This window comes from Chaetodon trifascialis, chromosome 11 (assembly GCF_039877785.1).
Source record: "Chaetodon trifascialis isolate fChaTrf1 chromosome 11, fChaTrf1.hap1, whole genome shotgun sequence".
Lineage (NCBI taxonomy): Eukaryota > Metazoa > Chordata > Actinopteri > Chaetodontiformes > Chaetodontidae > Chaetodon > Chaetodon trifascialis.
This window is the reverse complement of record NC_092066.1, coordinates 14,152,173-14,213,120: the sequence shown is the minus strand read 5'-3', so window position 1 is coordinate 14,213,120 and position 60,948 is coordinate 14,152,173. Positions and strand designations below refer to the sequence as shown.

Genomic DNA, 60,948 nt, shown 5'->3' with positions numbered 1-60,948 from the left:
ATATAATATCAGATGGACCTTTTGTGTAGATTAATCACAGAACGTGAGAACCTTGTGAGTTTTCCCTCTGTATCAAGTTGTAGCATGGTGCAATGGAGTTAATTTGCCTTACTTGACATTGAGCATCTTGCAGTATGACTATTGTGCGTACACTCATCGCAATGTCGATGCTAAAACAATATATCGTGCAGCCCTAGTGTGGAGTCGTCTTGTAAACTGCCACAGTCATGTTTCTGCTAGTGGTCAAGACCTCTACAGGGTATTTTATTTATTATTAAGTGCCATGGCTCATCCTCGCAACCATCTCATATTCACACTCTCCAGCTCTCCCCAAACTCTTGAGCGCTCCCGGCCCTGGTCCCATCTGGCTTCATCCAATCATTCCACTTTTGATGGTCAAAGTTCCCACACAGACCTCCCACCCTCCATTTATATACGTGTGGGAGAATGATCTCTGCGGGCACAAAATCGACAATACCATTCATTGTATAGCTCACTTTAAATCACTTTCATTGACATGGGATGGTATGATGAATTTGTTGTGAATCCTACAAGATCCAGGACTACTGCTAATTCTTTTAGACTTGTTTAACTAGATGAACAATAGTTACCTGCTGTGCCGTGTCCACCAAACTTCACTGACAGGCCAAAGTCTGTCTTCAGATAGATGTGTGAAAAATACTTATAGATGTTTAGACCAGCAGTTGGTGAGACAGGACTATTGGTTATTCTTCCATCCACCTGGAAGGAGACAGAAAAGGGGATGTGCCAATGCAGTTCATAATGTGCAAGAGGACTTGTTTTGTCAAGTATTCATTCTTGTAAGAATATCTATGTTGTCTGCAGGGATTCACAAAATGGCTCTAGGAATGACATTGTCACTCGGTAGATCAGGTCAACGTTGAAAGTTGAAAATTGATGTTCTGGTAACGTTAAAAATATAATTTTCATTTTCCTAAAAGTCACTCACCATGATAATGACTTTTTTAAAATAATGGATTCAGACCTCTTTGAACAAATGATTGTATTTCTAATTGTATGAATTAGATAATGTGAGCTATCCAGTTTTTGAAAAATTGCAGTTACTGCTTCAATACATTCAAGCTTGAGTACCAGAGTTCTTTGGATATTAAACACAATATACTAACCAACAGCTCAGACTGCTTTTTTGCTTAGATGATAAGGTCTGACTCTAAACATGTGTAAAGTGCCAATAGGGAAATAACATATGACAGAGAATAATTCAGCACATAACACATCATCTGCCTCACTGCTGTCGTAACACCTCACATAGGATATGCGAGGGAGTGCTGGTTATTTCCCTCAGCGCTCTCACAAATGTTTGTGGGCGGGCAGAAATCTGATATTATCCCACGAACAAAATATTGTGTCTGCTGAAAAGGTGCCACAGGAAAATGAGATGGAGGCAGCGTGTTGCTAGAAATGCCCTTGAAACTTACGACCAGCCTCCGTTTCTTCTTGAACTCCACGGTGTGATTGTACACTCTGATTTTAAGCTCTTGTAATCTGTGGTGTTCTTCATCGTCATCGTCATCGTCATCATCATCATCGTCGTCGTCGTCGTCGTCGTCGTCGTCATCGTCATCATCATCATAGTCATCATCATCATCATCATCATCATCATCTTCTTCATCAGTGCCACTGTCATGATGCCGACTGTCATCGTCATCATCTACGGTTTGTGTAGTGATGCCCTCGATGTAGACATCTGGAAGATTATTTTGCTTGTTTTTGGTCTGGACCAGCACATATGAGTGCTCGCCTTCAAAGTCATACTTCATTTTATCAAAGGTTTTGTACTCAGCATCTCTTGTGATAGAACACTTATTGAAGCCTGGGGAGCAACAAGTGTAGAGCAATTTATAATTTAGTAAGCAGGATGTATGGTTTAGATACATCACAAAGTCAATTGTTGGCATTTACAGCACCTGTAGAATAGCAGTGATAATTGCCCTCCTCATTTTGAAGGCAGACAGCTTTGCCATTACACTCATCTTTGTCGTCGCAGTCAATATTCCCCACACCATGGTGTTCCTCACATTCACATTTCTGACTGCAGTGATTTGTGTACCACACTTCACCGAACTGACAAGAAAGAGAGAGTCATTATGCTGCTTGGACCTTAATCTCCACATGTACCATTTTTAACAATAATGCTTAGGCTTTACGAAAGTAGTTCTGTGTATTTGAAAATCATCACTACATATGACTTGTGCCATTGATGAAGAGTCATTCTGAACTCACTCACGTGATGCACAGCGCCATTCCTGTCCACACATCCACACTGTTGGACAGGCACACAAACGTTCCATTTCTGCACAAAGCCTTCATCACATGCACATCCCTGCTTGCAACCCACATTGTCACTGCAGTGTGGTGGGCCATGTATGTATGCACAGGTGGGACTGCAGGCAGGCATGCAGGTAGTGTAATGACTGTTCTGTGGGCAAGAGGGTGCTATAGAGAGAGACAAAAAGGTAGAGGCGCAGTGTATACTTAGTTATAAGCTTAAAATGACAAAAATGGTCTGTACAGTCAGTATATATATACTGCAAATTTAGTGTTAGTGTTGTAGCTCACAGGTGAGTTTTGCCACAGTTACCACAAGTAAACATGATTAAAAACACCCAGTCTGTGTTAAATAGGGAAATGCAGCCTCATAACTTACTTGGCACAGCTGTGGTTGGTGGTTGTGGTCTAGCTGTTGTAGATTGTGATGTAGCTGTAGATGTAGGTTGTGGTTTCAATGTGGTTGTGGTTTGTGGTCTCAATGTTGCTGTGGTCTGTGATGTAACTCTTGGGGGTTGGGGTTTAACTGTGGTTGGAGATGGTTGTGGTCCAGTTGTTTGTGGCTGTGATTGAGTTGTGGTCGGTGGTTGTGGTCTAGTGGTTATTGTTGGTCGCTGTCTAGCGGTTGTTGGTGGTTGTGGCCTAGCTGTTGATGGTGGTTTTGGTGTCGTTGTGGCTGGAGGTTGTGGTTGATTTGTTGGTTGTGACTCTGTTTGAGATGTGGTTGGAAGTTGTGGTTTAACTGTTGCTTGTGGCTGTGTTTCACCTGGAGGTTGTGGTCTAGCTGTGGTTGGAGGTTGTAGTCGAGCTGTTGTTGCTTGTGGTTTAACTGTTGTTTGTGGTTGAGTGTCATTTGGAGGTTGTGGTTTAGCTGTCGTTGGAGATTGTGGCTGAGCTGTTGTTGGTGGTTTTGGTTGATCTGTGGTTGTAGGCTGTGTTCTAGCTGTTGTGGATGGCTGTGGTTGAGCTGTTGTTGGTGGTTCTGGCTGAGCTGTGGTTGTAGGCTGCGGTCTGGGTGTGGTTGGTAGTTGTGGTCCAGCTGGTGTTTGTGGTTGCGGCTGAGTCTCAGTTGGAGATTGTTGTCCAGCTGTGGTTGGAGGTTGTGGTTGAATTGTTGTTGGTTGTGGTTTAACTGCTGTTTGTGACTGCGTTTCAGTTGGAGCCTGTGGTCCAGCAGTGGCTGGTAACTGTGGTCTAGCTGTGCTCGGACGTTGTAGTCTAGCTGTTGTTGGTTGTGGTTGAAGTGTTGTTTGTGGCTGAGTGTCAATTGGAGGTTGTGGTCTAGCTGTTGTTGGTTGTGGTTTAACTGTTATTTGTGGCTGAGTTTTAGTTGGAGGTTGTGGTCTAGCTGTTGTTGGAGATTGTGGCAGAGCTGTTGTTTGTGGCTGAGTGTCATTTGGAGGTTGTGGTCTAACTGTTGTTGATGGCTGTGGTTGAGCTGTTGTTGGTGGTTCTGGCTGAGCTATGGTTGTAGGCTGCAGTCTAGGTGTGGTTGGTAGTTGTGGTCCAGCGGGTGTTTGTGGTTGTGGCTGAGTTTCACTTGGAGCTTGTGGTCTAGCTGTTGTTGGTTGTGGTTTAAGTGTTGTTTGTGGGTGAGTTTCACCTGGAGGTTGTGGTCTAGCTGTGGTTGGAGGTTGTAGTCGAGCTGTTGTTGCTTGTGGTTTAACTGTTGTTTGTGGTTGAGTGTCATTTGGAGGTTGTGGTCTAGCTGTCGTTGGAGATTGTGGCTGAGCTGTTGTTGGTGGTTTTGGTTGACCTGTGGTTGTAGGCTGTGTTCTAGCTGTTGTTGATGGCTGTGGTTGAGCTGTTGTTGGTGGTTCTGGCTGAGCTGTGGTTGTAGGCTGCGATCTAGGTGTGGTCGGTACCTGTGGTCCAGCTGGTGTTTGTGGCTGCGGATGAGTCTCAGTTGGAGGTTGTTGTCCAGCTGTGGTTGGAGGTTGTGGTTGAATTGTAGTTGGTTGTGGTTTAACTGCTGTTTGTGGCTGCGTTTCAGTTGGAGCCTGTGGTCCAGCAGTGGCTGGTAACTGTGGTCTAGCTGTGCTTGGACGTTGTAGTCTAGCTGTTGTTGGTTGTGGTTGAAGTGTTGTTTGTGGCTGAGTGTCAATTGGAGGTTGTGGTCTAGCTGTTGTTGGTTGTGGTTTAAGTGTTGTTTGTGGGCGAGTTTCACCTGGAGGTTGTGGTCTAGCTGTGGTTGGAGGTTGTAGTCGAGCTGTTGTTGCTTGTGGTTTAACTGTTGTTTGTGGTTGAGTGTCATTTGGAGGTTGTGGTCTAGCTGTCGTTGGAGATTGTGGCTGAGCTGTTGTTGGTGGTTTTGGTTGACCTGTGGTTGTAGGCTGTGTTCTAGCTGTTGTTGATGGCTGTGGTTGAGCTGTTGTTGGTGGTTCTGGCTGAGCTGTGGTTGTAGGCTGCGATCTAGGTGTGGTCGGTACCTGTGGTCCAGCTGGTGTTTGTGGCTGCGGATGAGTCTCAGTTGGAGGTTGTTGTCCAGCTGTGGTTGGAGGTTGTGGTTGAATTGTAGTTGGTTGTGGTTTAACTGCTGTTTGTGGCTGCGTTTCAGTTGGAGCCTGTGGTCCAGCAGTGGCTGGTAACTGTGGTCTAGCTGTGCTTGGACGTTGTAGTCTAGCTGTTGTTGGTTGTGGTTGAAGTGTTGTTTGTGGCTGAGTGTCAATTGGAGGTTGTGGTCTAGCTGTTGTTGGTTGTGGTTTAAGTGTTGTTTGTGGGCGAGTTTCACCTGGAGGTTGTGGTCTAGCTGTGGTTGGAGGTTGTAGTCGAGCTGTTGTTGCTTGTGGTTTAACTGTTGTTTGTGGTTGAGTGTCATTTGGAGGTTGTGGTCTAGCTGTCGTTGGAGATTGTGGCTGAGCTGTTGTTGGTGGTTTTGGTTGACCTGTGGTTGTAGGCTGTGTTCTAGCTGTTGTTGATGGCTGTGGTTGAGCTGTTGTTGGTGGTTCTGGCTGAGCTGTGGTTGTAGGCTGCGATCTAGGTGTGGTCGGTACCTGTGGTCCAGCTGGTGTTTGTGGCTGCGGATGAGTCTCAGTTGGAGGTTGTTGTCCAGCTGTGGTTGGAGGTTGTGGTTGAATTGTAGTTGGTTGTGGTTTAACTGCTGTTTGTGGCTGCGTTTCAGTTGGAGCCTGTGGTCCAGCAGTGGCTGGTAACTGTGGTCTAGCTGTGCTTGGACGTTGTAGTCTAGCTGTTGTTGGTTGTGGTTGAAGTGTTGTTTGTGGCTGAGTTTTAGTTGGAGGTTGTGGTCTAGCTGTTGTTGGAGATTGTGGCTGAGCTGTTGTTGGTGGTTTTGGTTGAGCTGTGGTTGGAGGTTGTAGTCTGTCTGTTGTTGGTTGTGGTTTAACTGATGTTTGTGGCTGAGTGTCATTTGGAGGTTGCAGTCTAACTGTTGTTGATGGCTGTGGTTGAGCTGTTGTTGGTGGTTCTGGCTGAGCTATGGTTGTAGGCTGTGGTCTAGGTGTGGTTGGTGGTTCTGGCTGAGCTGTGGTTGTAGGTTGTGGCCTAGCTGTTGTTTGTGGCTGAGTGTCAGTTGGAGGTTGTCGTCTTGTTGTGGTTGGATGTTGTAGTTCAGTTGTCATTGGTGACTGTGGCTGAGTGGTTGTTTGTGGTTGTGGATTAGCTGTGGTTGGAGATTTTAATTTAAGTGTTGTTTGTGGCTGAGTTTCAGCTGGAAGCTGTGGTCTAGCTGTTGTTTGGGGTCCAGTTGTAGCTGTTGTTAGTGGGCTTGATGTTATTGGTAGCTCTGGTCTTGTTGGAACATCAGCACTGGATGGTTTTGGTGGTGGCTGTGGTTTTGATGAAGTTGATTCTTGTGGTTGTGTAGTAGTCGAGCTGTTCTCTGGAGGAATCTCCAGACCTTCTGTCACAGCTGGTTTGAAGGTTGTGGGAGTAGGGGTTGTTGGTTTAGCCAGGTCTGTAACAAGATAAAGTAAGTTGCATCAATTTTAAGTCTTGAGAGTAATTTATGTATATGTATTATGTATCAGTAGGAGGACAGAATCACCTGCGCAATGCCCATGATATAGCGATACATCATCTATAGCCACATCAGACTGATCATTGGAACCTCGTCGCCCCTCAAAAATGATCTAAATTTAAGTGCAGAGGTTAATACACTATTAATGTTTTGCTGTGCAAGTTTTCTAACATTAGACAAGTTCGAAGGAGAAACACATTAGGTTGTTAACTCACCTGGAAAGTTCCAGTGGTTGTCAAGTCCACCTGAGCCATGTGCCACATATTTCCTTGATCATTCCTCTTCCACCAAACAGCATCAGTCTTTTTGTCCTGGAGCAAGTAGACATTGAGGCCCATTGTATCAGATGAGCCATACATATGGTACCAGAACTGCAGACACTGAGGACCAGGGTCAGAACACTGTGAGCTGATGAGACGAGCTGCGTCTCCATGCGTCACATTGCTGCCCTCGATGTAAAGATACCGACCATCTAGAAAAGAAGAATGAAAATTTACAGCTTACATCCTTATTTCTGCATGTTATCTGTCATTTATTACATTACAAAAAAAGTGTATTACCACCATTGTGGTCAGCAGAGGGCCCAGTCTTCTGGGTGGGGGTGGAACGACTTTGCCATGTCCAGTCAAAAGCATCTGTGATCATCTGATTCCAGCTACAAAGGTGGCTGTCAAAGCTACAGTCAATATTGCAGGCTATAAGGGAAACATTTGCAAAATATTAACATGAAATAAGTATTGAAACTCTTGTGCAACTTCCTGAAAATTAAGATAACCTTTAACTTCAGTTACAACTAAGAATTGCTCATTCAGTATTCACTGGCCTATGTACAAATGTTAATTTGTAACTATGCTTCAGCTTTCTGATGCAGAGGCAAATGAACCATGAAATATAGCTTCCTGTGCACTTACCTGCGTGTGAGGGGAGGATTTCCGCAGTTGTGGAAGGAAGCTCAGTTCCACTAACCATGTGATTATTGACTTTCTTTAAACTATGAGATATCTGGTATGGTCTTAATGTATTTGCACCATTACAAATGTAACAATTAAAGTTATGATACAATATGTCCTCTTTTAATGTGTAATGTTTTATTCACCTTGTGGGGGCTGAAAGTCACCTGAGCATGAGCCAAGGTGGATGGAAATGTCATCTATGGCCACATCTGATTGAGCATTAGAGCCTCGAATTCCTTCCATTATAATCTGAGAGAGGTAGTAGAAAAAATAATCTATCACTGTATAGAATAAGATCATTAGTCCTTTCAAGAAATCTCTGCAACATTCAGTGAGCACCTTTTAGGCCCAGATAATGTCAGTATGTAGTGTCAGACTTACTTGGAATGGACCAGACACACTGATGTCAACATATACTGGATGCCATACTGGTCCCTGGTTATTCATCATGGACCAGAGCTTGGTAGTTTCATTGTCTTTGAGCAGGTAGATATTGATGGCCATAGCTGCAGCTGAACCATACATATGGTACCAGAAGTGCAGGCAGAGTGGGCTTTGATAATGGCACATTGAGCTCAACAGACGGGCTGAATCTCCATGAGTCACATCATCTCCCTCAATAAACATGTAGAAACCAGCTAGAGGAACATTGGAAATAGCACAATAATTAAAAACAAAAGAAAATGCAGTGATGCCAAGGCCTGACATCGAGTTTTACCTCCAGTGGTGTGGTCATAGTTTGGGCCAGTTAGGTTTGATGGGGTTGGTCCTGAATTTCTTGTCCAGTCAAAACTGTCCTTTATGAGCTGTTTCCACCCACACAGATTATTTTCAAAGTTGCAATTCAGGGGACAGGCTATGAAAAAGAATAGAAACACAATGGAAATTATTAAGTTACATTACAATTACATTAGTTAAATTACAAGCTAATCATCTGTAGGTTAATTTTGATATGAAAACTAAGATTTTATTTTAAATTGAGTTATCCACAAGAATATGATTCCATCCAATCTGCAACCATGGTTAAATGTTTTTAAATACATTCATTTATTAAACATCTACAGATTTTGGAGGCAATGTAAACAGATGTAATATTTGATTTTGAAATAATTCTAAATTGGACTGTGACACTGATTTTCTAAACTAGTAACAAAGAATCTTGCCCTGAATGTCTTACAAGTCTGATCTGGTGTTGTGGTGTGGCGGTTGGGGCATCAGCTGAGATGTGGACAAAAACAATACAAAAGGCCAAACAGACAAGGAAAAAGAAATAAGTTCACCGCCTCAGCCTTTTTGGCACCCTAAGAGATATTTGTGTTAGCAACCTCGCTATGTCTTAATGGCCTCATTAAATTATTTTTGCTTACGTCAATGACAGAAACTAACTTCATCTTATTGGGGTTTAGCACTAATAAATTTTATTTCATCAAAAAATCAAGCAATTTAGTCACAAGCAATATCAGTACACATACATTTAATCTCACAGAGTTACTATGACTGACTCAAACACTCACCGCAGGCTGTGTCTGCCTGCCAGGGTGGAAGCTCCACTCCTGCAACCTGGCATGCTGCTGCATAGGACTTCAGAGATTCACAAAGGGTGTCTTGGTCACCAATTGTGCCACAGTAGTCATACACACAACTATCGATGTAGATGCTTGGATGAATGTGTTCATGGCAGGTCTTGAAGGCATCCCCTAGCAGTGTGTAGCACTCATTGTAGGCATCATTCTCCTCATCGTAATCACAAATTCTGGGGTCATTTGGCCGGGCAATACACCTAGGGAAGAAAGTTTAGACAAATGCATTAAGATCTCGACATTTGTGTTTCAAGCTCAGGCTGTTGGGAATGTAACTAGTGCTAGTGTGGCTAAAAAAAGATCTCATCTGCTGTTCAATAGCATGCTTTTCCTTTTGGAGGTATTAAAATGTTGTAACATTAATTTATTTTGGATTAAAATGTGTAGAGATACCCTGTATAATAGAATAACTTACTCATTATTGCCTGGCACCCTCCAGCTGTCACCAAACTCAAATGGCTCAGTGGCATTTTGGCCTTCTGGTGTTACAAAGTCATCGTCCTGTTGTTCAGAGTAGGTGCCACACAGTCCACACAATTCATACTTGTAGCGCTCATCCACCTGCAGGAAGAGTCTATTTTGCCCATCTATCATCATTCTGAGGCCAAAGGTCGTCTCCAAAATGATATAATTATTTTTCATGTAGACCCATACTGAGCCATATGTTCCATTGTTGGAATAGGGAAGTCGGACACGGCCATTATTCACCTAAACAGAAGACAATCTATCATTTGTAATGAGTTTATACATAAAACAACACTATTTTGTTTTATTTGTATTCTGGGATAGTTAGTGCAACTAATTAGTTGCCAAAGATGACAAAGAAGTTCCTCCAATTCCTTGACACAGATACATATCTGACCCCTGTGTAAATGGGCAACTTGCAGGCCACGAGACAAAATTGCATGGACTGGAAGCTGTCCAGCATCAGACACATTTTTACAAAAGCCTTTGTTACATTCACATGCTTTAAAAGAGTTGCATTGTGGATTGTTTGTAGAGAATTGCAAAGAGCTGTCATACTTACAGAAACCTCCCTGCTCTGATTCAGGGTGAGGTTCAAATCCTCAACCTGAAGAGCCACAGCGTCCATCTTGGACAGGGTGAAGTTCTGAAGCGGATGATGCATGTTGTGCCCAATCACAGCGAACTGGACAGAGCTTTCTCCTCCGCATGTGGTAGTGAGTGTGTAACTGCAGCCTCCTTGAAAATCATAAGCCAGCCCATCAAAGGTGATAAAGTGTGGATCACCATACACACTGCAGGTGGTGGAATTGAAAGGGAAGCAGCCTTTGACCCCATCCTTGACCTTACAAACCTCATTGTCTGCGCATTGCATTGTGGTGCACTGCATGTCATTATCACCCATGCACTTGCACTGCTGTGCACACTCTCCTTCCAACAATGTTTCTCCTTTCTGCAGGCAAACAGGAGTTGTGTGAATAAATTCTAGTAATGTGGATTGTGAAACTGTTCCCTGTTCATCTACCCCACTTACCTCATAGTGTTTGCCACTGTACCAGCACCCACAGTCCTCTGCAGGGACACACTTTCCCCCACTGAGTTTGAAGCCAGAGTCACACTCACATCTTTCCTCACAGCTTCCACAGGGGCCAGCTGTATCTGGGCTGGAGCATACCTTGGGACAGCCATCAGCACATGAGTTATAGTGGCTGTTCTCACCACACTGAAGGGCTGAGAAGGGAGGAAAGAGAAGGAGAGCATGCCCATTGCTGTATGGTCACTATGTGACACAATTTCCCTCAATGGGGACAGAGAAATTAACAGAGGCAAAGGTAAAGCAACATACGGCAGAATGTAGAGTTCCTCCATGTGGGTATAGCAACTCCAGCCTCCTGGCAGATATCAGCATAGACCTGTAATGTCTCACAGAGCACCGCTGGGTCACCATGAGTAGAGCACATGCCGACCACGCAACCCCTGAAGTAGCTCTCTGCCCCCAGAACTGATTTGCAGTCAGCAAAGGGTCCAGTACTAGAGAGGAGGCCTCCACAGTACAGTTCACTAGCATATTTAGCCTTCTCCAGTGGATCACACTGATTAGGTACAGGCATCTTTTCACAAGAACTCTCAGCCACAGCTGTAGCATCTTCGACATTTGTACCTTTGAGTTTTCTGAAGTCATCTCCTCTGAGGTGGTCAGAGCTTCCACACAAGCCACAGACTTGATCAGAGTAAGTTGGAGGCAAGTTGACGTGGACAGCACCAGTGCTGTCATATGTGACAGAAAGACCAAAGCTGGTTTCCAGAATAACAGCAGCAGGGCTGCTCTCGATGTTGATAGCACCACTGCTGAGGTGCAGTGGAAGCTTCTTCCAGACCCCATTAACCTGAAGAACAGTTTATGTTTTAAATTTCCTTTCCAGCTGTCATCAGCAATATTGTCTTACTCTATCTGGCAGTTTGCCTAAAAAGCGGCATTCTGGTGATTGATGGTGTACATTGAGAATTGATAAGGTCCTGTATAGATTCAGGATGTTATGCCACTAAACCGTGCACTTAATGATAAAGCTAGTTTATCAGTTGAATGGGCTGCAAATATGGGAACTGCTTGATCCAGTACATTACACAGCTCAAGACTCATTACAGCATAATGGCAAGGTGCCACAAGACTGAAGTTGTACAGATGAGACTTAAGTTTAGGGAGCGATGTTGAATAGGGAATGGAAATACTGTATGTTTTTAAAGAAAAAAATTATTAGACAAACAAGCTATGGATGGTTTGGTTTGCAAGTTACTGTCTCCTTTAATTATGACAAATTTAATTGTCCATATTGTGTGATGTTAAACTGATAAACGGCTTGGCTGAGAAAACTGAAAATAAATTCAGAGTGCCAAAAAGGAGTTTGTAATTGCATGGGTGAACTAACAAAAATATTTTGTTAAATTATGTAAAATGTTTATGATAAGGATTATTTGGATGTTTATGCTTAGGAGTTCTAACAATATTTTAACAGCCATTCGAAACTCCCTTTGTAAATGGGACAGGGTTGAATGACAGCATAGCATTTTAGGGAATGCCTGTACATACATTGGCAGATGCTATAAACATTAGCAATGGACCACAGTATGCGTTAAATTTGTATCTCACATTAACATAACTCACCACAACCCGGTGTTTCTCCCTTTTCAGTAGGGACACTCTGAAGTTCACTGTTTCTATAATGACCCGTTGAACAGTTGACAGAGATGAGTTCCCGTTCTGCTCATTGACCACTTCCACACTGAACATGGGCAGGGCGTCAGTGGGTGAGCAGGTTTTAGCCAGTGTGTAGGTGCAGGGTGCCATGAAGCGGAACAGCACTCCATCAAGAGTGCTGAAGTCTGTGTTCCTGTGAACGGTGCACGTCCCAGAGGTGGAAATCCCACCGGAGGGTCCTCTTTGAGGACCGCAGATTTGGCCCTTAGGGCACTGAGATGGAGAACAGGAGAGCTGGCCAACAAAACAGAGGCAGCGGGTGGACTCATCTGTCCATAACTCTGTGTTCGATTCACACTGCTGTCCTGTGGGGGATGTGAACACATAAACAATCACTTGATAATCACAATACTGTCTGACTAGGAATAACAGATCAGTAACATTAATGAATTATTCAGTTTTGATACTGAATGGACTATTCTAAATTATCTGAATTACCCAACCTATTATTCCTCTCAGTACTGTAGTATGTCGATGAATGGTTTCTTAATCGTCAAAACAAAAACATTCCTTGTCTTTTACATCTTAAGCATTTTGTGATATGGGATTTTTGCAGTTTTGTGTTATGCCAATAATGGTTAACTTATTAAAAACACATTGCCATCACCCTGCGTACCGGTGAAACCTGGTGGGCCTCCCTGGTACTGTTTTTAATTGGTTTTACTCCTATCTCACAGACCATTGTTTCTATGTAAGTTTGGATACATGTGCCTCCGGAACCCGTGAAATGAAGTGTGGGGTGCCCCAAGGGTCAATTTTAGGTCCAGTACTTTTTAGTCTTTACATGCTTCCCCTTGGGGATGTCATCAGGAGACACGGCATCAGCTTCCACAGCTACGCTGATGATACACAGCTTTACATTACCATGTTTCCTGATGACATGGGGCCTATTGATACCCTTTTCAACTGTATTTTAGACATTAAGTCATGGATGGCAGAGAACTTCCTACAGCCCAACCAGGATAAAACAGAGGTTTTAGTTATTGGTCCTGAAGGCAAGAGAGAGACACTTTTACCAAAACTACAAGGTTTTACACCCTCACAATCTGTTAAGAACCTGGGCGTCATTTTTGACTCTGAGCTCAGTTTTATTTCTCATATTAAAAATGTAACAAAGATAGGTTTTCACAATCTTAAAAATATAGCCAGAGTCCGCCCGTTTCTCTCTCAGGCCAGCATGGAGGTACTGATGCATGCTTTTACTATTGTAATGCCCTGTTCTCTGGTCTTCCCAAGGGGGAGGGGGGGGGGATTTGCTATATTACTATCCTATATTTTTATCTTTTGTCAAGCAACTTGTGTTGCATTTTTATGTATGAAAGGTGCTATACAAATAAAGTTTGATTGATTGATTGAGTTTTCATTTTTCATTAACCGATTGGACCAAAAGTAGGCTGTTCTTGATTTAGTAAAAGAGAAGTAAGAGAATATTTACCACATGAGCCTCTCCTTACACCTGTCCGATTAAATGCAACCTGTTCCTCCAAGGACGCTGCTTGAACTGCTTTGAATACAACCTGATATAAAAGCAGATCTTTTTGAATATATTAATTTACTATATTGTAATTTCCCAATACAGTTTAATTGCAAAGTGTGGGTTTATATGCCTTTTTACCTGAGTCCCTGCTTCACTGATGTTCAAGGGGACAAACACTTGTCTCCAAGAATCCCTGGGGAGGGCAGGTGATGTCCAGACTTGCACCAGACCGGCGCTGCTTTTTAGCAGAGCACGGAGTTCTGACCCTTTAGCTGCGACTGGGGCCAGGTACCAAAACTCCAGACAGGCCTCGCCTTCCAGCCCCAGAGGACCGCTCTCTAAAATATTCACTGCAACATCATCCGGAGGTGAAAAGGCCAGTAAGACAGTTTAATACACAGAGGGCTTTCATCCATAAAATAGACATAACACTTTGTTTCCAAAGTTTAAATTCAGTGACCTCATTACTCCATTCTTTTTAAAACACACAATATAAATGGTAAACTATTTTTAACTACACAGGTTAGGAATGAGCTTTTATGTTGCACCGTAATTTTAATCACATCGGAAATAGCAAACCAGTCCCTCGTCTTTGTTATTGCAATAAAACAAGAAGTACATCTGTTGTGGCACAGTTATCATTAAGTGCAAAATAGCTGCTTAGAGTGTTTTGTGCTAAATTTGAACCCTAAGTGCAGGCCCTCTGCTTTGATTGCCCCTGGGAGAGCACCAGGCTATAAGAGATTATTAGCCTGCTTCCGATCAATTAGTGATAGGCAGCGAGGCACGGACACAGTCACAGCCTGTCTGTTGATTAAAACAGAACTGTGGACTGATGTTCCAAATCCCCTTCAAAAGGGTGGGACACAATTAAAACTCGCAGCAGTCATATTATCTCTAAGTGCCAAACTGAACTCATAACTGAACTGAACTGTAACCTGACTTGATGATATTAAAATTTGGCTTCCAGTTTCTTCATTACATGTAGTTCATCAAATACATTGCTGTACTATTGTGCAGTAAATGTTATGTTAATGTACTTGTTGCAGAAGTTTGTTGGTTCCTTGTCCAGTCACACATGGGATTGTTGTGTTGGTTGTAGAAACACTGCGTAACATATTCTGTGAAAGAAAAGACAGGGGTTATATATAGTAATATGTACAGTATCTATATTTCTCAAACTGTTTATGTCTGTGGATTTAAATCCTGACAGTTGAGACAAATTTGGATTCATTTGTCGCATTGAATTATGGAGTATCTACAGGTCTCCATACCTGAGTTTGTCCTCCAGTCTGGTAAAGTAGCGAATGAAACATTGTCAGCCCTGAAATAACAAAAAGCCAAAATTTGTAAAATATCTGATTTATGTAAAAACAAAACGTTAACACCAATCAAATCCCATTCAGTATCCACAAAATTCTTTTGACCAGAATCAAATATTTGAAATAACCTGACAGTTAAAAGTGAATTCTCTTGAGTCCCACCTGCACTGAGTCCCTGTCTGAGTTAGAAAGAGTAGAGTCACTGTGACCAACAAATCTGTGTGGATGCCTCCAAGCATGGCTGATCCCTTCACGGCAGCCTCTCAGCTGCTCTCCCGTTGCTAATACTCTCTCTCTCTTTGATGAATTGAAGAATGAATGATGAGCAGTAACTGTTGTGGAGCTTCTCTGTGGAAACGCAGCTTATGTGATCCTGTCACTGCCAGCACAGAGGTGTGGGACCTCTTGTGTCATTCTGAGAGCAGAGCAGCAGGTTTTAGGCATTTATAGCCTGCTGCCTAACCAGGTAACTTCAGCAGTGGGTGGAGAAACAAGACTGTAGGACAGGGAGACATGAAAGGGGTTGGATTGGGTCTGTGACATGAAAATATTCCAAAAGGGGTGACTGCAGCTGACATGGTTACAATAAACACTGATAGGCAGGGTTATTGTTTAGTGTTGCTAGGTCATAAAAATCATAGAGACCAAGGTCATCAGATATCGATAAGACTTGGAATAAATAAATGAATGAGTTAATAAAGTGATGTATGACAAGTTTTTTTTGACACAACAATTGAATGTCTTCTCTTGACTTCTAACTTTTGATGTAAAAATTGTATTTAGCAAAGGCCAAAAATAATCTGTGAGAGATTTTGAGTGGTTATCGGATATCATGAGGTAAAAGGTTTTTTGGTTGAAGTACAACGAGTTCTCCACTTGAGTCTGCTACAGGTACCAGTTAAAAGTCAAATGGTTAATCTGGTTAGTCTGTAGTCTACCAATATTCAAAGATTCTAATGGGTACAAAAAGGTAGAAAGACAGAATAAAACATGGTTTGCATGTTTGCTGCTAATCATAGACCCCCAAACATACAAGTTTATAATCAGTTGGCAGTTTCAGTGATAAAAAATGAACAGGATTGCAGCCACTGACCAAACTACTGTTATTCCAAAGGCACATCTTCATTATAAGAGATCATTGAAAGAGGAATAATATTCTTGGAACCTCTGTAGAACTGTTAACATCATAGACTTACAGAAACAACTGTTAATTATTAAGGATTTACATCCTCAAGTGTACATCTCAAAACACGACCAAAATAACGATCGATACTGATGATCCTCTACATGTAGGGCAATAACATCATTTTCTTTTCAAATCAGCGTGAGTCCACTAACTCTCTCACGGATAAGACAAAATGTGAGTCATTAAGAGCGTTAATGTATGAATTGATATTTCTGAAAAGTACACAATGAGGCATGTGTACATTGTGACTTCATACATGTGGATAAACAGGCTTCAAGAAGTTTCTACTCGAGCACATGTAGTGTATGTAGAGCTGTGCACACTGTAAGAACAGGTGGAAAAAGAGTCATAAGAAAGAAGCACTGTCTGATCCACCTGTTGGGACATTCCTGTAGCCCCATCGGTATGTGTCAATAGAGAGGGTGGCCCAAAGCAAATATTAGAGCTTTTAACCTGTCCAAACTAAAAGAAGGTCTTTGTTAGGGAGCAGTTGCAAAATACTTCTGTATATCAACTGGATAAAAACTCAAGTTGTTGTGCTCATTGGCAAAGACGAGGCATTACAATAACTATCTTATCTACAGAGATAATCTACAGTAGTCTGCACAGACACCAGTCTGGTTTCTTAAAGTATGATCAAGGTTTTATCCCAGTGTTGTCTTAGGTGTGGGATGAATGCCACAGAAAGTGAGTTAGTTATAAACTGAGCGTCACAGGCCTGTGCTGAGTAGGGACTGATATTTTCAGAGGCTTTAAAATTAAGTAAAACAGATGTACTGCTCTGTAATGTCTAGTCATAAATCAGTATTTACACTCCAAGGCAGCAACACACACAGCTATGCAAATAAATATACAGGTATTTGGCTTTATTCGGTTAATGTTTTCTCACTCTCAGTTACTTATTTCCTTTTACTATGCTCATATTTGGCACAATTCCACTCTGATACACCATTCTGGTACAGTTACTCCAATAGGCAAGAATTTCAAAGGCCTCCAGCCTTTGGCAGCAACAGCCATGATAATTACTAGAAAGGAGTTATCTGTCTATCCATTGATAAGGCCTGTCATGGGGTCAAGTGCATTCAAATCACTTTATCAGTTACACAATGTTATCCATACCCATAAGTTTATAAACCAATACTTGTACTCATACCTCTGGTCTTCAGCCAACAAATAAAGGATCCATTAATAATCAACCTTGTACAGAGGAAGTGGGAGAAAGAGCAACAAGGGGCCAAGACAAAACAATACACTGTGGGCTTTTCCATGGATAATTGTGTACTACAGATGCCCTGATCCATGACTAACAGTTAATAAGCCTGCGTTTGCGTTCTGAATCTCCCCTTTGCTGGCTCTGCTGTATCCTGCGCGAAAATAGAACACCTTAGTAAGCAAAGGAATGTTACTTTGAAAAAGCGGAGCAAAAGTCATGTTCTCCTTTTTAGATCTGAAGGAGAAATGAAGGAGAAATGTGAAATAATTTGTAGCGAAATTAAAGCTGTCGCAAGTGCAACAAGAAAGAACTAACACGCTGCATTTTCCTACTTTGCAAGAAGAAAAGGGTGCCATAACATGTGATTACGCTGGTGAGTGTGAAAACTCCTTCAGGCATTTGGTGAGAGGTTTCTGGACATGAAAAATAAACAAAAGGAACTAAACATATTTGCAACGCTCTTTTATGTGGAAACAGCTGATGCGCCTGACAATCTACAGCAAACAACACGCGCAAAACTAGGGACAATAACCTCCCTCTGCTCAAGATCTGTTATTGTATGTTCGTCCTGAGGGTTTTCCCATTCTGAGGAGACAGTTTTTATCTCTGTTTGGGACAACCTTCTACTGGCAGCTCTTTTCAAAACTGACTCTCGCAAAGACTCCGCTAAAGACTGACTGACCCAAACCTGGAAAACTAGCTGTAGCATCATCATCACCACCATCTGACATCAGATGCCTCATCAAAGAGAAGCAGTTCCAGCCTTAGTGTGATAAGTATGATCGTTAATTTAGTGTGGTCTGTGAAGAATGTTATAAAATAGAATTGGAAAAAGGTTTTCTGCCTTATTCAAACAATTATCATGTCTCATCCCTCTCTACAATGGCTGGCTTTTAATCCCGCCTTCGAGTGTGGCCATTCGGTACAACCATAAACACCTCTACTGTACCTTGTACATGACACAGAGCTCATTTATTACCCCTGTGAACAAAAACAGCTTTATTTCGAAGTCTGTTTGTCCCTTGCAAAACTTGTGTCTTTTAATCTTGAAAAGCTGTCCTATACCCACACATCCTAGTTCAAGCACCCCTTTGTCAGAGTTCAGTTTATGCCAGGGTTGCACCCAAAGGTCACCTCTGCTGGAAAAAAAGAAAATCAATCAGCGATGCAGCCTTTCATCTACGAATAGGTCAGTCAATGGCATATGAAAATCTTCTCAGCCTTCCTCCCAGTTTGCTTGTGTCTTTGCAGTCTGCATTCCCTGGAGATGTCCTCAGCTGTAGCAGCAGGTCAAGGTCACGTTTGATAGATAACACTGGGTAAGACAGGGCAGACACTGAGCTTTCCCTCATGTCAGAGCTTTAGCACTTATACTTTTATTGAGCTCTCATTCATATACTCGCTCCCTTCCCTCAGATGTGGGAATTAAATGAGGACAACTGAGATCACGCCGCTTGTTCTTTTTGCTGTCTGAGGCAATGTACGATGATTTAGTGTAGGGTCAAGGTCATCAGAGATGGAGACCAGTGGGAAGGCAGGCCAGAATACTGGCTCTCATTCATGTCTCAGGTTTTAATCGAAATCTTTGAGCTTTTCTGTTGATGCCCCATTTCTGCAGTCGGAGGAATATAAATAGCACTTTTTGTTGCTTTGAAGTGTGTGTGGATGTTTTGGCATCTCTAAACTCTGTGTGCGATTTCGTTTCTATCCCTTATTTTATAGAACATAATGTATGGCCTTCAAAAGACTACAGAGAATTGAGTGCTTGTGAACCTCGCTGATAATTATAGTAGTAAATTACATTGGTACATGAATGTTGAGGACATACGTAACTGCTTAAGTGGGTCTATAACATTGCATTTTAAATCCCCTGACTATTTATGGGCACATTTTTACAGGAGCTGCCATTTATAGTCTGTCTGCTGGAAAATGACCTATTTTCAATGAGGTTTTTAGAATGAAGAGTTACCACTGAAGGGTGAACGAAAGCAGCAGAAGGCCCTTCTGTGGAATGTAAAGTAGCTAAGGTATAGGTTAAAGCAATCTCCTCATTCTTTCGAAATAAAACAAGTCTATCAAAACAAATTAGGCCTCGATGTGCGGCGCCTGTTTAATATTCATTGAATCATCTGACTTGCCAAAGCATTTCTTAATTTCACAGGGACGAGTCAAACTTGTTAACATTTCACCCTCAAGCCTCAAAAGTGAATAAGTGTTCATAAAGCAATAAAGCAATAAATGACCTTTCTCGCATTCCAATTATTATTGTGGTAAACACACCCAATTTAATATTTGTTAGTGTTTGTTTCAGGTTTCTTTCTTTCTCTCTTTTCCTTTTTCCTGAGACAAGGTCATGAGCTGTCCTCCCCCCTTCCTCTCTGTTCCTTGCTTGCGTCACGCTCCAGTGAAAAGTTTCCGTGCAATCTTGCAGATGTTTCTTGGCCTGTGGCGCTTTGTTTCACAAACAGAGCCTGACTTCTCCTTCCGCTGCATGGTTGCTAAACAGGTTGTTTAATGAATACAGGTGCTGTGGTTCTGCTCTGCCTATCAGGGAGACATGATCAATACTGTAGGCAAGCTGCGTTTAATTGTCTTTTGTCAACACTCCTCTTTCCCCACCCCCTAAATCTGCCCAAACCAGAGGATTTATTCCATTCTTTATCCTTCGTCTGGCTTTTTGATACACGCGTCTTGTTTCAACACCCAGCTCGCAGTTAGGCATGAAAAATGTGCCTCAAATCTGAGATTACTTTAAGTTTGGGAAGAACTCCAGTCATAATAAGAAAAAGAATAAGGTCACATCAGTTTTTGTTTGGTTGTGTAAGGGCAATGAGAAGCACACGAATAGCATCATAAGTCCAAATATAATACTGCATATGGGACTGCACAATAGAAAAGGCCCTTTCAAATCATTTCAAACCAGGAGGCTGCCTGTCGATGTTTTACTGTTGCCGGTTCAAGAACTCATGTACTTTATTTGAGCTATTTCAACCATCCTTAGGCAGTTTTTAATTGCTGTGCTCGTTCTGTCCAAGCCACCTTCATGAGGACATTTAGTACAAGCTGGTGGAGCAGAACATTTACACCATTCAGTCGTTCCACCAGAAGGTGGCACTCTGTCTCCTTTTGAAAACTACCTGAGCATCAGAGCCATGACTACAAAGTTTCTGAAGGTTTAGCAGCTAGCCCCTATTATAAAAACTACTGATTTTTTACAGCTAATGGAAATGCATAATGTTAAACTGAACAAAATTTTCATTTTACATTAAAGGACAGGTATTGAAATACGTATCTAAGAAATAATAGAATAGTAATGTCACCACATTTGCACATGGATTGGTTGAAACGTTTAGTCTGAATGGTGCTTTCATACCCATGAACCTGACCCAGCCACTGATGAAAAGAATATGAATTAAACTGCAATAACAATTGATCTCACTATCTAGTCTGTTAAAGCAAGATAATTCCCATTTGTGAGGTCTGATAAGGATTTTTTTTTTTTTTTGTTTCTGGCTTCAGTGATTCTCTCACTGATAAACCCTGATCCCAGCTACAATACTCCGGCAGACAGTGGCCCAGTGTCCTATCTCCCCTCAATTAACTTCAAACTGCTCTCCATTACACGCTACAATGAGACACGCAATTTCATTACCTCACACAGGCCTATCAGCGCTACTAATTGTTTTTCTTTTCATTTTCAGCATCCCTCCATCTCCCAGGGAGTGGGTGTGAAGATATCCCATGTTCAGAAAGATAGGAGGATACAGGAGGTCTGGGGGGAAAAAAGGAAAAGAGACAAAGAGATTGTAGTTGTCCTGTGTACTTGCTGTTTATTGGTCCAGTAGTGAACAGAGCTGGGCAGTTCGTCTGTATAACCTTCAAAGGCCAGGAACTTGAAGCACTCACTGACACTTAATTCACAATCAGCAAAAGGTCAACACAGACACAGACACATGTACAGAGAGTAACTGTAGTTTACTGAGCTAACTGGCCAATGTCATTGTGGCTCCACTTTCTTTCCTCCAAACACAACAAATCAGCCACACTCTCCTAGAATTTAGAAGTGCTTCTGTTGCACTCCAAGCAATGGTAGGAGTACTCGCATGAGCAAACAGCTGATTTCCAGTGATATACAGTACCCCGATGGGCTCTTCAGACACATAAACACACGGTCTGAACTGAATGTGAAAAATCTGTAGTTTAGTCCCTGACAGAATAGAAGTTACTGATTCATTTTACCATCATTAAAATGGACAATATTTACCCACCACCCATTTTAGACCAGGAAATATAATTTCCAAAATAGTATAATTAGCAAATGTACATGTTAAAGCAAAAACTGCTTGAGTTTTGTAGTATTGATATCAGTATTTTATGCAAGTCTTCAAGTTTCTGCATGAATAAAGTCAGTTAAATAAATGCTGTCTTAATGATTTGCTTTTTAAAAACCTACAGTCTCAAACCTGCATTGCAACTTTTACATCAATATGGTGAACTTGGAGCTCCTGGCAGACATTTAGCTTCATTAACATTCATTTTAAGTTACGTTTATATTTGTGTGATCGTTCTAAGTCCATGCCCACTTTGCTTTCCACCAACTCCTCAAGGAAACATCTGGCTCTTTTCACTGCTAAATGCTCCGCTTTAGCAAGTTGCTAACTTTGTCAGTTGTTTGGTATTGGGCAGATAGTGTACAGTGGATTTTTTTTTTTTTTTTTGGTGAAAACAGCTGCTTTCCGTAGCTGGAAATGACACAATGAGAGCAGAGAGAGAAAATGGCAAAGCTGAGAGCTGTAAAACTGAATCAATGAGTTAAAAGATGCTAAAATGCTCTGTAGAGCTTCTCTCTGGCTTTGTCATTAAGAGCAACCCCTTTTGCATTCACAGTTATTTGATCCATTGTTAATAGAAAAATATGGATTATATCAGCTTTAAATACTATTTTAATGCTTTGTTTTGTATCAGAATTTTGCCGTTTTTCTGTGCCAGTGTTCTGTGAGACCTTTAAAGTGGTTGAGCGCCAGTGATGTAATTATGACACCAGCAGCTCTGAGTGGAGAGAGAAAACACAAGGAGGCAAAGGAGCCAGAAGACTTAAATGCCACTTAACCACTCAGAGGAAAGAAGTCTCCTAATTAATAATGCACAAAGTAGTGCATATGAGGCGCATGTGGTGATGTCATACACAGCGGGCTTCCCGCATTGGCGAGACCCACAGAGTGACTCATTCTGCCTTAAATAACCTCCAATCAGTTTTCTGAGAAAAGGTGAGGCGAATGTGTTTCAAGCTTTTTAAGTTTTCAGTGTTTGATCGCGAATGTTTTATTTAGTGTCTTGGTGGGTTTGATTGTGTGATGTCATATAAAGAGTGTGTGGGAGAGAGCAGTGACTCCCAGAAACTTTCACAGAGTGGCTACCATAGGTTAAATCCAGTGTTTGCATGCCACTCTCAAACTTTCGTTTCATAACCTCAGCTGTTTTTCAACACCAGTCCCCCTGTTCCTTCCCACATATGAGCTGAATTGAATCGAATGCATCCAATTGAACGTGCCCCAATGACTGAGATGTGAGGCAGGGTCCCCAGTCTCAAACTGAAATAGTTTTGGTTGTGCTATCCAGGATTTGATTCGCTCGCCCAACCAGCCGAGACCAGTTTGTGATGAGATGCTGGTCTCCAACAGAGCTATAGAAATCACATCCACGCTGTGTCACCTTAGCTGAGGCATACGGCTTCTACACTGACCAAAAGAGGAATAAAAAAGAATGACAAACAGGGGGAGAGAGAGAGAGAGAGAGAGAGACAGAGAGAGAGCGAGAGATAAGGGGAGAGAAGTCTTGGAGCTTCAAGCAAAAAGGTTGCCTGCCCAAAATCCTGTGCAGTCGAGCGTATAAGAACAATCAAAGCTTTCAAACACACACACACACACGCACACACACACACACACACACACACACACACACACACACACACACACACACACACACACACACACACACACACACACACACACGTACGTTCTTTGTACAGCTTCTTAGTTGTGTCTTAGCTCCTTCCTGTCTCTTACCTTTTTTCACTTCTCAAAGCATGCGGCTGTGGTCTGTAATGGTCAGCCAGTCGGACTTAGAAGAACAGCACCTTTCATTTAACAAGAGGTGAAAGAAAAACGGTGAAAAGACGAAACCTTTGGTATTATAATTACTGAGTGATCTGCATATATTCAAACAACAGCACATTAGCCCAAGGTAGGGCCTCTGTGCCCTGACAGGAAGAATAAAAGTATGTTTCTCCTTTTCTGTAAAGGGACCAGGCACTGAGGCATCCTGGCAAACCCTCATTATGTTTTGAAGATCTGTCTTTGCCTGCGGCACCCAACCTATGCACCTTTTTGCTCAGCCTAGCTGAAATAGATAACAGTGAGCAGCGGCATCCAGGTAGAAAGGACCGCATTTGAATGTCAACTGTCAAATATCAGTGGAGAAGCTACAAATGGCACAGCAACTTTGTCGGAGTCGTAAAGACGCACATTATCTCAACATGGAGCTACTCTGATAAGGCGAATAAAAGCCATGGGAATTTTAATCATGATATTGGGGATTAGACTTGGGAACTGAATGGCATTAATTTGAAGTTGCCTGATGCAGCCCTGAATGCAAAATGAAAGCAATTCATAAGAGATGCATAAAGAATAGGCATGGTAGGAGGTATGTTTTAATAATCGATGTGCTGCTTTATTTATGCAAATACTGGCTAATTTGTAATTATCTGAGTGGGTGCATGTTTGGAATCTTTTTTAATTATCCCTTCAGCATATAACTAACATTGTATAACCCATCTGTTTTTGCTGATGGTGGTGAAATAACTCGAGAGTGCGGTACCTCAGTGAAGGGTGACATGCCACAATGCTAAAAAATTAGCATGATGATGTAAAATATTAAAGACATTTCAGTTGTCGCACAGTGGATTATAAACAGAATCAGTCAGCACCACTTTGGAGTCAGATCCGCCATCACAAACCACAATGAGCGATGCAGATGAATACTATGTGTGTGTCTGAATAGAACAATTTTCATCTTGTGGTCGACTGTCATAGAAATATCATTCAGGGTTGTTACAATGGTTTGCTCTATGTTTGCATCAGGTTGACTACATGGTCTAAGAAAGATTGTTCCTTCCTTGGAGGTCAGATTGCCTTTTTTTGAGGCTTGTGTGTGTGTGTGTGTGTGTAGTATAGTGTGTTGTGTTTACTCTCTTGGGTGGGCATGCACCATATATGTGTTTGCATTACTGGTAAAAGTTGTCTGACCCTCACTTTTCTGATGCAACTCGTTTATTGATGCACAGATGAACAGGAGTTTGCAGTTTGTCTCCAGAGGACTCGAACACTAACAGCGGGCTACGGGTGCACACTCACCTAGTCGATAAACAATCTGAGCACCACAAAGGAACAATAGCCACCATTCTATTGCCCACCCAGCAAACACGTCCTTTTAAAATGTCAAATGAAAAAGCTGTTCCAAGGGTGCGGTGTTCTATTGATTCAAAATGGGCTCATCATTTGACCACTATGCCCAATTTATGGACTCCCTCCATTTTGGATACAAAGTGGTAGAGCAAGACCAAGGGCTATTTAAGAAATTGCAGAAAAAAACACATGAAATCTTTAACGTCATCCTTAAAGTGTATGAAAAGCAGCAAAGGAAACTAAAATAATAGCACTTTGAAAAACTATGGAAAGAGCTATGCTGGCTGAGAGATGATTAAATGAAACACTCCATTTTTTTTTTTTTTAACCACAAAATCCCATCAATAATCTCCATCAACTACCAACATAAGAAATCAAAAATAGCAATTTAAATGAGTGACATATACAGGATTGATGAAACAGAACAGAAATTAAAAGAAGCAGAGGTACTGTTATGCTTGGAGAGAGACAGAAAGAGAAAAGGTTGCTTCATATATACAGTACCCACCTCCTTTGAAGATTATATGATGTGGATTCAATTGGTTTTGATATTATTCTTCCTGTGGAGCTTGACCCAGTGAAACCTCCCCGTCTGATCAAGCCAGGCTTTTCTGTCCCTTTGATAGCCTTATTCTACTAGTCTAACCACCATTCTTCTCATCATCATCATCATCTCTACATATACCATCCCCACCCCATCCACTCAATCCAATTTCTTCCATCTTTTAACTACCATGTCCTACCAGCCATCTTCCCCCTGAGGTGGGCATGTCTTTGTTTCTAAAGGCCCTATGTTTCCGCCCATTTTTTTTTTTTTAAATTATGATTCTCTGAGTGAACAGAGTATGTCTCAGAGTCTCCTCCATCAGATTGGGACCAGTGACCCCTGTGGAGGCTGTGCACAGCCACCTTACAGGTGGTAGTGAATAATCACTTAAATCACCTGACCTCCGTGGGTCACTCCCCATACATATGAGAAATGCTAACTGGGTAGAGAGATTGTCTGGGTATGATGAAATTATGATTAAGGTCCATCAACAAAAATAGACATTGTAAACAGAGGAAGATCAAGGTCACAAATAAAACATGTCAACATTGGCTGGTAGTATAAGAGGGACATGGACCTTGGAACATGAACCCTAAATACTCATCCACAGTCCCAACTTCAGCATTGATAGTTTTCATCACACCATAACTGTAATTCACTATTCAGTGAAACTGAATGAAAAACATGAGTGAAGATTTGCAGAATATTGGGTGATTTTAGTTATGTGTATGGATAGTTATTTTGTGATATAGTGATGTCTTAGTTTTTCATTAATCATAAGAACTGGCTCCACTCCTGGTGGGTGAGAACAAAGCCGGTCCCTTTCTGCTTTCCAGCATTTTCAAGGAGAGAGTACAGGGGTAGGGATACTTGTCACAACTTTCACAACAGTGCTGACTAGATCAATGCTAAAATGATTTCTAATAGCAAATACTTTGTGTTGCAGACTTCTTATAAAATCTGGCAAGAATGATATCACCTCTCAGTAATTTATTAGAGTAGTAAAGCGATACATTGTGCATATGCTGTCCAGATCGTTCAATAAAATCACTGACGTGCAAATGTACTGAATTACATTGGCACCATTGTCCTGCAGTACTAATCCCATTTGGAGAGACTATTGTTGGAAGACGGAAGGAACATTTTGAGGAGCTTTTAACCCCAACTGACATGCTTTCTGATAAGGAGACAGTGATGTAATATTCTAGTCGTGGGTCCATTTCCCTGGCAGAGTTACAGAAATTACGGCATGGCATGGACTACTTTGTGGGTCATTCTGTCTTAAACTTGTCTGTAAGAACAAGCGATAAAAGATTTAAGTATCACAATGCTTAGAATGCCATGGAGAAGCAAAGGTGCTGGACAACATGATCAAGTACAAGAACATGTACATATTCTACTAATTCTGTCTATATCTGTTTTGTTGATTTAGATCGAGATTAGTTTTTCTGTTGCCCTCTCCAGCAAACCAAACTGTAAAGGTAGAAGGTGTGGTAATGATGTTGTTACTACAGTATATCAAGCTTTTAATTCTCTTAAACTCCCCCTCCACTCAAGTACTTTGTCCCCACATGTTTGAGCTTCACTGTGCAGAATGATTTGTGTGCAGAGTTGACACTAGTTTGCACATTCATCTGCTGAAAGTGGAAAGTTGTTCTGTGCTCAATGAAAATCCAGTTTTAAAGAGGTGGGCCTTCGAGCATCATTTGTGACATCCCAAAGTGTTTGGGAGCAAATCCTGGTCCAGTGTTCGACTTACACAAGAGTGCTGTTGAAACTTGAAGCCTCCTTTGCACAATTACTGAGAATGGACTTTTCAGCAAAGTATTAGATGTCTCCTGTGAGGGAGCACAAGAATAAGTAGACAGAGAAGAAGGAGAATGAGGGGGATGGAGTTCCTGCCAAAACAAGCCGAAAGTTTGTGCAAGTATGTCACCAAATAGGAGGCTTACCCGCACTTAATGAAGAGCAACGTCGGCCAAAGTTATGTGTCTTACAAAATATGTCACACAGATTTCTGGCAGGCATAAGTGCCCCAAGAGGTGCAGAAACATGCTTCGGCAATGACCGCATTTGTACTATCACTCCCCTCAATTTTCATAATCACCCTCTCCTACCAATTGTCTCACTTGCCAGTGGCCTCTCTCAAAATCACATAATGTGTAGGTGATGTGTACACATCCTTCAAGTAATACATAAATGAACTAAGTACTTTATATGCCCTTTTGTGCTTTTTTTATATAATGCAGGGATGTGCACAGCCTTTCACTTTTAACCAGGTAACAGATTGCCTAACTGTAGTCACTTAATGTAGTGAATTCGGTAACCCAATCCTTGTTGCTGATACATGAAGCAAGTGGTTACTTAGTGTTGATTCACTGTGTATACTCTTGTCTAAATGTAATTTTCATATCCCAGTGTTGAAATGTATGCCATGTATGTACAGAGGAGCTGCAAACGGGAACCAGAATGCCATGAGGCAGAAAATAATTTAGCCTTCATGTGGCTGTCAGTATTCCTGATGTAAATTTCTCTCATTGCCTAAATCTGGGAAAAAGCTTCACTCCTATTGTCGTGTTTGTCTGTCTGTGTATATATGTGTCATTCTGTCCTACATGGTGTGTTCTTCAGGCCTCAATGGCTCTGTGATGAATCCTTATGGCCCAGCAGGCATCTGCCTGTATTACAGCTGGGCCAGACTAATGAACTGGACCCAGACACAGTCATAATCAGATTAATGACTGTGTTCAGGTATAAAACGACCAAAATCAATGGGGAGAAAGCGAGATAGAGGGAGAGTGGAGCCAATCCATGGCTAAAGGATGATTAGACACTGTGGACAGGCGTGGAGCCAAGGTCAGAGACCAACCAGCCGATTCTAGGTCAAAAGAAGGTACGACGCCAGGGAACAAAAATAAATAGAAAAGGTGACCAGGTAGTCAGAGGCCTGCAACATTCTGTCGGCCTGCTGTTGATGCCATATGGAAAATCACACTGAATGAATGCAGATCACTAATATTTTTGAGAGGCATATGGTGACAAAGGTCAGGGCCGTTCTTGTCTGCCCCGGTCACATCCCCAAGGACAGTTTGACTCATGGCATTGACTGCAAAAAAGGATAGAGATCACAGTGTGACTGACTAAAATTGAAACCGCTAAACAGTATTCTGGGCACTGATGTTCCTAACAATATGTCACGCCAAAGCAAAGACTGCATAGTAGAGCAAATGTCAGAAAAAGGTAAAGCCTGTGATAATGGGAAGGGACTGCATGCATACCAACTAGATCATAAGACATGGCATAGGCTTCCTCATGTCAAATATATCTATGGGATTTGACAAAGTACCAAGAATGGAGAAAAGTATCAAAGCCTTGACGTTTATTGATGGGGTATGGGTCTGCAGTGTGTGATGATTTGATGTTTTATTGTAGCTTAAATTTTTGCATTTTGATTGCTTTTCTTGTGCAAGTGTGATCTAGTTCTACTTGAGGTAAAGGAGGCAGGGTGGCTCAGGTGAGGATTTTTTTGGCCCTGGTATGCAGCATCTACTAAACGCCACATATAGTAGGCTAAATGGCCAGAGGAGCAACACACACTGGTGTAGTAGTAGTTGAGACTTAAAAAAAGCTACTGGAAGTAGACGAACAAAGTGTGGGTTTACCACAATAGACTGAAAATATGTTAATGTTCTGTTGACTTACACGGTAACATGCTTACCTCATGTTTCAGTAGCTTTCCCAGCACATTTTCTTCACTTTTCAGAGTGTAGGTTGTTACAACTGATTGTCGTTTGGCAGGTCTTGGCAGCCCTGCAAACTTTGTCCAAGCGGCACTTGAGGGCTTGAAATGCCACTGGATGACAGGTTTCTTTTGCTTAAATGACTGCTTGCTCTCCAAAGTGGGTCAGATTCCACAAAGCCCAGTTGACGCTGCACCTAACCAGGTTGGAGGTCATAATGGGCATGTAGCTAATCATCAGCCACAAGGGGATGTACTGTACCTGGGAGTGGAGCTCAGCTTTGCCAGTCTTTGTGTTGGGCTGTCAGAGCACAGACAGATGATGATAATCCAACTTGTTCAGGCATAACAATCAGCTTAAAGTCAAGTCAGTCTTTATCTTTATTCTCCCTTGAAGGGAATTGTTATGTGCAGCCTTTCCTATAAGGCACAGTCCTCACAAATACAGTGAGACACACAACCAGGTGAGTCTCATGGAGGCAAGCCTTAATCTTTCTTCAGGCTGGAGTTGAGCTTTTCTTCCATGCCCAAAAGAAAATCATTTTCTTTTGAAATCTTTTTTTTTTTTTTTTTCAGAATTGTCTGAAATATGGTGACTCTATTGTAGAAATAAGTTGCAGTTTTCTGTAGCCTATTTCAGTTCTCTTAATTTTTTCCTGTGCTCGTCATTGAGCATAAATGCATATAGACAGAAATAAGATGCCACATAATTAATACAAATGTATCAAAGCGTCTTGGATGGGGACAAGGAAATTATTGTAGTACACTATATGTACTGTACAAAGGGAGCAACATGGGATGGCGTGCAGTTATCTTTCTGTAGAGGATTAATTGTACTATCGTCAATAGTGACAATAAGTAATGGTGCGATTAGGGATTTTCCAAGTGAGATTCTGCATTCACATTGCAGCATTTCTTCTTCGTATTAAAATGTAAAAGTGTTCGCCCATCATGTTCTTTGAATCATTCCATATGTAAATGAAGATAGTTAATAGCTTCAACTTCAACAAACGGAGGAACAGCAGTTTCATTTCTAACTACTCAGAAGTAAATGCTCGTAGACCCTGAGATCCACTGTTCCAGAAAACTAAATGGCCATCTTGTGTTCAACTTTGCAGATGTAATCAACAGATGCTAAACTGATCTGCTGTGGATGTTACTTGGTCCATGAATGCTTGGTGTCCGTATCCTGTGGGGGGAGCACTTTGCATATTTAGTGCATTTGGTTGGGGACACGCTTTACAGAAATGTATTTGAATATTCATTCCCTAAAATTGTTTAAAATTTCAAATTGTACCATTGATTATGCAGTGGTCATCTCTTTGATATTTCATTCTGTTTTCTTAGCAGGATGTTGATTTGGACGTTCTCTCTTGTTTTCGCTCTTTGCTTTCTACTATTCACATGCACTTTAAAAGGCTTGCATGCAAACACATACACACACACGCATATATACGCACACACAGACACACACACACAGAATTACCAGATGATTTCACCTCATCGAGCAGTATCCAGGCATCCATGCAGGGAGCCCTGCAAGAGGGCACGTGGGAGTTTCTTCACAGCAGGCACAAAACACTGCACGAGAAAGTGCTTCTTATTCTGGTGTATCAGCCCGAGACAGATGCCACCCCAGAAAAAAAAGAGAGAAATTTTGTTTACTCACAAAATTGATGCAATAATTTGCATCAGCTTTTTTCATCAATATAGCAAGTTAATATTACTACTGAAATAATTAGCATTTTTGATGATGATGTAACAGCACAACAGAAGTTGAAACCAAAGGATAATTTTAGTTAAACTTAACTGATAACAAAAAGAAACCTCTAAAATTAAGCATGTCATACTGTGGTATAATTTGTTTATAGATTGCAAGGTACATTATGTAACAATGAAGCAATTTACATGTATCAATTGCTTTGTCTTGCCAAGATGTGAATGGATTGTAATGCTGGGGAGTAAACTGCCCCATAAGGTAGGTTGATCAGTAAATGTAATCTGATTCATTCTCAATGTTACACAATGGGTAAGATTAAATATCCCAACAGTTGTCAAAACAGTAAAAAGTAAAGTGATCAGCAGACACATGTAGCCCTTGTAGTTTTCCAGTTGTTTCCATCAAGTCAATCCACGGAGTCTCCACTTCCTGGAATGGTGGGAGTATATGAAAACTTTTGTGTTTGTTCTTGCAGCCAACAACAAAAGAATTGGTGTGCCTTGCTCGTAATGTTACCTTCACATATTCGTGTTACCAGAGTTGGCATTATAGCGAGCAAAACAGTAGTTGCTGGATGCAACTCCAGTCCTATGAGTACATGTGTAGTGTAGTAGGTAGCTCTGCGGGGTCATTCTGTACATCTTCAACATGAGCCTCAGTCTGGATAGAGTTTTAGCCCTGTAGTGAACTTCCTGTGTGGTTCCAATCCCAAAGACTGCAGAGAGATTGTGCTTTCAACACAATCCAACCATCACTGCTCAGGGGGAAGCTGGAAGGAGCTGGAGTAGACTGCCACCTGGCTGTGTGGACCATCAACAACCTCACCAACAGACCACAGTGTGTGAGGCTTTATGACTGATGTGGTGGTTTGCAGCATGGGGGCTCCGCAGAGGACAGTGCTGTCTCCTTTCCTCTTCACCCTCTATATCAGACTTCAGACACAACACTGACAGCTGTCACATCAAGAAGTTCTCTAATGATACAACCATCGTTGGACATGTATCACAGGGGAATGAAGTGGAATATACGGAGGTCATCACCAACTCTGTCAACTGGTGTGGACTGAACCATTTGCACATAAATGGCAGCAGGGCAAAGGAGTTGGGGATAGACTTCTGCAGGAATGTGCCATGGATTACACCGGTGAACATCCAGGGTTTGGACATTGCATTGAGATTGTGAACGAGTCCAACTGCTTGGTTGTTCACCTCAACCACAAACTAGGCTGGACAAACAACACAGATGTCCTGTACAGGAAGGGCCAAAGTTGTCTCCACATGCTAAGAAGAATGAGGTCCTTTTGCATACGTAGAATGACTCTGATGGCTCCTGAAGTTTTCTACGCAGTGGTCTGCCGGGGTTGTGAAAGCTCTGAGAGGGACAGGAAAGACTAAAGAAACTGGTCAGGAGAGCTGACTCTGTCCTGGACTGCCCTCTGGACAACATCGAGGAGGTGGGTGAGAGGAGAATGTTAGCCAAGCTGACATCGATCATGGATAACCCATCCCACCCCCTGCGTAAGACAGTGGGGGGGTTAAGCAGCTTCTTCAGCAACAGACTGCTGCATCCATTGTACAAGACAGAACGCTACCGCAGGTCCTTCATTCCAACAGCTGTCTGACTGTTTAACTCCGGCATCATTTATATAGTACTGTGTTGAAGTAGTTTCCCACGTCAACATCGCAAACCTCCTGTTTTGCACTACTGTTATTTCTGCCAATATATGCTCACATCCGTTACATCTTGTGCAATGTTCTTTCAACTGTGCTATAGTACAAGCACTGTATTTATTACCCTTATTTGACTCAAGTGCAATTAAACATATGGCATTGGTAGATTATTCATAAAAAATTCAACCATTAAGAAGCAACAAATGCAAGGGGTGTGTAATCTTTGAGAATCTCATGAATCCATTAGATTCTTTGGTGTTCATTTCAATTAAGAATCAATTCTTGACTCAAAACTGCTTCTCAATTAAATGAATTGAAAAGGGGGCATCACTCAGCTATGTTATGAACATTGTATCGTTGGCAGTGGAAAGCAGTCTCTCTGCTGCACCCTTAGCTCTGGGAAAAGTCATTTTCATAAAAGATGTGAGCGGGAACCTCACTTGGTTTAAGTTGTTTAATGCTGCAGTGTGTGTTGGACAGATGGTCACGCGGAGCCAGAAAGCAGCACTTCTTGTCCTGCACCTGAGCTTGCTGAATGAGCGACCAAACAAACATTCACTGGTGAAAAGAGCACTGCTCATGTCAGTTTGTTGATCAGGTATAACTATTGCTAATTATCTACTCAGCTGCAGCACATTAATCGGCATGAAAACATGCAAATGTCACTTCAGCCCGGTTAGGTGCTGGTGTGGTTCTGACCCCCCATGACATATAGGTTTCGATGCAACTTAAACAACTTTGTCTCTCACTCCCTAAGCTGTCTCTTAAGCTCATTCTGTTCTTCACTATAGGCATTGATTTTAAAGACGAAGCAACTGTATTGCTTAAACTGTAATTAATTTGGCCTGTGGGAGATATTCAAAAATGTTTTAGATACTTCATCATGAATGGCTGTTTGAGTCACCAGGAATACCTAATTGGCATGTGATACCGCTAATTGGAAAGCCTGTGTGCTATAGAATACAAGGTCATGTTGATGAATTACAGCAGAAGCTACAGAGAGATAAGTGTGGTGCTGTTTCTTACTCATAACTTGACTTGATAGCTTACACTAATGATACTTTGTTTCTTCTTCACATGTGAGACATTCTGACAGCGAGTCTATACTTCTGTGGTTTTCCTTGTTGCTGTACTAATTCACTTTTGGTCTAACTATTGTTTAAGGTACCTACTAAATTGCAGTGCACCATTGCACCGCCTCTGCAGAATTATGAGCTGCTAAAATTTCATGTGATAATTAATATCCTCTTTGTTTCACAAACACACACACACACACACACACACACACACACACACACACACACACACACACACACACACACACACACACACACACACACACACAACACACACACACACACACACACACACACACACACACACACACACACACACACACACGATCAGAGCAAAGAAAAGATAGGTCAGGTGAAGATAGCATTAGAACCGGTTACAAACAACCTGCTAACATGCTGACTGATTCAGTGTTTTTAATATTTAATTAAAACAAAATTAACATTAATTTTTTAATTTTAGTGTGAGAGTTAGTTTCGGTTTTTGTTTTTCCAATTCCAGTTTAACAGTTTGCAGTTTTAATTTAAGATGCTCCACTTCAAGATTCTTGTACTGCTGCTACAGGACCAATGGCCAGGGTCACATTTTTAGGACCAGGGACAGCTCCTGTTGCATCCTTGGCCATGGGGGCACTGGGGGTGGTGTCACTTTCAGAGGCTGCCATCAGCGCAATCCTTGATGTTCAAAGTCTAAAAAAATATATATATTTTGGTGGATCTATACACAGACATGCACACACACACATTCAAAATACACATAGCCTAATGTTAGTGTCCCAAGCGATGCAAGCACATGAACTGCGGGTACAGTAAGAGTCACAGTGACAGTCATTAGACTGTGATACAAATGATAGCATTAGTGTTACTTTATGTGGTGTATCATTAGGTGATACTCTAAGGTAATTAATGATGCTGCCTGTGGTGCTGTCACTGACAGCAGTGAGCATCAGGCATTACTGGGGCGATCACTGGGGAAATCTCCTTGTGTGGCATCGGTACACCCTCAGCTCCGCTCTCTTGCCCTCCAGGAACCCCCTCAAAAAAAATGGATGACTCGTTTGCATAAATTTTCCTGATGAGCTCGGATATTTTTTCAGCTATCAGGGGCGAGGGTAAATGTAAACCTACATCTGTCTGATAAGCCAGTTAGCATAATGCAGTTAAATTGAAGTTTTGATGTACATTTTTCCTGCCTAATGTCTTTTCTCCAGGAAAAAAAACTTCCAGTCATCTGACCCACTTTCAAGTCACAAATGCTGCACTGGCTGTCCACTATTCCCATCTGTGTTACAATATCTGTCTTAGTCTCCACATGGGCCATTTCCATTCTCCTTAGGAGTGATTAGATAAACTAAAAACATGAACAAAGATTTATTGTTTTACTGCTGTTGATTTATGTTGTGTGGATTAGCCTGTAACTCTGAACTCACAGCTTTCTACAGGTCATCATAGATAGCTTAAGCACAGCAGGCTGCTGCTCTCATCACATATTCAGAAGGAATCATTTGCCTCCATTGAGTGGTAGTCAAAGCTTGCAAAAAGTCTCTTTAATGATCCCCTCTACACAGTAAGACTTATGAATAAAACACACCAAGATCAATGAATTATTGACTATGTGTCATCAAGTAAGGAAACCCCTAATGAAAAAGTGATATCAGTCCAGGCCGTAATGCGATGTATGCAAACAAAATCCATTAACTTTATGTGGTTACTAATCAAAAGAGTTATTACTCCAGCAAAATACTAAATGTAACTTGTGCACAATAAAAATGAAAACAAAGAAATCATCTTTACAGTGCACTAATTCATTTCGCTGCAGCCTTTGAGATTCAGATAGACTGAGAAGTGCCTACATTGTTTTGAAGCAACCCTACATGTGAGTTGCTGAAAACCTTTGGATGTTAAGAAAATCAATACTTAATCACAGGGGTGATAATAATACCATTAGAATACCAAAAAGGAAGAAAAAAGAAGATTTCCACTATACGTGTCGAACCGAGTGTCATGCAGATTTCAGCATAAACACCGCCCGTGAGTCAGTAATTGACTGTGCCCTTTAATAACAGCCATGTTTTTTTCCCCCCACATCTCAAATGTATAACACCCAAGTGCACATTTCCATGCAAATAGACTAGAAATGCATCACAAAATATTTAAAATACTCACATCGTCACTCTCTGCCTGTGTCTGCTGTCTAAAGCTAAATAGTGAAGTGGGTCTTGCTGTCTATTTCTGAAGAGCGGTGAAGCATGCGCCCATTTTCTGTCTTTCCCTGACAGCCCTGTGATGTGTACAAAGCCCCCATTCCTCAGCTGGGAAATCAGCCTTACTACAGCCCCGTCACAAACAATCAGCACTCATTACCCACTACACAGCACTACATTCTACCCCATTTACCTGCAATATCAAGGGTGTGTGCTTGTGTGCCGGTGTGTGTGTCTCGGTGCGCGCAGCTGATGATGATTTTGTCCGTGCACAATGAATTGTGAGCACTCTTAGGTGAATTGCTGTTAGCTGCATAGCTTTCAGTCTCTAACTTGGTGAATGAGCTCTATGGTCGGACAGTGTGTTGATGTTACTTAGGCCCTCTAACCTTGCATTGAGTAGACCAACTGTCAAATTCAGAGAGGTGCTTTTATCTGCCTGGTGCGATGCCCCAACGCTGAGCACTCAACCAATTACCTCCCCGTCAGACATAAACATGTATGTCGTGTTCCTGCTCTCTCTGTGTATGCCTCTTTGAAGGACATGATGATCACAACCAACCTCGTGTCAGAGAGAGGGCCATTCCAGGAATTGAGTGTAATTGGTGAAGAGAGCTGTGAGCTGGTTGCTCTGTGTGTAAGCAGATTACAGGCTGGCTTGGTTGAGACCCCCTCAGGGCGCCACAACATGGCTGTTGGTACGTGGTGTGTAAAACAAGCGTGTCACTCATGAATTATACATGGGAGGATGCCCAACAATGAAATTGGGAGAGTGGGGAAAACACGGGAATACGAAGAGGTAAAATTAGAAGAAAGACTGAAAGCGAGAGAGACCTCGCTCCATAACAATTAAACAGAAAACAGGTGTCGCCAGCCACCAGGAAGCCAGACGGAATTTGCTGAAAGCAGGGAGCTCTGGTGCTTCTGCCATTTTGCATTGTTCACAACAACACATTGTTGCTGTTTTGTATACTTCTCCCCCCCCCCCCCCCAACAATGAGCATGTTTTACATAGAGTCCAAACCGTTGCTTATCATTTTTGCCAAAGAAAGGCTTCTTCATGCACCACCTTTTGTTCTCTCTTGGAAGTGTGGCGTCTTCAGGATTAGTCTCTTTCATCATTCTAAATAGGTCCCTTTTGGATTATTAAACTTTCCTCAGCATGCCATGCTTCAGTGCTCATTAAAAGAGAATAATGTACTCATATATAAGTAAGCCAAAATATTCTGCATGTTCCCTTTTCTACAACTTTTCCAGAACAATTTTGTACAAATCAGTAGCTCATCACACCTCTCTATTGTAGAAGTTCTTACTTGTGTTCTCTGTCTTTGTAGAAAAATGAAGGCTAATGGCTTTTGTGCTGTTTTTTTTTTTTTTTTTTGTCATTTGTGAAAACTATTGAACCCTTGAGACATCTAGAGGTCCTCTCTTTCTTTTGAAAGTTTGGTTTTTGCCCCGTTAAGAGCAGGAACTTCATTTATTCCACCTCTTCTTTTGCACCACATTCATTTATTCTCATTGTGCCTTTTAATTGTTACACCTCAGTTCACTGGCATAGATGTTAAAATGGTGACAGAGAAACTGCAATGCTCATTTGTTTTGTGGACTTAATTTTGTGTTTCATTGTTATCTGTGCCAAGGAAATCATTTTTGGTTCAGTACACACGCTGTTTTTCACTTAAGCTAACATTGTGAGATGTTTAGCCTTTGTGGAACAAATGCAGTGCATCTTAAAATCCAGTTGATGGCAGTTTAATAGTGACAAAACATAGCCAATTGTAAAAATTAGATTACTCCATATCACAATCCATATTCACAGGTACCACTGATCTTCTGTTGTAGCCTACACATGCAGTTTCTCAAAATCCATACATGAAGCAGTTGTTTTGTAGTACATGTAGTTAGGTATGTTAAATATCTCCAGTTTAGAAGTACATAATAAATGCACACTTGAGATGATGAGGCTTCAACTAGGGAAGAACCATGCTTTTAACACAATTCTAATAGTTATGGAAATATATCCAGACGTGTAGTAGTTGCGCTTCCAGATTTGCATATCATAGAAAAAAAAAAAAAAGACTATTGGCCCTGGTGGAGGTCTGCACTCCATACAAGTAGAAGTGCTCTTCTAGTTGTGAGTGTGCTTTTGCTGTGTGTGCTGTATTCCTGTAGGTTTCAAGCTTGTTAAGAACCAAAGATAGTTACTAACCCAAACCAGTCAAACCCGCCAGTTCACTTTGAGTTGACATATTTTCGAGACTATAGTTATAATTGAGCATGGTATATTAAGAAAATAGAATACATTTTCAAATATGGGGCTCATTATACGTTTGGAGATGCTTTTAGAAAAGAAAACATGCAGCAGAAGTTCTATCTTTGTCTTTTTACAGACATAACTTTCAGTATCACACAATCAGTCTGTAGGCAGTACAGTATTAACAATCTGCACATCAGATAGTAGACCATTAAAAATGTATGGACATAAGTCCCTGGACAAGGTGCTTCAGGATTTTTTTCACTTAAAATCTGTAAAAATACAACTACAGCATAATCTTGGCCTTTTAAGGTTTATCAGCTGATAATGTGGCAAACATTAAAAATTAAAAATGACAGAGCACAGTCGGACTCAACCAGCAGAACATCAGCCACAGTTGATAATGATGCTCATTTCAAGACACATGACAAAACAAAGTCAGCACGTAGAAAGACAGCCTCCGATCAAGATTGTCCAGTGCCAAATGAGCTTTGCCAGTGCAGCTTTAGCAATTCAAATCACCTCTCTCCTGTGCTTTGCATTAGGATGCGGCAGAAAGAAACCCTTGATAATGGTTTTCATTTACCCCCCAGCCAGACTAATCACACCAGCATTGGTTCCACTCACTGCTCTGGCTGATGCATTGGAAATACTGCAGCCCAGCACTGTAGGAGGCAATGGAGCAGGTTGATGCCCCCGCATCACTCTGTGTCCCAGTGCCAGTTTTCACCACACACAACCTCAGGGCAGGAGAGCAGAGGATCTTGGCAGATTTGTCACAGCACATACAAAAAACGCACACACATACAGTAAACACGCTATGAATGTACGTTTGGAAACGCTTTTGCACGCTAACCTGTGCAAGCTCATCACCAGGGGCCAGATTCGAGAGAATTGCACACACACACACACACACACACACACACACACACACACACACACACACACACACACACACACAAAAACCATATTTATGAGAAAAGAATGTGCAGGAAGAATGTGCGTGCCTCACGTGCACTTAAGACTATGCATGAACTCGGTTTTCAAGAGCAAGCGGAGTGTGATATGGTGAAGGGGAAATGGAAAAATAATATGTGAAACCGAATCTAATATGCAGTGTTATTCTCTTAGGCGGTTAGTCAGTGTCAGTGAGTGTGTAGTTTGTAGTCTACACAGATGATATTTTCAATTACGTGCATTCTAAACATCATTTTTAGGGCTGTTGTGTACTCATGTATTATTATTATTTTTAATTATTCTGCTTTTGGTGGTTTTATTTCTTTGCATTGTGAAGCATTTTTTGATCTCTCTTTTAATACGATTGTTATGTTTAAATAATTATTCATTACTTTTCCAACCATTGATGACCATGACTAGATAACAATATTCATGCTAATGAAAGTGGAAAGGTCCATTTGGGGTGAATCAAGGAATTAATCAAACTGTTGGTCCTTTAAATAGCATGATAAATAGCTAAAAATAGCTATGGCTATGCTGCTCCGGTACTATTGGAGGACCTCAACAATGATATTTGGTCAAATTGCGCTTCTTTTTTGCAGATGTTTCCTTTGACAGAGCTGCTTATATCCAATTAGCTTTGTAAGGACATTTCTGTGTCCATGTGCTCATAGATAGATAGATAGATAGATAGATAGATAGATAGATAGATAGATAGATAGATAGATAGATAGATAGATAGATAGATAGATAGATATCATATAAAAGTATGATTTACATATACCGCATATGCATATTTCTCCCATTATGGGCAAAGTTCAGTCTTGATGCCCAGTTTTTGCCTCTGGTCTGAGAGTGTGGTGGTTTTAGACTCTATGCATTTGTATCTGTGTGTGCATCATTACTGTCAGTATTCTCTACAGTATATATAGTGCAGTGCTGTTGATGACAGAGTAGCCCTGGAGCTGCAGTGAAACATAGCAAACATAATCTTATTAACTCAGGCATTTAAAATACACTGAATTATTAAAGATACATTTGACAGTATCCACAGTACGTGAGTGGAAAGCAGTATGGATTATTCATCCTTATTTTTATTCCTCCATAAATATCCAGGACAGTCAACATCCACTCTGAAAATTAGATAACTGGCTTATAATGTGAGTCAATTCTTTCTGCAATCAGGCCCAATTCCATCCTGCACTATGTCACAGTTTGTTCCAGGAGGTTCGGGTTTATTTTCAGTAAATTTATTGCTGTTTAACTACACTTTATATAAAGTGAAATTATACTCAGTCAAAGCGGCATCTTTTTTTTTATTTCTTTATTTTTGAGTTTTCTGCCGATTTATCTCAGCAGCAGCCATACGGGTCTGTGGGTGATACAGAAACAGCCAAGAAGCCTTGCAGCCAGAAAGCTCCACCAGGCTTTTGACAATTAATCATTCAAAGCTGAAGGTTCCATTTGTGGAGATCGTGTCTATTTGCCACATGGTCGAATAACTGAATAAGTCAACAGCAACAATGAGAGAGAATTTGTTCTTGGCTTAGCCATTTCTCAAAATAACTCTCCTGAGGCTGAAATTGAGACAATGAGAGAGGGGGAGGAAATGGGAAAACCAAATTCATGCTGACACTGTGCACCACCACACTTGCTCGACTGTCTATGAAATAATAAAGATGGAACGCTGAGGTCATACTTTATTCAGAGTAAAAGCCTCTTCTGTTTTTGTTGCGTTAAAAGACTAATAATAAACCCTGTCAATGTCTGTTTCTGATTCTGTCTCCTCACAATATTTCCATAATAACATCAAGTCAGGTCCTCTGTGCTGTTCCAACACTAAATTAAAACAAAAGAAAGAAAGGGAATTACAAGAACCAGGTTATGCAGCTTCACTTGTGCACTAGGAACAGCACACACTGACTTTACCAAAGATGTATCAGAGTGTTTTCAGAGGTGCATAAATCTACTAGGAAATGAGGAGGAAATGTAAGACAAAATGCTTAAATTACCAGAGTGCGTTGACTCCCTACATAGATCTGGAAGTTTTCTTTTTTTTCTGCTATGACTCAATTATCTGTGATTTTAGGCTTATGGGTTTACTGCTCAGGATTTACAAACAGGAAATTCTAATTACAACGGTGGTGCAAGGACAGATTTTCTTAATGTTTGCTCAGATGGTTGATTAGGTGGATGAACTCATTAGACAACATTTTCCTGCATAATTAGCAGGATGCTGACAATCCAATTTAACAGGGATGATTGTGAATTAACACTTAAAGTCCAGGCCAGATGTAACTGGCAGAGGGTTTGAATTTTAGGACTAATAGCTGAATGACCCTCAGGAACATTTATGAACATTTTATGATAATACAGACTTATTAAAATTGGTTTACTGTTTTTGTCTTCAATCCCTGACACCCATTGACCCTGCTGGTGGTAATAAGATATGTCAAACTATTTCAGTGCAAAGTTTTTGGGAAAAATTGCCAGAGAGATGGAAAGATGTAAAGGAAATTTGAATCAATAAAGCATTGTGACACTAAAACCCTTAAGAAATCATTTAAATAATAAGAGTTGCTGATACTGAAGGGCTTTTTGTCCGTCACAAATGACTAAATAATTCCACTTTTATTTGATCTTTTCCCCTACAAATCACAGATGAGTTTCTTCAGACTGGTTAAGCTAAAGCTTAATGCAAAATGTTGTTGTGTGTTGTTGTTGGGATCTCACATTGAATGTTTCGGGAAAGGACACTGGTTTTCTAAGATAACCGAAGAAACTACAACTTTTACAATCACTTACTTGTATGTACGTACGAGTGCGTGCCTGTGTTTGCCCGTGTATGTGTGTTTCTTCATGCTCCATCTGCTTGAATGCTACTTCACTCCACTGCCACTGATTTGCCCTGTCAGGGAGCAGCAACATGGGTCTCTGCCCTGTCACATTGTGGCGTAGCATTGTTTGATGACAAGAGAGTGTTGAAGACACTCAGCAGTGTCTGGGGTGATCAACGGCTGTCGAGGTATAGCAACACTGCCTCAAATTTGTCTCGGTCTGCGGCTGAAGCGGTCACGGCCTCCTCTGGTGTTTTTTTTCAAACTCTTATTTGATCTTTTTCTTGGCTTTCTTTTTTCTTGCCCCACCCTTTTTTTTCCATTTGGATGGTCTGACCCTTTGTCCTCTCTTAAGTTCCATAAAATGGATTCATGTCTTCATCCATTGCATACAAAGTCAGAAAAGACTGAGGCATGATCTTGTGCATGGTGGATTGTCCGCCTGTTTTTGTGAAGCTATCAGGCCCAACTATGCTGTGTCCACAAATGTCTCGTTTTTTAACTTTCCCTGTTATTTATTGAACAGTATTGAGATTTTTAAAATCAAATTTCAGTACACCTTCAACTTCAGACAGAGTGGTTTTGATCCTGACAGTCCTCTCTTGATTTTTAAGGCATCATATTGTCAGGCCTCTGGCTTAAAAGGTGAACTGTATCATGGGGAGAATGTGGTAAAAGAAAAAAGACTTCATGAATATCAAACTGCTGAAACACATAAAGACAGGTTAGTTTCCCATACATGGAAACTGATGATTCCAAAAAAGCTGGATTGTTGTGTAAAATGTAAATAAAAGCTAAATAAAATGATCAAGTCATTTTCAACCTAAATTCAATTGAATATTGTACAAAGACGATATATTTAATGTTGATGCCTACAACATGTTTCAAAAAAGCTGGGGTTGGGGGCATGTTTATCACTGTGTTGCATCACATTTTCAAATTTTGAATGTCAAATTCTTTCCCATTCTTGCTTGATATACGACTACTGCGAAGCCACACTGCTATAAACACATGCAGAATGTGGCTTGGCACTGTCTTGCTGGAGTAAGCAGAGATATCCCTGGAAAAAAAAAAAAAAAATCTGAATAGCAGCATATGCTGCTCCAAAACCGGTATGTACCTTTCAGCATTAATGATGCCTTCACAGATGTGATAGTTACTCATGCCATGGGCACCAACACACCCCCATACCATCACAGATGCTGGCTCTTGAACTTTGTGCTGGTAACAATCTGGATGGTCTTTTTCCTCTTCAGCGCAGAGGACATGATGTCCATGATTTCCAGAAACAGTTTGAAATGTGCACTTGTCAGAGCACAGCGCACTTTTCCATTTTGCATCAGTCCATCTCAGATGAAGTCAGGCCCAGAGAAGTCAGCAGTGTTTCTGGATGTCGTTGATTTATGACTTTTGTTTTGCATGGTATAGTGTTAATTTGCAAATGCAAACTGTGTTTACTGATATGTGATATTCTTTATACAATCATGTCGTGCTGCTTCTCTGATTCTTTTGACAGTATTGTGGATTGTAGATGGTGGAATCCCTAAGTTTCTTGTGATTGTGCCGTAAGAAATGTCCCTAAATGGTTGAATTATTTGCCACACAGTTTTTCACAAAGTGGTAAACTTTGCCCCATCCTTACTTGTGAAGAACTGAGCCTTTAGAATCAGGTTTTTTTGTTGAGAGACAGGTTAATTAAAAGGTACTCCTTCAAGTTGCCAACATTAATTTCCCTGTTTATTGTAGCTTACTTATCTAACAAGTTATGAATTATGACACAAGACAAAACTCCAGATGAGTTGTTAATGTCGCATGTGTAATGTGTAATATTGATTCATGTGTAATTAACATTATTATTGATTATATATCAGATGTGTAGTACGTGTTCTGCTCTCTTCAAGAGGGTAAGTAATCTATGAATGCAGTATTCATTTAAGAAAACATTGTTTAGCTCTCCCAGCTGCAAGCTGCTGCTTACCATCGCTATGGGCTTCATGTAACATTTTTGTCCCCATATGTTTACTTGGCTTTCACTAACTGCATCCTGATGACATTTCACTGTCATCTAAAGGCTATAATATTAAAATCAAATGCTGTTTTTAAAGTGATCTCTCACCATCTATGTGTGTTTATTTAAATATGGTTTATATTCCCCAAACATTTCTCAATGTGAATTAATCATTGATGGTGACATTACTAGAAATGACCATGTTGTCGTGATGGAGAGTTACTGTCATGTATGTAATCTAATTATTTTTCATCATGAAAGAAGCTGGCCACTTTTATTTTCCATTTTTCATTTTTTTTTTAAACAAATTACGGTGATTAAGACCATTTTAATTACAAAAGAGAGCATGTGAGAAGACCTCTTTCAAAGTAAATAAGTCATTTCTGTTCTATAATTGCCGTTCATATTTCCTCTCGACAGCTGTTTTATTTGTTAGTATGAGTTAGCATGAGACAAGCAGAAAGCAGTGCCTTGTCTCACCAGTATACAGGGATGATCTTTGAAAAGTGTCTTCACTGCTGTCCACACCCCCTTTGCTTCCTCACCACTCTCAATAGAGCATTATGTTGCCTCCTTCGGTGTCCTCTCTATCTTTTCTCCCCTCTCTCCCGCTGGTGTGCTGCATGACAGCTAAACACTGTTGCCTGCACCCCACTGGTTTTCATCAAAATTGCATGCATCATCCAATCTCTATTCTGCTTTATATCCACCTATAAGGTAGCGTGTGCTTGTAAGAAGAGAAGGAAAGGTAGGCTGGCTGACTATGGTGATAATGTGTCTGTTTTGGCGTGTCAACAATATTCCCTGCCATGGAGGCAATGTAGCAAAAATAATGAGTTAGTATACACAGTCAAGAAACTCTTTTCTTAAAAAGTAAAGTAAAGTTTATACATTAAAGTAATATGAAAACATAAAAGGAAAACCAATCTGTTAAAAATCAGTTCTACCTCTAATTCATTAGAGCTTCAATATACTTTTTTAAGGCTTTCCTCTGACTGGTGCGATTCAGCCCATCACATCTTTTATCTTGGTTTTGGACATAGGACATAATTCAAAAGCACAGTTTTTATTTATTCTTTCATTGTCACACAAGTGTTCTTTCTGCATAAACACCCTGTATGGTTGTTTATTTGCCAGAGTTGGCTCTGTGATTTCTCCTCCCATAGATAAAACGTGATATTGTTGCTGTCTTTATCTTTCCGACAGTCCTGAAAGGAATGGGTACCCTCAGTGTTTATCTCTAATAATCTTGCTTGTGAAGCATGATACACGGTAGTGTTTTTCTCAATTACCTCAGCATATAGAACAGCGCTGAATCAACAAGGCTCAGGTACGCTTGATCCACGGAAGTGAAAAGTTACTTCACAGAGGTTAACGGTTACAGCTGCAGACAATTTACCTGCTTAAAATCGCCCAGTAGTCTGACATTAACTTTTGATAGAAGAAACAAATGGGAAATTGTGTAACAGAGGACCTTAAAGCTTTGTGTTTTAAAAGCTGTTTTCCTCTTCATCTTATATGAAACTCAAGTCAAACAGAATATGAACATGAGAGAGAAAGAAATGTGTTATCAGAAAGAAAGGAGGATGAAAGAGGACACAGGAACAGGGTAGCATCTAGACACAGCTCTTGAGTGTGTGTGTGCACGTCCATATTTAGAAATGTCTCCAAGCATCTCTGATTGAATCAGCATGATATCAGATTTGGTGAAAACATGTGGTGTGCTGTCATCCAACATAGAGCTGTCAGTATGCACCAAGACACGCAGAGTGTGAATTGTGAAGGCGGCCTCATCTAGGGATGCCCTCCTGTCTCTGTGGACTGCCACTGGTTCTGTGTGGCTCTTTTTTTAATATCATTGACTTTTTTTTTTTCCGAACACTGAGTTATGAATGTCGAGAACACCACGAGGAGCAAATGTGTGGCCCCTCCCCAGCCAGCATAGCCTACATTATGGTGCTGTATACTCAGCCATGTTGATTTTGCGCCTCTGCTGTCTTTTGATCCATTGCAGAAAAACAATTGCCAGCACACTGTGGTTCAAAGTGTGCTGCTTTTAAAGGAAGGCTGAATAGATTATTTGATTAGTCCTGATTGTTTCCAGTCCCTGCCACACCTTATGATAATGTGTTGTACTTAATCACATCTCATTTGTGATTGTGACACAATTGCACAACATGCCTCTGGCAACAAGATTAACTAATTCTGTTGACATGCCCTGTGTGCCTTTGCCTCGCACTCCTGACTGGGATTTACAGTGGATGCAATTAATTCATAAAAATGGAACCCCGTAAGTAACCGTAGGTCACCAGTGTACTTTGAGCATCGGAATACATACTGTACATGGAACAAGAGCACTGTGTCAGCTGCAGGAAGCACTGACCCTGTGGCAGCTTCTCAGCTCACACTTTTCATTCTTGCCAAGTAGCTTTGCTCCTGCTGGGTCCCCATCCTGTGTCTGGATCGACAGTCTAATTTCCATGTACTGAGTTCTAGTCTGAAGAAAATGGCAACTTTAAAGTACAGAGAGTGCCCCCTGTCTTTGAATCAGGCTGAGGCTCTGTAAGTTGGGAGGACAGTCTGCGTTCATCCCAGGAAAAAGACTTTGTCAAGGATGTCCTGACAAATGACCATTTGAGCAGCTTTTGTGCACCAGGCTGTCCCTTCATATGAGAGCGCTGCTCACAGAAGGAGAAGGGAAAGAAAGGCATTTCCATCAACAGGAGCAATGGAATGGAGAGTATTGGCTTGGTTTTTGAACTGTGAAGATTTCTGGATCTGACAGAAGGCTCCTTAACAAGTGCTCTGTCCCTGCTGAACCGTGTGACCTGTGACAACTTGTAAGCAGTCCAGCAGAAGGACAGGTGGCCTGTTGGGGCGACCTTGGCCCGGAGCCAGACGCCTGGGCAGGAGGGCACCGAGGAAGCCATTGGGACCAGCTGTTCCTGGTGATGCCACAGTGGGATAAATGCTGGAAATTATCTAATAAAGGTCCAGGTTATTGATGAGCTCTTTGATAACGGAGCCTACATTTCCATTCAGGGAAATATTTGTCTACCTCAGATTCACTGGAAATTTGTAAAAATAAATAAATAAATAAATAAATAAATAAATCCAACTGATAATGTGCCACACTTTAATGCTATCGGCTAGTAATCCCAGCAATGCTGATTTGGTGAAACAGTCATCATATTTTGCATTCACAGGTGGTTGCAGTTGACAGAGTGGAGATTCTGGTAAGGCCACTTTTAGATGGCAATGAGACAACCCACCAATCAGTAGCCATCCTCCATTCCATACCCTGCCACATGGGGTCGGGGATTTTGGAGAGGAATAGCACAACGCTTATGGAGTGATGCAAGGGTGCTAAGTAGCAAAAGAGTGGGAATGTCTTGGCAAAGCCCCACTAATTGGGCCCTACCAGTCTGCTGAACCGAGCCAGGAGGTCCTGACTCCCACCATCAGTCAGGCGTTTTCCAAGCTGGAGTTTGTGAAAGGAACTGGGCTGGCAGTAAGTGGGTATCTGCATAACTGGTGGAGGATCACCCTGGCCTGGCTGGGCTTTATTTTGGCCTGTATTTCAGCATTTTTTGTAGCATGAGCAGAAGATGGCTCTGTGATAAAATCTCTGTATATCTGCCCTCGGATGCTGATACTTGGTCATTGGCTGCTGCGGTGAAGGTTAACCCGCGCTTTGGTGTGCCAGTGGATGGACTGAAACTGGACTCAGTCCTCCTGCTTATGTTGGAAAAACCACGTGGCATCCTCAGAGCAGATTACACAGATGGTCGAAAAGAGAGATGAGCCCCAAGAAACAAGAGTTCATATCTTTCTTCTCCAGGGTGGTGATATTTAGCCAAACCTGTCTATTGCAGATAGTGATCAAAGCCAATAGAAGGCCGGCGGCGGTAGTGATGCAGCAAGGCAGGAAATGCAACTGACCACACATATGAGATTTCTTGTGAGAGATGTTACCTAAGGCTTGTGGGCCAGTCTTAATTGTCCAAACCAGTGAATACAACATAGCAGTAGCCTTGTCTGGAGGCATGGGTGAGTAAGATACTTATTAATTATATGTCCCAGAAAACTAACACAGACACAGGACATTAAAAATAGTTGTTAGATAATCCTCTCAATAAATAAAACATAACAAAAATGCCATACACACTCAAGTGCAGATCTGGATGGTTAAATGAAGCATATGCTCTACAGATGTTTTTGTGTCCCTGCCCTTTATGTTAATGTAATGGCACTATAATTATGTAAATTGTCTCCTTTGCATTGCATCTCTCAATCCTCTGCCTATTTCATTGTAATCTAAAACAAGGGCACACAGTGCATTTCATAGTGGACATGTCAGGTTGCACACATGCTGCTTCAATGTAATCTGCAGGATTTGGCGTCTGGATTCAAGGCCCTGCGAAATAGCATTAAACACATGCAAATACATGTCCAAAAGCAACTAAAGCTCCGGTATAGCTGAGCTCACATATATATGAATACAAAACAAGCTCAAGCAAAACAGCGTTATTGAAATGAATAAATGTTTTTCTGAAACTGTTTGAGGTAATGCATTGTTAAGCACCCATACCCTTTTGTAGTAAAAGACATTGTAATGAAAAATTAAAATTCTGATGAGAAAGTCACTTCTATAAACCCAGTTAATCAATCACAAAGAGCCCACTGCATGCAGTTAGCTGAACCATTGCACAAAACAACTTGATTACAGCTGCTGTAGATTTAAAGAGGTGTGATGCTGAAATGACGTGAACGGCTTGCAAATTCCCTGACCGACAGAGATCCAACGTGTCATACCTGTCGCACTTCACGCCTTCACTCTGTATCTACATATGAAGACTGCTGGGATCGATACGGAGGCACAGAAGGTTGTTTGAATGGAAAATCAATGGTCACAAACATTCATTATGGGAAAAAACAGCACCAAGGCGTTGAGCTTTTACTGCCTGGATTCAGGTCGATGAGTTGCTGAGTCAAAAGAGAGGCACCTCTGACGTATGAGAATGAGTTATTGGAGTGTCACCTTTATCTGCAGCAATGAGCCTTTGATGTGGGTTTCAGTGTTGCTTAAAGGATCGGCCCAGTCAAAGGCAGGAGGAGATGCAAACACTACCTATCTTTTTTACTCCCAGGTATGAAATATTAAGTGGAGTTTTAACGATAACTGTGTGCACCTCAGCTGGAATCTGACAGCTCCTAAAATACAGGGCAGAGGTTGGAGCACAGACAAATGGAGGGCTGGAAGAATATACAGAGTTGAGATTAAAGCTGAGGGAGTACACTTTTGCCTGAAGAAATTGAAGCCAGCTCCCTGCTGAAGATTTTGGATTAAATTTGTATAGAAATGTGTCACGATCATGTGTTTGATTATCCGTTAGAGTAGTGTGACCGATGCTTCCTCCAAAATCTAAGGTATTTTATCGCATGGTTTCTTTGTAATAGCAATTTTATTTCACTGCAAAGATATAATTGTTGAATGAAGTAAAAAAAAGTCTGATCCCCGTCCTCATTCTCCCTGTCTATCTTCCTTTGCTCTTTCTTCCACTCTGTCTTTTTTCTTGTCCCTGGATAGCAATCAATAGTTATTATCTGCTGAGTGTCGCGATAGACACTGCACAGAGCCCCCATTCTGAGTTGATGGTGCTTTTTCATTATAGCTGACACTAGTCTAAACAAAGCAGGCCTATTTCCCTGCCACCAGACAAACACAGTCTCCATAATGGCATCAGATAAAAGAGAAGCAGGAGGGAAAATTGAGTTTCACATAATGGGGAATCACTAACTCGGGACCACTTCTTTTCCCACTCCATTTTTCCCTCTTCCACCATCTTTCTGTGAAGTATTTGGCAAACACAACAGACTGGATGTTAATTTCTTACCTCTTGCCATTGATCTTTCTATTATTCCATTCATTCATCCCTATTATCCAGTCCAATAATGATTTTGGTCATCCATCAAACATCCATCCGTGCATCTGTCTGTCTGTCCGTCCATCCATCCAACTGTCATTCTGTAGGTGGGTAGGGGAAGAGGTTGTTTTGTTTTGACGGGGTTGTTGTTTCATAAAATAAATAAATGATATCTGCGCAGCGGAGTGGAAAGCATAACGAATGGCAGTTGGAGAAAAGGCAATTTAGGGAGAAGTGCACTGGCTGGCGAAGGAACAGAATGGGTTTTTACTGTGAAGTATAACCAATGCATTACAAAACACATCAGAGGTTTATTGAAAAAGCCAAGTACCCCTCACTCCCCCCTATGAAAATGGCCAACATTATCATGGCCTACATGGTTAGGCACTGAAAGTCACTTTCAGAAAGTCAGGGCAGAGGTTTTTATTGCAGTGGCACACAGAAATAGAAGAACCCCAGGTGAACGACAGAGCAAGAGGTGGTCGTTTTTCAATTCACTTACATACATGGGTGCAGATAAGTCTCATGGCACATGGCATGGGGTCACCGTGAAGTGATAACATTGTGATTTTTGTTCACAGAACGCACAACTTTGCTGTTCACATGCCTCTTAATACATGTAACAGAACCTTCAAATGATTGCAAACCAAGTCACCAATAACAGCTTGTTAATGAAATGGCTAGTTGCACTAGAATTTATTTATCATGGTAAAGTTTCATCCTCTCTAAGAGATCAAATGAGCCTCTAAAAATGTCAATCCTTTACTCAGTCCAAAATCAAGCCCAGCCTCTGAATGGGCTGAGCCAGCAAAGATGCAAACTGTAGGTGAATTGACTCAAAGAAGCCAAGGGTAAGCGGTGTTTGGTTAGCAGTATCACTGAAAAATAAGGATCACACCATACACTAACTAAACTGGCAGATGTTCACATTTGCTGTTCAATTTTTAAGCTGTTAAATGCTCCACAGCTAAGTAGCTAATTAGCTACTGTTTGTTTGGTCACTCATTTAGCAATCCAATGTGCAACATATATGCTTCTAGATGAGAGCAACACATTAGGTAACATGGGTCGCGCTTCAAAGTCTGCTGTTTGGCAGTCAGCGGTACTGCCAGCCAATGATAGAACAGTGAAGTTTATGACTTAATGCATTTTAAAATGGTGTAACTTGCAATATAATCAGTTAGACTTAAAATAGAAATGATGATTTCATGTTATTAAAGGATCCGCACAGCGATTGCATAAATGTTATTTGAGTTACGAACATGCTTCTAAAAGAAATGAGAAATGTAGAAAAATGGGAGCTGACAAACCAGTTGCACAGACTAATAGGCTCAGCATGAGGATGCTCATAAAGTTCACTGTCATTGGCACTCCAGATATGGACAATTCAAATCAATCTGAACAGCTGCTCCTCCTTGTGGGTAGATAAAGCATTGCAGCTGGTTTCCACACACGCTGCTGAGTCAGGGCTTCGATCACTACGTCATCAAGGAGGATCTCATTACAGCCAAGGACCCAGCGGGAACCCAGCAGGGATCTGCTAAGGGTCTGTATAGGCACTGTCACAGACCAGCAGGCCATTCTAGGTGGTTGTATCTGTATATAGATATGTCCTTTGTCCTTGTTCTAAGGCAAGAAGATTTTAAATTAGAAAGGAAGTAGATTCATCATAATGAGGCACACACGGAAATGAGAAAACCAGCAGACATTATTTTCCTAGGTCTATCCTAAGTTTGTTCAAGTTTTCACATAGCTCTAACTTTTTTCGTCTTTATTAAGAGCAACTGCATCCACATTCTGTAAAGCACCTGACAGGAAGCATTTCATCATCTGCTGTCACATTATTATGTCACTATACCTTAATGACTTCACTGTTGCAGGCATTCCTCCAGATTTTATCATCTATTCTTAATAGAAATGTTCCATTGGTCCCTTTATCACATTTACCCAAATAGCGCCCAACTATGACGTGCATGAGTTGCACTCATGTGATTCTACATATAAAGAATACTGGCAGGGGGGAGAGGTTCAAATACTGTTTGACAAGAGTTTAGAATTTGCATATTAGCTTTCTAAATGGTCGTTGATGGACATGAAGCTTGAGCCATTATTTGCTCCACAAGCTGACTGTCAGCTGATAAATAAATAAATGCCAGTCAAGTTGACATTTTTAGCAAAGCAGTCAACTTGAACTGTTCTGTACAGCTGTTCCTACCTGCCAAACATTTCTGCTGTCTGCATGTGTTACTTACTCCTACTGTACCTGCTACACACTGTTCTTGACTAACTGTGCTGCTGCTGTGCTGCCTCCCCCCATCCACTCCTGCCTCCTCTTGTCTTGTTGATATTTATAATATTCCCAATGTTTACTGCATATCTGAGTGATACACGGCTCTCTCTCTCTCAGAAGTAATTGTGCATTGGTTGAAACATACCTAAATTTGATAACCAGAGACTGTCCTCCCGAGAGGAATGGCATAATCAGTCGTTTCAGCCAGTGCCCCAAAACGACATACATTGATGTTGAAGTGATAAAAGTCCTCTAGTTTTCGTAGTAATTATACTGAGAGCAAAGGAGGATGTAAGGCAGCTTTATTATAGAGCAACGATATCTGAGGCTGGGAGGTGGTTGCAGTAGATGGTTGAGTCAACAAAACATTGGATTTTAACATGGCAGACTGGTGTTCATCACCCATTGCCATACAACATGACCGCTATGGTTCTTTTATTGTAACCACAAAGGTTACAAGAATAATTACGACGAAGCTCACCTACCTTTTGTGAAATTTAAATTCTAACCAAAACCATGATCTTTCCTTAAACCTAACATAGTCGTGTTTGTGCCTAAACCTGAGCAAACCTTAACCATAGCACTGTCGCATCATCTAACGGATCCATGCTATGACGGTGATTTGTAATATTTTTGGAAGGCACAGACAAATATTGTCATCCTGCTGATTGGCAGGATCTGAAAATGTCTCTGTGTTGATGGATATCTAAACCCTGTTAGGTAGGAGGAGCAGTTGTACAACACCATTGTGTTGGTCATGCTGTGCATTAAGTGGGACTCAAGGGCATCTTGGTGCACCACTGGATACATTAAGCAATGCAACCCCCCTGACTCAGGAAAATGTTCTTTGGGTTCTATAGGCTCGGGGGCTAACTGATAAAAGACTGGGACAGAGATGAGAGTGCATCAACACCGCCACAATCACCTGCTCTGCATTTCTAACAGAGCTAATTCAAGGGACTTAGTCATCTGCTGGAGCCACGTACTGTCTCTGTATGTGTATGAGACTAATTTGTGGTCATTATAACTGAAACTACTCCCTCCTTTGTGTCCTTAGGCCAATAATGAAGTGGAGTCAGGGAACTGAATACGCTGTGAATTTGTTTTTTTATCCAGAATGGCTTTGCTTGAAACCCTCACAACTTCAAACCAGCCATAATTTGTTTGAAAAACACAAAAGGGCCTATAATTTGCTACTTTATACTTTGACTTGTATACTTAAATCCACAGAAACTGTAAATAACTTGGGCAAATATGGCAAAAAGCAGAGTCATTGAAGTTTCAAATTAAATAGCGATCAAAGCAGATCACTTTTAGCTGGGAAAGACTGAAAACCAACGTCTGTTGCCCTTCGTCTGTTGCTGATGTTTAAGTTTTTTTGAACAGCATTTTTGAGGCTGGTGCAGGATGTTTTTAGTTTATAAATAGAAGTTTTCAATTGATAGAAGTCAATACTTTGAGTATGAACTTCCATTGAGATGTTCATTCACATAAACAAGGATGCTGTTGTCGGGTAAAAGTAGTTTTCCCATTGCCCAAATCTAGCCATCCACTTCACTTCTTGTGTACATTTACACTCTGAGTTTATCAGTGCATATTGCCATTGAATAAGAGCTGACATCAACCAACCACTCTCTGTGCTACCACAGATTGTTCCTATCATAAATGCACCACCCTTGCTGCAGTACATTGTGTTCTCTGTGCTGTTCAATTGGCTCAATTTAATCCATCTGCTGTAACAATTGTTTGAAAACCAGGTAGGGTGCTCCATGGACAGCTGAATAAAGTTGTTACATAGGAGTGGAGTGCAGCCTGCAATTTTCCCCCTACAATGCTATAGCAAGGCAGTATGAGTCCTTTGTGGGAAAGCATTATGGTGGGGATAATACAGCCTTGTAAAAAGAATGCCCCACAGTCCAAGGGGAATGACTGACACTCAGACATTATCACATTAACACCTGGAGTCAGAGAAAATCTGGCCTTCACCATTAATTTTAAGCCATGTTTGCAGATGTATCGTGCTGAGAGAACATTATACATTACACGACCAGTATGTTGTTCTTTTGGTTAAAGAAACCTCTGTATTAGAACTGTTTTCTATGGATGTGTTTTTTTCAGAGAAACCACAGCCATACATGCAGACCAACCAATATTAATATCGGACTGAACTGAACCCTGGACTGCATTCAGTAGGAACATTTTTTTCATATTCAGAACTCTGAGTATAATGTCAATTCATACCAGCTACATCTTCAACATCCTGTGTTGTAATTACCAGTCTGAGAGAAAACATTTGTTGTTTGTTGAGTGCCTGATACAAAGTATGTTTGCATTTACCTAACCATGAGCTATAGCGACTGTGTGATTTGTGACAGTTGTCTGTCAGAGACAAAGGTGGAAGCAGTGGGATGTTGTTATAGAAACACAAAACCTCAGAGAGAGGGGGTCATGGTAGGTGGATGAGTCAATAAAGCGCATGACTTCATCAAAGGGTTCCATTAATGTTAGACCTCAGCTTGCACAGTTTAAGGTCATCATCGCATTAATTTTTCAACGACCAGGCTTAATAGGATTTTCCCATTGGTTTTAGCTTTTTGTGACAATGTAAATCAGATGAGGGGCTCCTGACTCATCTTTTACTTTTTCTGGGCTTTTATATATATATATATATATATATATATATATATATATATATATATATATATATATATATATATATATATATATATATATATATATATATATATATATATATATATATATATAAAACTGTCATATGAGGCCCAGTTGGCTTCGATGTTTTGTATAGTTATAGCTGAAAGGCCATGCCAGTGTAAGCAAAGAAACTCTTACTTTTTGAAATCCACTCAAACCACTGTTCCCTTCAGTATTGAATTTGATCCACCAAACAGCACTTATTTAAAAAGAAAATTCTCCAGTTTTAGAGCTGTTCACCTGTTACTCCCATTATTTCCTTCTTGCAAAACAGTGGTAAAACAAATTCCAGGAGCAATTGCCAGGAGTTGAGTTTTCATTAAAACTCTGTTAAGAAGCTAAACTGGTGAACCCAGGTGCAGACACAGAGTCAGATAAGAGATAATTAATTTGTTGCAATGCAATATGAGCTGGGGCTGAGCCAAGTGGAAAGACCAAGGAGTGGGGTAGCAGATCCCAGGATGGTCCAGAGCGGAATCCAAAAAGTTGTTTGGCTGAACAGGAGTCCAAGGCAGGGAAGCAAGGTACACAAGACAATGGGACAGGAGACCGGCTCCGGAACAGAGCAGATGTCCCTGCAGGGAGATGAGGAAGGGGGTTAGTCACAGGTAACTGGCAATGAGCAAACCTGTGGTACACCTGTGTCCACTCAGGCAATCACACACCACACAGACATACAGGGAGAGAGGGGCTCCGAGGGAGGCAGGGGGTCACTAAATAGCAGATGATGCTTTAATAGATGTTCAATGATTCCAGACTTGAACCTTCTTCCAAGTCTGCCAGCAATTGTGCCGATGATCCTTGACAGAGGGAATGGCAACCTCTACCTCCTGGAAGGGAACAAGGGGGGTTGATAATCAAGTGAGCTCTCAAAAGGTGACATACTTGACGGAGCATTGATGAGGGTGTTGTGAGCATATTCAACCTAGGGAAGCTGGGTGTTCCGGTACGATGGATTGGCAGAAGTCACACATCATAGAGTGTCCAGGCGCTGAACTGTGGATGATCCCAGAAAAGAGAGACTGCTGTTAGTATCAAGGGCTGAGCAAAAACCCAAATCTTTTTAAAACCCAATTCACCATCTTTTCATAACCAAAACCAAGTAGCTTTTCAATATTCCTTTATTCACCCCTCGAGGGGAAATTCAAGGTAAAGCTTTTCTGCTTATACCTAACAGTTCCCAACCTAAACCAAGTAGTTTTTGTATTTGAACCCAGGAAAACATGCCCAATAACATAGCAATCATAAAACAGTCATAAATAAGAGGTTTGGATGGTGCTGACGATTCCGATGGCTGCTCCAACTGCAGTATCATTTTGGAGGGCAATGACAAGCTATATGTTTTGTTGTAGTTTGGAGGACTTGCTTCTAAGCATACGTAAGTGACTGTTTCACTAACCATGGAACTGGTAAATACAATATTTGGCAATGAAATGATCATAAGCCCATTTTAAAACCATATTTGATTACAGTACGCTAGATTAAGTTATGGGCAGTGTTGATTTTCTTTGTTTTATCTGACTTCATAGGTTTATTTGGTTTTTGCAGTAACTTGCTCTGGTGGCAGTTGTGCCATGCTTATCTCAGAGAAAAACCGATGTGTGCGGTGCAGTGTGTGAGTGTCATGAATTCACAGTGTTTGCCTCTGCATGCTGACAGCCTGAGTATTAGAGTCATATTAGGGTGTATCAACTGTCTGAACTCAACATCATCCAACACGGTATCACAGTCCTTGCTGTGTAAATAGCTATTTCTTTGTTATTGCATTAAATTGCTTTAGCTGACATTGTGTTTTGTGTGTACATGTGAACACACATAGACACAAGAGTGCATATATCTATGGTGGCAATGTACATGGGTGTCTTTTTGCTACTCTGAATACTTAGGAGTGTTTATTTTAGTCAGAGATATCCTCTAGAAGCTATAGGGGATATGTTTGTAATCTCAGCAACACAAAAACATAATGTCATGATGACAAGATTAGGTTGTAGCCCAGTGTTTGCTGACTGGCTAAAGAGAAGGAAGGCAAGCATCTGTAAAGAGTAATGAAAAAGTCCTGCTATCAGCTGCTCCAGCACAGATAAATGTGAGGCAGGGGGCTTTGAATATATATTACAAATTAAACGGGAGAGACTTCGAAAATCGACCTTCTAGTGGATTATGATCATTCCGTGACACTTGAACTAAACATCATTATTATGCCATCAGTGTCAAAGCTCTTATTGGCAATGCAGTGAGATTTATTTTGTGGAAATGCTGTACAGTGGATACCACAAGAAAAGTTTAGAAGCAGAAGACTTGGGTGTTTGAATATCGTGCATGAGGTTGTTGTGGTAAGTGCGAGATTCATTTTAACATGCATATAAGCACACAGTAGGTATTTGTGACAAGCTGTTGACTTGAGGATTTGCATGTCCAAGTAGTGAAATGCATTATTACATGGTGGTGAGTTTTAATCTTTCAACTTATAAAACAAGTCACGGTCACTAATGGTCAGTGTGTATTAAACTTTAAATTTTATTTATTAATTTTGCATTGCCAATCTCCTTTCTCCTCCTAGCTCTTGTCACAGTCCCTCTTTTAAACTCTGAAATGGGTGCATCGTAGTGCATTGTCCTCACCTGTTATTGATTATCCTTCAACCTGGTTTGACATGGCCTCTTTGGAGAATTCTGCAATAGAATTAGAAACAAGGAGGAAGAGAATCAGTGTTTTTACAATACGGCTGAAGTCTGTCCTAATGGCTCCCTCTGACTGAGTGGGGAAGCAGAGACAAAGCCACCTTCTGCAGTCAGAGCCAGAGTCCTTGGATATACAAGGTATACAGTGCAATGGTATATCACGTTTATGGATGCTGCCCCTCAAGACTTTTAACTGTTCATTGGAAGCATTGAGGATAACGTATAAATATAGTAACATGTTATAGTAATATTTTACTTTTTGCTTTTGCTACATGATATAATGCAGTGCAAATAAGATTTTGGTAATATTATTACGACATATATATCATGCAACCAACGGCCATTAAGCATTGAGCATCGTCTGTCATGTCAACCTTTTTATGATACTCCACACAAAATATAAGAACTGAAGACAAATGTCATTAAATGCGGCTGTGTTCAAGAAACCTGACATCCACCTCACTAATGGTTAAAAGTTTAAACCTGCACATAAATGACCAATAACCAACACAAACCTGTGAACAGATGTAGCAAACGTAACAAAATGCTAATCCCAGCACGGCATGAAGGGAAATGTAGGCTGTCACTATAGCTCCAGCTTTGGCAGATTTGGTGTGCAAAAGAGGTATGTGTGTCTGCGTGTGTGTGTGCTTGAGCGCTGCCTAGGTTGCATGTAGATAAATATATTTATTCAGTACCTTTTTATCAGTCATCAACCATTTATGCGCATATTTTTTGAAAATATACTTGAAACATAAATAAATGCTTCAGGTTGCAGTTACACAATGAGACACAGCTGAAACAGACGCCTGCAGTGAACCAATGAAGACAGCTGCACCGATTAAAATGAGAGCATTATCTGTTGCATGAGATGTGCAAATAGGAAAAACAAGTCTGGTAAAGCTTGTCACCAAAGTTGCTGTAATGATCAGTTATAAGGTATGCTAACATTGCCATTGAGACCAGGTGGAGGCTATAGTAGCACTAGCATTATCATTCCAAACCATAATATAACTGTACTATATAGCCAAATACAATGCTGGTTGTACCTCTGTGGTTATTTTGTTGAAAGGAGCAGTGGAATCAGTAATGTGTTACTCAACATAGACTAATATTGTAACAGTGTCCATGGGGGACATTTTACGTGAGTGATGTGATATCAAACATGTAGGACGGAACTGTAGATAATCTGTAAAATACTAATCTTTCAGCCTGTGTACAGTGACATTGGTTTTATCACTATTTGCAGTCTCAGTGTGTCTCCAGTCATTGTCCAAACTGAAACATAGATAGCACTACACAGAAAACCACACAGTCCTTCACACATAACACGCACGCACGCACACTCACACACACACGGACACCAACTTCAAAGACACAAGGGATGGTCACCTTCCCGCTCAGTGGGATGCTCTCTGCACTAGAAAAACAATACTGAAATATTGGCATTCAGAGAGCCGAAAGAAGCCAAAGGCCAGCAAGAGGACACACGGACCCAGCCAGAGAGACAGAAATGAAATGATTTCTTGGAGTGCAAACAGCAGGAATAATAAATTGTATATGTTAATAATTGATGATGTGCTTTCAGTGAGCTTTCATAAGGCTTTTTGAACATTCATTTCAACAGAAATAAAACAATGTTGACAGATATTACACGAGAAAATACGATAATCACTAAGTAGAACATATGATTGATATATTATGGCTGGCACTGTTAGCGGAGAGCAAACACTGTGTATTATTTGGCTACTTGTATTAGCAGAACGCTGATGCAAAAATAGTTGAACTTCTGGAAAAATGTACTTAACTCAGGGGGAAAAGCTCAAGAGCCTTTCTCATTTTTGAGAGTATTCTTCACTTTGACAAAAACGTTTATCATAATGTAATGCTTATACAATTTCTACATTGTTCCGACTGTCTGATTATCACTCTTTCTGATGGCAGTTATTATGCATTCATTTACATTACATGTAATTATCTGATGCTTTTATCTAAAGTGACTTACAATGCGGGATAGACAAAGAGCTTTTTTTAATGGGTCAAGCTGCAGTGTGAATAGATGAGTTTTCAGTCAGCGATGGAAGATGTGTAGAGATTCTGCTGTCCTGATGTCAGTGGCAAACAGTGATTTTATTGAGCTGTAGCTGGGCCCCCCTCATAGTGAGGGGGTAGCAAGACGATTAGCGGTATTAGAGCGTAGTGAACGGGCTTAGGAGTGTGGTTTGACCATGTCCTTGATGTAGAATGGGCCTGAGCCTGTAGACAGGCACCAGTGTCTTGAATTGGATTTGAGCAGCCACCAGCTGCCAGTTCAGGCTTGGGGGAGATGGTTTAGTGTGGGAGATCTCGGGTAGGTTGAAAACCAGCTGGGCTGCTGCAATTCTGGATGAGCTGCAGAGGTTGGATGACATGTACTGGAACACCAGCCAGGAGCAAGTTTCGGTAGTCTGGGTGAGACTATAGTCTGGACCATAATCTGCGCCGCCTTCTGCGTGAGGAAGTGCGGGACCGGGCTGCCTCAGTGATGTTTGCATTGGAGGACAGCTGGTCATCCCCTGCACTATTGTTTAAAAATGCTTTTATTGTCAATGCATTTCAGAAATATATTCCAGAGGAACATCTTTTTTTTTTTTAAGAATAATGTTTCCTCCCATTACTGATAGTATTGATGGACAGAAAACATGGGGACACGTTTGACATGTAAGAAAGTTCCCTGCCTGGAATTGAAGTGCGAGGCTATAGGTATAGTATAGGTCCTACAGCTTAAAGATGGCACCTCCAGAAATGACACTAGGGGGATACCTACAGCGTCACAGTTTAAAGCGTCGTGACATGGACTAAGCTATCACATGTGAAGCATTGGGAGTGAGAACGGGCAGCCCAGACACCCCTGATGGAGATCTACTCTGAGTGCACTCTTCTGGTTTTACATGTGGCCCCTGAGAGACAATACATTGAAATAAAATCAATCAGTCAATAAAATGCTACTGTGCAGACCTTTACTGATCAGTAGTGGTGGCAGATATGGCTAAAATCTTCAATCATATGTAATTTTATATCATAGTAGTACTATATTTTCTCGAATGAACTCCACTTAATGTCCACAGATCAGGTCCGCCCTTTCACACATGTAGAATATTTGTTCGTGTCGAATGAGTTCTTGCTTGCTGGAAATACTCCATGTGGTTTAGGCGAGGGGTAGCGCCTGAACCCATAAAGGAGGACTGTTTTTGTGTCATATCAATACTACATGTATTTGGATGTATCCAGAGTGTAAGTGAAAGAGTGGAAAACAATATACAGGCAAGCAGAAAATAAGAATAAAACAGCTACGCTCGGTATTATGTCATCAACACGACCCCTCGCTCGCTGCGTAGCAGGGTAGCAGTGTGTACACTGTGAATGTCAGTGTGTAAATACAGCTTAAGGGATAGCTCCTGGGCTGGTAACGTTCTTCCCAAAATCTCTACTGGTAGACAGATTTCTGCCGTTGCATGATATATACTGTCACTCCACGCAGCCATACTTATCAGCAGGTGTGTGTGCTTATTAATGCAATGCAATGCAAAAGATAATTACCCAAATAGCCAAAAGTACAGTCATCCAATACTGTGTGCACGCATTGC

General features: G+C 41.2%; 1 protein-coding gene across 1 annotated transcript; it reads right to left on the bottom strand.

Annotated features, from left to right (window-relative positions):
• Positions 1-311: 311 nt before the first annotated feature.
• Positions 312-34,114, bottom strand: LOC139338801 (uncharacterized). Its single transcript, XM_070974069.1, has 22 exons — positions 34,018-34,114; positions 11,947-12,344; positions 10,630-11,170; positions 10,318-10,514; positions 9,847-10,236; positions 9,235-9,527; positions 8,754-9,019; positions 7,958-8,095; positions 7,621-7,877; positions 7,383-7,488; positions 6,847-6,981; positions 6,502-6,758; positions 6,314-6,398; positions 6,069-6,223; positions 3,914-5,743; positions 3,707-3,785; positions 2,690-2,734; positions 2,270-2,478; positions 1,950-2,106; positions 1,461-1,855; positions 612-741; positions 312-454 (listed from the first exon to the last, which is right to left on the bottom strand). The coding sequence occupies exons 1-22, from the start codon at positions 34,112-34,114 to the stop codon at positions 312-314; spliced, it is 6,303 nt and encodes a 2,100-aa protein (XP_070830170.1).
• Between the last annotated feature and the right edge of the window lie 26,834 nt (positions 34,115-60,948).

What these genes read in the sequence shown, in the direction of transcription:
- LOC139338801 (XM_070974069.1), bottom strand. Translation starts at nt 34,114, where the DNA reads ATGGCAGCCTCTGAAAGTGACACCACCCCCAGTGCCCCCATGGCCAAG. An exon ending in CTCTGCTGACCACAATGGTG is followed by an intron (nt 6,759 to 6,846) that starts GTAATACACTTT and finishes CTTCTTTTCTAG; the next exon opens with ATGGTCGGTATCTTTACATC. An exon ending in AGCTAGACCACAACCTCCAG is followed by an intron (nt 3,786 to 3,913) that starts GTGAAACTCACC and finishes CCTAGACTGCAG; the next exon opens with CCTACAACCATAGCTCAGCC.